At 40.0% G+C, this 72,089-nt stretch overlaps 2 protein-coding genes and 1 long non-coding RNA gene across 13 annotated transcripts; 1 reads left to right on the forward strand and 2 right to left on the reverse strand.

The window, feature by feature from the left end:
* Positions 1-2,115: 2,115 nt before the first annotated feature.
* Positions 2,116-25,150, forward strand: LOC111265948 (sodium-dependent glucose transporter 1A). Of its 11 annotated transcripts, XR_015313257.1 has the most exons (11): positions 2,120-2,889; positions 3,000-3,673; positions 7,646-7,823; positions 10,481-10,607; positions 10,709-10,867; positions 13,652-13,784; positions 20,703-20,884; positions 21,171-21,352; positions 21,826-22,526; positions 23,128-23,206; positions 23,592-25,150. XR_015313257.1 is itself a non-coding variant. In XM_022843006.2 (10 exons), the coding sequence occupies exons 4-10, from the start codon at positions 7,731-7,733 to the stop codon at positions 22,423-22,425; spliced, it is 1,476 nt and encodes a 491-aa protein (XP_022698741.1). In that variant the 5' UTR covers positions 2,120-2,889; positions 3,000-3,076; positions 3,192-3,673; positions 7,646-7,730; the 3' UTR covers positions 22,426-25,150. The 11 variants fall into 11 exon arrangements, 8 of the variants coding, with proteins under 8 accessions (XP_022698749.1, XP_022698743.1, XP_022698744.1 ...); XR_002683780.2 differs by having other exon boundaries at positions 21,826-23,206; XR_002683779.2 differs by having other exon boundaries at positions 23,128-25,150.
* Positions 25,151-29,352: 4,202 nt separating this feature from the next.
* On the reverse strand, positions 29,353-36,858 carry LOC111265947 (vitamin D3 receptor). Its single transcript, XM_022843002.2, has 5 exons — positions 36,051-36,858; positions 34,989-35,158; positions 33,829-34,798; positions 33,111-33,226; positions 29,353-32,538 (listed from the first exon to the last, which is right to left on the reverse strand). The coding sequence occupies exons 1-5, from the start codon at positions 36,606-36,608 to the stop codon at positions 32,199-32,201; spliced, it is 2,154 nt and encodes a 717-aa protein (XP_022698737.2). The 5' UTR covers positions 36,609-36,858; the 3' UTR covers positions 29,353-32,198.
* Positions 36,859-43,497: 6,639 nt separating this feature from the next.
* Positions 43,498-50,390, reverse strand: LOC147752745 (uncharacterized). Its single transcript, XR_015313254.1, has 2 exons — positions 49,607-50,390; positions 43,498-43,912 (listed from the first exon to the last, which is right to left on the reverse strand). It is a non-coding gene; the product is annotated as an uncharacterized LOC147752745 (long non-coding RNA).
* Between the last annotated feature and the right edge of the window lie 21,699 nt (positions 50,391-72,089).

Consider the following 72,089-nt stretch of genomic DNA (forward strand, 5'->3'; position numbering starts at 1 on the left):
TACATACAGTGGGCTTTTTACAGTATTCGAGCTGCCACGTGGGTATTTTGACTTACAGTTTCACAATAGTTACGTATTATTTATCACAGTAGCTCGTATGTAACTGCCGTCGTCCGAAGGGTGAGATAAAGACGTTCACAGGGTTCTTTTATGGTCTATTGAACAGTTGTGAAATGGTCATCCTTTGTTATTATTTCTAATATTTTTCATTAATTAATATAGAATATAACAGAAAACAGCTTGACATGGAAGAAAATATTCAACCGGTAGTTGCGGTACTGCCCGCCTTTTTCTGCCTCCGGTAATAAATGCACGTGTAGCTAGGTATAGGTAAAATTAATGATATCCATAAATATCTATGCTTGTAAAAATATCCAAGTATCTAAAGGTTCATAGCTTCAAGTGACAACTTCAAACGTATTTGAAGGTGTTACGTTATGATATGAATGTTAATTTGTTGGCAAGCAACATTGCCATCTGTCCACCGACAAAGGCTAGCTGAAATGGTTTGTTGTACAATCGAAAAATAAAATACTAAAAAATTAGAGAGGCACGAGCACGCACTGACAACATAGTACGCTAGCTTCAGAAAGTACAATAGCGAAAACTGTTGTACTTTCGAAACTAGCACAGGAAACTCACTTACCTCAAATCCTATATATCTACATATATATATATATATATAGTATTTGAGGGAAGGGTTTGAGATAGGCAAACTGCCCATACAGATATACCGTTCATCAATTTTGCACAAACAGAGCAAGCAAACTTCGATACTATAGAAGTAAGTATTCATCTTGAACTTATACTAGTACATTTTAGAACCGGTTCCTTTCTTGCAGTCACTAACGGAGTGGCAGAAAATTCTGCTCATACCTACCTAGACATAATCATTGAAAACATTAAACTTTACCACAGCGATCAGCACTAATCGAGCACACATACATACACGTTATTAAAAAAAAAAAAAAAAAAAAAACAAGACATTGCATCTCTCCCTCACGACAATAACAAGGGGCAATTTGTTGGGTTATGTCCCTTCTGATACGCTGTTTGTTTGCTGTTTTTAGCACCATCTGTAGACATCTGGCCACTGCAGCGTTCCGAATCGCACCGTTCTTCTATACCATATCCGCTTCTCTTTCGCGGAGTTATCAGAGTGGCGAATTCGGTGATAATTTTATTGTGCCGACTACTCCTATAGATTCGCGACATATTTGCTCCGGCATTAAGAGCTCACCGTTGCCCCTTAGCAACTCACGCCTATAGCGATAACTACAGCGGACTGTTTGCCCTCCCAATTCATGCTTACATCACGTGCGGCTGCATCGTTTAAGAGGGATGGAAATTATCTCATGGTGTTTGATGCCCATCCTTTCTAGATTGTTCCGACGGCTATGGCAGTACCGACCACGTCAACGACGGATTCGCAGTAAACACGTTTTTGTCGCTTTTACGTTTCGCTTCGTCGGTTCTTTGTTCACCTTTTTCAGTTTCTGTTGAAAAAGTATCCTTTTACTTTCACCGTCATCGGACAACGCGAGTGGCAGAAGAAGCAACCGGTGGAGCTACCAGTGCCATAGCCAGCTCGCCATTCAGACGCTGAGCTGCGATATATATATATATATATGTACATGTTTGTGATCTACGATATTCGTACGCTATAGATCTTTCGTTTCTGTTGATCTTTTGGTACAGCGTGGCCCACCGTGACGCATTACATTCGTTGTGACGATCTAAGTTGAACGTGTTCAACTCAAAAGTAGAAAGTTTTCGCTGGCTCGCACTCACATTAAAACATAGACCTATTAATGCATAAATAATAGACAAAAAAAAGTACACGTATTTTGAATGTAAACTTAACTATCTGTGGAATATGCGAAAAATCAATGTCTCGCTGATAATTATAATGCAGGTATAAAAGTCGTTGGGACGAATTTTTGTGGGTTTTACTAAACGTAATAAGAGGAATTTTATTTCAATGGGCATAAATGCTCGTTGCGGTATTATGCTTAATACAAGTGTGATTAACTTTTTTTTTTTTTTTTTTTATTTACAAAAGTCTATAACTTTAGAAAAAATAATTTCGCCTACATTTAAATTTTTCTACTCTATATAAATATACTTTAGTTTAAATGTGGGTTTAGATGACTAGCAAAGTTTATAGGACGTGAAGCGTTGTCCTTATTGTAATAACATAACATTTTCTGTTATTTCAAAATTGGTGAATAACTATATTTATAACAAGGACAACGATAGATATAATAAATCAACTTTATACGAATCTTGAATGGAACGAAATTGGCCCGACACCCATCTCACCAGCGTCACAAGCTTATTAAAACATATGTGTAGCACCTGAACGATGGATTCCTCACACACACAAAACCACCGTCGATCTGAAAAACCGACAAAATCTATCTAGACCCCCTTGCTCACACCTCTGTCAATTATTGCCACCGTGCACCCACATACAGCAGCTGATTTATAAGCATTACCAACAATCGTACATGCCAAGTGAATGTCCACCTCGAACGGCAGTATCATCGCGACTCGGTTCACGTTTACATGCCCACCACCTCTCTGCGTCCAGCTGTCCCGACAATCATTAGGCGAGCGTCAAGCGACCGCATTAGGGCGGAGCGCTCGACGCACGTCGAAAAGAGCGTTCGTGTATTATCCGACATAACATTGGTGGTCTTGTACGCGACGCTTGTATTTCTGCCACCTGTGCAGCATTGGCGCAGCAGCAAGGCCGCGAGACGTCGCTTCGGACGTGCCCTTTGCGGCGTGTCGGACCAGCCGCGAGCCGGCGGACGACTAAAGCAGTGACAACTAAATTTTAACAGTTCTGATGCTTGTTCGAATCTGTGTTACAGCGCTACGGAGGTGGGTTTGGGCCTAGTTTTAAGGCAAGGAAAAATGTTTGACCCCCAAAACGTCCAGGGGTGTGCAGGGTTTTGATCGTAACAAATAATTTCTATGTCTTTTCTTCCCAGCTGTGCGGCCCAAGCCATATTGGGGTGTTGCGGTTACACGCTGACGAACGTCGTTGATGATTGTAAAATGTTTTCTGGTGAGTGAATAGTTTTGTGGCCCATCACGGTTTACCGTTGTCGGTATAGAAGAGAAAAGGCTATCATCATTCGAATAACCAAAGTAAAAGTAGTAACGTTAGAGGATTAAAACAGATTTGCAACAGACACAACGCGAGATGTGAAGCTCAATGTCGTTAAAGTCGAGTAGCGTGGAGCGTCGATCGCCAAGTTCTTCCAGGCTACGTACGGATATATTTGTTTAAGTAAAACGTAAAACAAGCAAGCAATTGCAACGCAAGCGACCGTACTCAGCTGCTGTAAAGACCGAATGAAGAACATGAACGATTTGTTCCTGAACCACCTGGTGTTGATTACTTGAAATGAAGATGATTAGAAGATCTATGTCCAATAGGCGGTGCCGCATCCCTTCAGCTCGTTGATTGTTCCGTTTCTGCCAATATAAGTTATTACATAAATCTGTGAAGTTTTGTGACTCGATCCGATTTCGCGAATCTCAGAACAAGCCCATACCGAGAAGTTGGCTGCTTAATCGGTAACCTCGTAGATAACTAGTGGGCTGAGAAAAGCTAAAACTACCTTGGAACCGTTTCTTCGATGCGCACATCAGACGAAAAGTAAGGAGATTTCAAATATTCGAAAATAATCAGATAAATGCTAACCTTTTATCTATCACAAGGCCTATAGGGGAACTATTAAATGTAACAGCACTAAATCAAGATAGAGACATATAGCTCGATAATCAGGCCATTAATAGGGGACATGCGCGTACACCGTCCACTGTGAAAAAACTAAGGATTTTTAAGGGTAGAGTCTACCCATATGCAGAAAACTCTTCTAAATGAGTACCTGGTCGGAATTTGATAGTTGCAATAAAATCTCTGAACTTTATAATAAACTACTAATCACAACTGAGGCATACTTTACATTCTGCCGAGAGATAAACGTCTCGGTTTAGATTTTGTGCAGTCTCTCGCGTGCAACGCATGTAAATGCTTCTTTAGAGAGGCGTCTCTGAAAAGTGCGCGCGTTTCTGCGTTGATGAGATTGGCGTCGATGCCACAATCATGGCTGACTATACCCCGGATCAGAGAACATCGCCTGCACTGACGCATAGGTAAACGCATTCGTAATTCAGTTAACTTCACAGTTTGAGAACGATAATGTCACCGTTTTAACTGATAGGCAGTCTCTCAAAGCAACGAGGCCCATCCTATTCTCTCCTAGGAAAAAAAGGCCGGCTGATGCTTCAGAATGGAGAGTCTCACGGACTACGCGGACCGCAGCGATGCCCGGATCAATAACCTGTTTGCGTCTAAAATGCTCATAATCCATCGTATAGGAAAGGAGATTTAGATAAACTGAACGCGATCATAACTAAACATGAAAAACTTCAGTATAAAATGTGTTCCTAATGACATATATGAGGTTGCGTTCAGAAGTTCAAATAGTGGTTGCGAAGTTAAGCGCGCCCACTTTAAAGTTTCAGTAAATAGTAGCAGAAACTTGGGTGTTAAGTTGTGAGGTATTCCAAACAACCCAGGATCAGCTAAAAAAATATATCTGATACCCTGTGGTGACAAACAGCGAACATTTTTACCCAAGTGGAAAATTGAATTTCCTAGGGTAAATATAGTAGAAGAAATTGGAAGGAAGCAATCACAGAATCGATTTGGTCAAACGAAGACCAGTAATTCTGCCGTACACCTTTCGATTCACAAATGATATCGAAGCTATCCTAAAGAAGACTGCCTTAAATTACTTTTTTTACATGGTTAATGCAGATTTTTCGTGGCGCTGTCTTAAGGAAAATGTCGCCATTTACGGACTCGCTACTACGTTGAACTGAAATAACGCTGCCATACTAAGGCACTTCAACGGGACTTTTTTCCTAGACAAAACTTGTGTCGATGAACATTTTTTTAACGCTAAGCGTCTATTACTCGGATATGAATTCTTGAAGCTAATGCGGAGTAATAGTCAGTTTTAAAGCTTCAATGAAGCTGCATCCGTTCCGCAGGTGTAAAAAGGATTTCAACGGATAATTATCGAATTTCCGAATCTCATCCGGAATCATCCGAATAGGATGAATCGTTTTGTAACTTGTAGTTTGAACTCCCTATAAGTTAGCCAAATCCCTTGAAAATGCTTTGTATATTTGTTCACTTACTTTTATTGGCGATTCAGTCACCGTAGATTTGATCGGTAATTCGCTATTTCGAAAAGTGTTACAAAGTTAGTCGGCTAGACATCTTGTTGCTGATCTACGTACCATGAAACGGTCATGTATATATCTAACATGAACCTCTACGTCATGGCCGACGAGCATTTCATGTTACTGCAATCGCTAAAGGCGTTAGTTTTCTAAAGCTAAAGATGTACAATAGATACAATATTCCAGTAGAGTAAATTCATAAAAAATCGCAATTTTTACCTGAACAGATATAGATAAATCGTTGAGAATTAGATAACGTTAGATAATTAGAAGACAGATTATAATAAATCTATTGAATATAAACTAACTGAAAAAAGTCAAAACAAATGTATCCATAGGAAAAGAATCGGTAAGTAAATTATTTACAAATTATACGGTAGTCTAGAGTCATTTGTTATCTCGAGAATAAATTAAACATCTCTTGAACAATACATTACATATAAAAGGGGTCGTAATGAACAGAAAAAATAAACCGAGGACAAAGCAGTGATTTCTCTTAGGCTATCATTATATCTGTACGTAATTGGATTTTACTAGGAATTATGTTGGCACAGCCTGCTAGTATAGTAAGTAGAATAAATTTCGATCTAATTCTATAAGCCGCCTGATTCAGTCGTCTCTTCTGGTACCTGTCTCCTTGTTACTACAGTCTAAAGACGTAAAAACGTTGTCCAACAACAGATAAACATCAACGGCATTTAATATACCTGGCAGCCGTGCGTCTTTCTCTAATGCAATGAAGTGTCTAACAGTGTAATATTTTTTCAAAAAATCACGCAATTTTCATCAATAGGTAGATTTTCTATTTTTTCTGCAGACTCGATTGGTGGTAAACGGAAGCCACAAAATATACAATCTTCATATTATCACAAGCGATCCGTGTGAACGATGCTGAAACTTATTCCTCATTGTGAGGATAAGTGCCGGCTTGCGTCCATTACTACCACCGTTCCCTGCTAACAGAGCACTATCATTTATCAATGAGCTGTCTCCGCTACGAAGAGCGTGCAAATGAATACGCATATAAATCTAATAATCACAGTAGGACACAAAAACGAAGGTGTGAGCATTTGCGGGTATGAACAGTGAGTAGTTCTATCCCAGTTGATTAATAATCGTCAAGGTGCCCGGAAGACGACTAACGTCAGCCGACCACCATATCTGTACACGTCAGCTGTAGCTAGTGAAGATAATGTTGACGGTCGCAAAACGCTTACCTGTGTTCTTCAACGATGAACAGCCAAAGAGGAGCATGGGGGCTATCGGCTAACCGTATCTGGAACGTTGCGAGAGTAGCTGTGCGTTTACCTATCGATATAACGGTACAGTACTTACTTGCATCTGCATAAATTCTCTCTTAACTGAGGTTGCGAATAGCGATAAATAACGGGAAGCGTTTGCCGCCAAGGGTGCTATATGTTCGGATCACTTTTGTTAAACGATGACTAACCGAAGTGGATGAAGCGGAAGTTCACTGTGTTCTTTAAAAGAGAGACAGAACCCAGCACTTCATTGTCGTGTAAACGCCTACGTCTAGACGTATATATACGTGCAATATGGGCACTGATTGCAAAAATAAAGGACAATAACAAGAAATCAAGGAAGGCGCTCTCGTCCTATCGGAAACTGAAGTGCTGACTGCCGTGAGATACGCATGTGCACACGTGATAGGCTGAGGTTCAGTGAAGGCGTTGCTATTCGTTAATGTGGCCAGAACGGGTATTGCATGATGGTTCAGTGGTGACGTGTTCGCCTACAGCACTCAGGGACACACGTTGAGGTGACTTAGGCCCAAGCCTGGCATGGACATACGGTTCGTCTCCTCTGAAATGAACCCTCAGCCGTTTGGAGCAATGCTCATTTATAGCAATAGCATTATACCTTCAGTGCAAGTTTTCGGAAGAAGCTATTGCGATTAGCTATATATTGAATATCGATATTGTCATACAAGTTAGCTTCTACCTTGCAAAGAACTTCAGTTGTAGGAGTTATTAGGCAACTGAGAAATATAAGAGGTATGAATAACCTAATAAACATAAATCTACTCACATTATTATTTCTAATCCGTGCATCGACTTCAATGTCTGAACGTATAATTTACAAAAATAGTACGACCGGAAAGTTACCGAAAATTAATAGCAGCCATTATTTTGCATTGAACGAAAGAAACTAGTGAATGAGAACTTATGCATTTAGGTCGCCTATTTCATTCAGCTCGTTCTTCAAAGGTACAACAATTGTTTACATTTGATCATTTTCTGGAAATCCTGAATTTATAAGCTCGCATGTATCTATTTACATGCTAGCTCTACACAACTGAACCAAACTCTAGTCCATTTGCTCGTTTCCCTAAGGAAAGATCTTTTGTTTTCAGCATCGTCACAGTCTTCTCCATTGCAGCCTTTGACGTCGCATGATCACTGTCCACCTGCTTCGTCGATCAAGTCTATCGAGGGAAAATGACGAACTTTCTTCTGCTGACTAGACGTCAGGGAGAGAGAGCCATTAAGTACTTCCAGACCATGCACCTTCTCATGGCAGGAATGACGCTCGTACGTAACATATTACGCCTTATACAGTCGATATATACCAATCGATATAGTTATTGTCGATGCTGTGAGCCTTTGCAACTTCCCTAGTTATCGAGAATTATTTAATAGTAGCTACTTTTAGGTAGGAATAGGGAAGCTTGACCTGAAAGTTTAACATTAACGGCGAAAATATAAACTCACCCACGACATTTTTAAATTACTAAATTATGTTATTATAAATAAATTATAAAAATTAAATTATGGAAGAATTACTTCACTAGTGTGCACCGCACTAGCTTTCGGTAATTTACTATGCAGTAGATTTATGGTTTCCCAGTAGGTGCAGTTATGTCGATCAATTTAACCCTAATATAGTTTTATATTTGCAAATTGTACTTTTAAAAAATTATACTTCCAACGACCATTTGCGGAACTATACTTTTCGATCTGGATCATCCTCACTTACGCGTACTTCACATACATCATTGTTAAAATATATTTTTTTTTTACATTTTCAACGTCCTTTTTTCTGCTTACGCCTTGATTGATTTTTGGGGTTTCTTGCTGTAATTCCCTGACTAGTGGGTTTTTCTTGGCTGGTGAAGGTCCTTTGCGTTGTCAATTTTCCGTTCTATTCGTTTCAAACTTTTCTTTCGTCCAATCTATTATGAATCGATTTGGTGGGTCTGCCAGAAACTTCCCGCAATATTGTCTTTGTGCTTCAGCTACACTTTTATACTTCCAATAGGGTTTTTTCAAGAGTTCTTAATTTCTAATTAATTTCATCCTAAGAAAAAAGATTAACCAGAAAGTTCTGACCCGTCAAATAACGTATACATTTTATATATGTGACCTACATAAACTATAGTGGTCAAAACGAATTGCTTAGAGGGCTAACTACATAGTGCAAGTGCCTAACTATTAATCGACTGAGTATAGGACACTGCGTCTATACGGGAATGGACCACAAACACCGACCTTTGTCTATAGCCATGATAAGACCAGTGCAAACATACGATCTATCCTTTCATCTGGTCGCCAGCGTAAGATGGCGACAAGTCGGCCCATAATCCAAGATGAGTTCGGTAATGAAGATAGGGCCAAAATCAAAATCTAATATGCACACTGACCTAGTGTCCTAGGGCCTACCAAGGATAGGAGCAATTAGATAAATTAGGTTGTCCCTGTAGAGGCACTTAACACAAAGCCGTGCATTTCAGACCCAATCTTGTAGGTTTTCTCGAACAGGATCTTCTTCGAAATTGGCGTCATTGAACGTCCCAAAACGAGAACATTGATGCAACTATTCATATCGTCCCATTTTATATGTAGTTCCATATCGTATAGTGCTTTCACGATATTCGAACCACTGCTGTGATAATAAATGTCTCGGCGTTCTTCACCTTCGGCAGCGGGCGCTCTACAAATCGTCGAATAAATTTCTATTCATCGGAGCTCAAGTGCTTGCGGAAAATACTACAACAGACCGAAATGATTCGCTGGATGGCGAGAACTGGGCGAAACCCGAAATACCATAAAATCCTGATAATCCTTCATGTTCCAATGGCCTGTCTTGACAGATGTTGGGACACGCGTCACTGTTTGTGGATCTATACCCGACCGGATGGTCGAGACGAGTTATATTGTACCAGATAGATAAATGCTTGACGCTTCTATAATCGTGCGACTTAAGTTAAACGTAAAAATGGGTGGCATTTAATTATGTTGGGGCATTAACTGATGGTGGAGTTAAACCATTACCCCAGAAAAAATCTTCAATACACCAGGAGATGTGCTCACTTTTTCGTTAGCAACTCGTTAGCGAATAGAAACAGTAACCATAAGTAAAGAGCTGTATTTTGCGGTACTTCCAACATCTCGCCGTGACTGATTATCCTTCCAGGGTATACCAGTTATCAAATGTTTACCTGTTACGTTATTACTACTACGACGAGTCCTTGAGGAAGTAACAACCACTTTATTATCTCACAATGTATTTGTCTGTATAATGTTTCCTTTTTTCTAAAAGTTTCCCATAGGAATACTAACCTACATAAACAAACAGATTCAGCATAAAAGATGTCTATCCTATATATCATGTGTGACCATCTATTGGTGCTATGAATGTTTCTTGAAACGTTTTCTCATGTCCATTTTACCGCCTTCAAATGTGAACGACTCAACGAAGTGCTACAAAATGATCAAAAATTATATTTTTAAAAAATTAACGACGCATCTTGCTTCACATATGCCAAAAAATTGAGTGAAATCTCAATCTTATTTTTGGCCATTCATCTGCTTTCTGATGAACTCTATCAGGTTTTTTTTAATTCGCGTCTATCCCGAGCAATACACCTTACGAGGCGGTTCGTGGTCGATGATTACTGCTGAATAAATTGTTCAAGTAATTTTAAAAACACACAGGGACTCCATTTTAGGTAGAGTAATATCGCCTGCGAAACTACAGTTTAGTTAAAGGGATCCGAATTTTATTATAGGGGATGCACCCGCATGGCATGTCTGGCCTAGCCAAGATCTTCGCCCCCCAGTCATATAGATTTGAGCTTTCCTGATTATAGAAACCGTGGTTACTGGGGTAAAGGCTTTTTTAAACTAATGCAAACACGAATAAACATGTACTCATAGATGTTATACTATTATCTTTCGCGTTCGTCTAGGGTCTGGTGCTAGTTATTGTGGGCCCGAGTCTTCTGGATCTCGCCGACTTACTTCAGGTATCTGTTCGTGAGATGACCTTAATTTCTTTTGGGGGCGACTTCGGCGCTTTTTTCGGATCTGTGCTTGGTGAGTATTTATTTAGACAATGCACAGACGCTTACCCATCGTTGTTGGTCGTCGCTAAATACGCACGACATGTTTGCCTGTTTGTATCTTTTTGAGAATAGCGTTGATGATGTTCAGATACTTCAGTGCGCAAAAGGTGATCATCTCGTTTATGCTGCTCATCGGAGTGTCGAACATTCTCATTCCGTTGGGTGGCACCCCCGTTGCCACGGCAATCCTCACCTTCTGCTCGGGGTGCGGGGTCGGAATCGTCGAAATTGGTACGTTGACACTTTTATACTTAGTTTTTCTTTTGGTCCTGCCATAGCTATTCTGTTCTAATGAAAATTGTGGTGGAATCAAAGGTTATGTGAAATGTGCCAGCCGAGACTGTTACTGATATTTTGCTGGTGGTAAAAAGCCACACCACACATTTCCAGTACAGTTAGATAAAAGCTGTAATCGTTCATGCTAGTGATAGATTTTTCGCACCGACCCAGCTATGACTTCTTTTCATAGGACTGAACATACAATTATCTGGACTCGGTATGTATATGATTTACTTTTTTTGAATGATGAGATTTGTTTAGCTCGGCTGCTCTATGAAAATATGAGATTTCGACCGAATTTGTCAAAAAAACAAGACGAAAGTAGTCAACGTATCGATATCGTTTATGCACGATCGTGTACCGAAGTGCGTAAGGTGAATACTTTCCACTTCAAGCAATCGGGCTCTAATTTACCTATTTAAGTTAAAAAAATTCGCGGACCCGATTTTACGTCTCGTTCAGCTCCTTCACCGACTAGACCAGCTTGAAGTAACCAATTTGGTTTCTTCTGGGTAGCCATCGTTTGGACGTATAGACAATGGATGTATGTAAACGTAGCATATTAGAAAAAGTGCTACTCGGTCGAAAGTTAACGTAAGTTATAGTAACGAGCAGAATATTGCTCTAATCGAACTTTGGATCCGTGGTCTCTATTAGGATTTGTTGATTTTCAATGGCGTTGGTATCCGTTGCGGAGCTAGTCCGACGTTCATTTGTCACTGTTGATAAATGGCATTTTCCTGATATATGGCTATGTACAAGCGTTAGAAAAAAAAATCTGTGTTACAAGCTAGTTTGATGTTAGTTGTACGTGTATTATACATACTAAAGATTGTAGTGAACAAAATAGGCATTTCTTTCTATTAAGAAACGACCAATGCCATGATAGGTATCTAAAGGTGTATCATGCGAGCTTTGTTATGTAAAATTTTTAAATCTAGCTTACAGTTACTTTGCACGTTACATAAGACCGGGGCAAATTCATTTATATGCCGTTGGTCGGTTTTATTTTATGAACTGCTCATTCGGTCTACTCAAACGTAAACGTTCTAAACGAACCAAATAAATTGCCCTCAAGTCTGGGTCGGGTGATGAAATGCCCATACGTAAACATTACTATTGTTTTTTTTAACTGTTAGCTACTGAGAGTACTGCTTTTTGTCTTCGTATCAAGGAGAGGTCAAGAAGTTGGCTAGCGTATAGTTCCGGATATTACCAAACGCGCAACCCGAAGGCTAGAACAACTACGGTGTCTTGAAATCGCTCGTCGTCCTATACATCGTCCAGTTCTGACGCAGCAGTCCGTGAAAATCGCGACGTCAAAATTCACAATTCGGACTCAAGCGAGACAAGTATATCGCTGCAACTTAGGCCAAAAAGAGTAACAGGATAGGTCTAGCTAGCATAAATAAGTATACTCAGTCACAATTTCCTCATGTTACTGAGATACTGTCTGTTAATAGATAGACACAGAAAGGCGATGGAACTAAAAACAACTTAAAAATCTACCATTCTAACTACTGAGATCGAATATATGTGATAAAGGAAAAAGACGTTACCAATTAAACTTGATCAAAAAGGAAAAAGTTCGCCGGTAAAAATCGTTCAGCTTTAAGTTTCTCTCAATACCTTAAAATACATTTAAATCAGCAGGCCTGTTTAGATGTGAAGATCGTCCTATGTTTATCAATATCCAGCATGATGCATGTCGCAGCGTTTTATCCGAGTAGCTGGACATCCGTAAGCCAAGACGAGATACAGATCCGACGAAATAACATAGAACAACGGATAGCTCGTTAATCTATAAGCAGTTTAAGGGAGCTGCCTAAAATAAAAAGACTAACTTGGCAAAACTTTATTACTCTAGTAATATAGTTTAGATGATTTTTTTTTTGTCTTTTGCTAACCATGAGCAGCTACCACTTCGTGCTCAGGGAGTGCGCGTACTTTGTTGTACAGTTGTACAAAGTTATATATAGCAGACGAAACGAAACAGTGTTTACGGAAGTAACGTGTAGTTATTATTATATTATCATTGGCTCCATATGATTATTAGCCAATCAATAAATAGGAGAGTCTGCATTGTATCGACGGTAGAAATTTGGTAAGTTCCAGATGTTTGTTGTCATAACAACAAAACGAAAAATGTTAAAAAAAAAAAAAGTAAAATAAGTGAAGAGGTTTTACATCAACAAGAATAAGCACGAACGTGAACGAAGGGACTATGAAGAATGCGGCTCTTCTATCAGGTGCTGACGTTAAATGCTTAATTGATCCTTGGAAGGATGCTACCATTTTTTGAAGGAGACGTAATCTAGTATAAAATACATAGAGTTTTGTATATTCGGTTATTTTTTAGAGGAAATAATGTATAGGCTGGTAGTCTCATAGAGCTGCGACTATGAGCATGACCATCCAACAATAGAAAATCTCATACACAAATATTTACCATGAATATATGTTGACATCAATATAGGCGGATTCAGATGTTAAATCTACAGCAATTGTTCCAATTAGCCACCATTTCTGATCAATGGCACATAGTTTAATATATACTCTATGAACCCTAGTTATAAAAAAAAGATGACATTCCCTTCAGCACCCACTGATCTCACCCTATTTATGGCCGCCGCGCGTAACGACTCGAATACTAGCTGAAAAAAAACCCTGGGGGATAGATTTTCGGGCGCAGAAAATTTCGCGCAACTCACAGATATACGTCGACAATTTTTCCAGGAGCATATGTATGGCTAGTGGGCCTGTGGTCTTCGAACGTTGCCCCGATTGTTCAGCTTCTCCAACTGAGCTATGGTATCGGAGCGTTTATGTCACCGCTCATCGCTGAGCCCTACCTCACTCACCATCCTAAGTAAGCATTACATTATTTCTATTTACATGTAAACTCTGATGCGTTTACATTTTTTGCCGCTGTTTTTCATTGATAAACTACAAAGGAATACAGGAAATAGATACTTTTCCATAACTAAAGCCTTCAAAGAGATAGATCCACCGTTAACCGCCGCGGGCGGGTAACAGTACATGTATATACATGGATTTGGAGTGATACCATCTTCATTCTTCTAGTGAGCGCTGTGCCAATTTGGTGTACTTTTTCGAAATAAATAGAAACACATTTCCAGTGCACATGTTTAGCAAAAACTTATCAGGTAAATACAAAAACAAAGTTTAATTTTGTTGCCTCATCATATTTAACTGAACCAGCCATCCATTTAGTTTATCCAGCCAGAAGTGTTAAGCATTTACCGGCTATATACCGTAACCAGTATACGGGTTGTTTGATGTTTGACGTAACGCGACTGATGTTGAACGTGTATTGTGGTTCAAACGCTCTATAGATTTCTGCCAGGTCTGTCGGCTCGCCCAAGCACAAAAACATTTTGTGAATAGTCTTTCTGTTGCACTACGACAGCTGAGTCAGCCGGTCAAGCCGATTTTGCCTGTATATTTTTACTTAGGTTATGACCTTACTGCAACGACTTACGAGATTTGTTGGGCACACATCGTATCTAACGAAAACAGAGCCTTACTATTAAAACTACTATTGCATCGGCAGTTTTCTCTCACGACATTGCACTATTTGCAAGCAAAAAGATATCGGCATGCTCCTGTAGTTGTGCTAATTTAAGAGTAAACAGAAAAGTACATGCTCGAACGGCAAACGTGGTCCTATCCTCGGTAGGCGTATAAGCGATACATCGATACCGTGAGCAAATCATTACCCCATTTTAACGACAATTATTCATCGTTCAGCGTATCTCATAACACTATCTATAATTCTGCTACAAAATCTATTTCTAATATCTAATGCATCTTTTATTATTTGACTGGTCTTGGCTAACTTGCTAAAGTTTATATGCTACAATACGCCGTCTGCGATATCCGTCCGTTTGCGGAATTACTCAACTTACTCGCTGTATGCACAATATTTCAAGTGTCAAAGACTATCCATACCGCCTCCATCATCGTTGTCATTGCAAGTCACGGCACAGCTTTAGTCGAAATAGTCGGCCGTCCTCCTTAAGTTCCTCGGTGGGCGCGAGCAGTCTAAACGGGTAGGCTGTTAATAGTCACAGATTCACCAGACACCCTGTTGGCAAAGCCCGTCAAGCCGCAGCGTCGAAACAGGTGGCTTTTTCGGTACCACATCGTTACGGCTTGTGCCAACTCTTCATTGTTTTCTGCCTATCTTCAGCGTCCACCCAAACGTTGAGTGCGTCAGTGGCGCTTACGCAGTGAAAGGTCGCCTTGATCGAAGAAAAATTATTTGCTGTGTGGATCTTCGCTTGTGGCCGATGTCTGAAGCTATTTGCTGCGCTTATAATGAAACGGGAGCGGACTAAGAGTGTCTAGTCAGAAATGAAGCAGACTATCGACCATATAGAGCAAGGCGTGTGTTTTCTGATGTGGGTGTGAATGTATTTGATGAATGATTCAACAGAAGCGCTAAGAGGCTCGGAAGACTGATTCACGATTGGACGATTGTCAAATTGTGCTTGGCATAGAGAACACAGATCGTATCGCTTCGTATGTGAGGGTCTTATACGGTCAGTACTAGATCATCTGAAGACAATACGCTTGTCTGAATTGATTTCGGCGTCCATATAATGTCATAGGAAACACGTGCGCATTTCGCCTATTTCGTGTACGTGCTCTTGACATTATACGGATGACACAAATTCAATGACAACTTTTACAGTTGAAGTGACATTGCGCCCTCTGTTGTTTTTTTTTTTTTTTAGCTATCATGCGCGCACTCCCTATGATCAGTTACCGTTTCAAACTAGTAATAAGCGGATGTAAGGAGAGATTGTGGTGGGCAGCGTGTAGGACCTTTGAGCGCAATTAGAGTAAAGTAAGGGAAAGTTGATTTCTTTTTAAGATATGTCCTAGTCGAAGATACCAGTTTAGCTTGCGTCAGCCATACAAGTCTAAATTAGTCAATGAAAATTGCTATGTTTTTTTGAAAAAAAATAATTACCGGACCGATAACATAATCCTGAACAGAGCCATGGGTCACAGCATCCATAAGGAAGAAACGTTCGTTCGTCCAGCAAACGATGTAAATTTCAATTCACCGAGATAGATTTTCCTTTTCTATCTATTGGAATTCATCATCTCTGAGAAATATCATTTTAATCTATTTTCTACCCGTACAAATACATACTAATAGAATTGTAGTAGCTCTAGAACAAATTGGCCTCGCGCACTGGCCTGGTCCGTTAAAAAAATTACCTCCGACGATTATTTCGCGTTATGTATCAGTGTCAGCGGGGCCTGGAAAGCTTATTAGATTCCTTGGTCCAACTGGGCATATCACGACTGCTGAAACCAAACGCGATCTTCGAACAATTAACAGATATTTGAATTGTGTTTGTACACTGTCCATCTATAAAGTAACATCGTTTCTAGTCATGCGCGAATTGGGCAAACGTAGTATTCTCTATGGGCCTTCGTTAGTTCAGCCCATACCGTCCCAGTCCTCGTTCGCAGCTCCATCTCGGCGCCAGAGTCATTACGCCACCGACTGCAGAAAGGTAGCATCGAATGAGACAAACATTCAGGCAACTGATGCCTTTGCGGAATGGACAACTTTTTACATTTACTTGCATTTCGATAGTTCACAGCTGAGTCAATCGCCTATGTAATCTCTGTACGCAAAGATAAGCTTATTTATCTTATCGAAATGTGTATGTAGAACATTTGAAGCCTATATAAGCTTCGGTTTCTCATATAACTAACCCTACTGGAAATGCAATACATACAGAAAAAATGGTCGACTCTTGAGCCGTGTTTTATCAGCAAATGATCGGGTTGACACGTCCATGACTCGATATCGCTAACTTCCGTTTAATACGGCGTAAAATTTTCAAGCGTTTTTCGTGCCTATAGTGGCGCTCGAGGGTCGTCGTTAACGGCAGCAGACTTTAAGGACATTCGAGAATATCTTCCAATGAACCGACGCAGTAGTTCAGATTGAAGGGACTACTATTCAAGGAATAGCAGCGACGACAGCGGTGGCACTATTACCAGGCTAAATAATAATAAAAGCCGTAACACCAAATCGACTCCAGCTAGCTGCTGTTGCATAGTTGGGCGACGAATATGGATACCTTTCTATTGTCTCCGTAGAATTTACAGGACCTGCTCGACGCAAAAAGCTGAAATATCGGCTGCTAATCGACTGGACGAATGTCCTTGTGTCTCGTTATGTCGATAGAGCCTTCATACTTTATCCGCCCTCGTTGCGTACTCGTGCCCATACGTTTGTGTCCTTGCATAATCTTCTCATTAAATCTATTTTTTCGCGCATACGTCCCGAGCGTCAGGCGGATAAATATTTACCAAGAAAATGAATATGGAAATATTGCCTCCAGGCATTTGCTTGCAACCATAGTATTCGCTCCTCGGCGAAAAAATGGATGAACTTGAGATGGCCGATGTTTTAAACATGCAACGACGGGGGGCAAACAATTACCGTTTAGTAAATATCTGCATGCTTCGCTGAGTAGATAAAGAAGTAGACCTAGCCATCTTGTTTCAATGCGTTTACGCGCGTATGTCACTGCGGAGTCGTATATGAACGTGACAAATAATGACGTCTTGTCTGTTTTATGTTACGTTTTTATTCTTCATACTTTAAATAAGATTGTTTATTTCCTGCGACGAAAGAAAAAAAAAAAGGGCGAAAGTTCTCTCGTTACTATCTAGCAGTCGTACGACAGGTGATACGGATTTATGACTAGTATAGCTAATGGCAGTAGGATAGAGGTAACACGAAAGCCTGACCGCATAAGTCGTGTACGTAATGATTTGACGTCACTTGAGAAAGCACTTGGGAAGTGGGTGACCATGTGGGTGCAATACTATATGTCATATTGTTTGGTTGGTTGGATAATGATCCACTCATTCGTTGAAGTCTTGTGTCATTTTTGACTTTCTGGCTTCATCCTAATCGAGACAGAATAACGGATGCGGTATGGTAAAACGTCGAGATGTTTTATAAGTTTCTATTATTGTATACCCATAGACATGGTTCTAGTACCGGTATATTCGATATTTGATAAATTCGATATAATATTAATGAAAAAGTGCATTTTTCAAGTGTTTGACTGACTCAACGAGACGAGCAAGATCTAGAATAGAAAACCTAAGCCAGTCTTTTTTTTTTTGCTGGTACCCTCTTAAAAAATTGATCACATTGTGGAACACATTGTAATCAACGACGCTACAATCGCCACTGGTCGCATCGAGATCGGTGCTCAGCAAAGGCGGAATTGGCCATAGATATTTTAAGACGATCATTAAGATTCGGCTGTTTCTTTTTCCCGTTGAAAAAATGTGTAGATTTATGTTTGAAGACTGACTTTGTCTCGATTATATATATTGCTAAACCGACAGGATCTCAATGCAGTGTCGACGAAAACGTCTAATTTAGAATGAAAACTTGAAATGATAAGAAACCAAAGCAACAACTTCTTCCATAGGTAACTGCGAAGTATGGGAGGCAAATAGAAGTTGGTTGTTATCTCTAAATTACTTGATTTGTCTCATATTTCTATAGGGGTGGAATGGTCTCTAGAACTCATGCTCGATAGATATAAATGAACTGAAACTTCCGGAAAAGCCGATCGCTACAAACGATGCCGTCTACGCTGCTGGCTGGTTTTTAAGGGGTTATACGGGCTTCCTCCTCTACTGTGAGGCGGTCCAAGGCCAGGACTCTTAACGAGGGGCTGAATGCTAAATGAGTCAAGCAGTATAACATGTTGATTAAAACAATTGAACGCAACACTCGGATACAACAATCGACAGGTATATGCTTTCGCACAAAAGACGACATTTAAAAGCTGTTAACGCATTTCCGGAAACTTCATAACAGTTTTTAGATAACTTTGCAAAACTTTGTAACTGGTATGTTAAACACACTGCTAGGAAGATAACGATAGCGCAAGGACGGGACTGGCGAATCTCTCTGATGAGATTAAGCCTGTTTGTCGATATATTACCTTTCGATACCAATGAATACGTTTAATTAAGGTTTCATTGGGTAATTTATTATTGATTTATAACAGTTGTATATTAAGCCTCGTTCCGTCGGAGCAAGTCAATGATTTAAACTTCTTTTGTCCCGAATCAGAGTATATTTTATTATTTAAACTTGCTGTTAAATAGATTGTATATATTATCTATATATAATTATATATAGAAGATAAACAACAGAGCTAAGATATCCAATCCATCTTTCGTGAAGCGTACTAAGAGATCGCAAAGCATATTGTTGTATTTCGACAAATTTACAGCCTATTGCTACACGACATTTGCGATAAGCCGCGAAGTTAACCCAGAGTCACTTGCGATAAGACCCTCCGTCAATAAAGTTTCGTTTCACGATAATATCTTCATAAATGTTATTGTTTATAAAAAAAAAATGAAAATAGTTCTGTTATTTACATGACAAAAGCTACCTATGTTATATTCTGTTCTATTTGAACTTGTACGATGTAATTATTGGCAATTAGATTGGCAGAATAAGCTTCCAAAGCCCCTTAACAAATCCCGCAATATGCTGCATAATAAGGCATTGCATAGTATATCTATGTTCGCATTAACACACTCTAACAACGTTTTGCAGCTTGGCGACGCAAAACGTTGTTAGTCGTCAAAAAAAAAAAGAGTCTTTTCTCGCTTACCGAAAACCAGTCATAAACACAAACGCTTCAATAGTTACTACTTCTGCAAATTATACAACAATCGTTAACGTGTATGTTAAGTGGTATAACCATAAGTTATACTATTGTACTTTACCGTTCGTCCGGATTCAGCTTTCACGGACTCATTAACACATTTTTGTCCTATAATTTTTTTTTTGTTATACCGTCAGTTATGTGTGTATACCACCAGACGTCTGATCAACGAAATTATACGCTGACTGTAATTAATACGGGAACGTTCTGACGTATCTGATGCAGCTAATAAAGTTATATGTACTATATATAGACTAATGGTACGATTCATACCGGTTGTTTAGACGTAATCCAGCCTGACATAATTAAACTAGCGAAACGCGTTGAGTAGTTCTACCAGGAATTGTTAAATAGGAACTAAATTGATTCTATCTTTGCCTGTCATTGATTCGGCGTCATCAGTTGCTCATCAGCGTTGCTGATCTATTCCTTTCTTTTCGATGCCGTTTCTACCGAAAGCTGTCGCACACAGATCACACCACAGGATGCGTCGGCTTCAAAGTATAGGCTTTGAACACCGGTAGCACTTGTATGGTTCTGTTTTCTGTTATCATTTACCAAGTATTTCTTCCGTAAAAACGAGGAAAATGACCAACTCGCTCTATTCCCTTCGAGATTGAACGACTCACTCGCTTACGTAGAGATCTTTAACAATGCGTCTGTACATCTACGCGTACCGGTAGCAACAATCCATCAACGACGAGACATAGACATCTGCGCTGGGGGCTTAAACACAAATTTGGCAAATTCATGACGGTTTTGGTACATGTTTGCCACACGAGACACCGACCATGAAACTCGTTCGATCGAGTGTCTCCACAAGCGGAACTATGAGTCAGTTTGCACGATCGCTTGATTGCAAAAAAGGGTGAAGTGGCTAATTAACAAGTTACAGTTGAACAGGAGGCAAGCGATAAGCGGTCGGGAAAATAGCATGCAATTTTAGTGGCGCCTTTTTTCACACCCAACACCCAACTTTTTCAAAACTGAAAGCTGCTTCCGATTTTAACAATTAAACGAAGTGCTGATTTCAGTGAAGGTGAGATCGACCTAACAAATGCCACCGCAAGCCTCCCACTGAATGTATCAGGTTCCGAGAGCCAGGCCAACTTTGTTAGCACGATTAGCCCTCTACTAGAAAGCGATACCGGGGGAGTCTTAAGCGTCCATACATCCATGGTGCATATTCCATATGCTCTCGTTGGTAAGTATTGTGTTGGTAAGCAGTCATAGGTGGTCTGTAATATGATTTGGTGTTAACGTGAGATCTGCTATGCGATCATCGTGTCGGTAGCGTGTGCCGACCCCCGGGTACAGGCAAAAGGGCATCTAAGGCCAGCTCAATCGAAGGATTAAGTTTCATTCTGTTCCGATGTAATAGGCAATTCGAATTTTTTCATACCTACGTATCATACAACCGCTTATCTTAAAAAGTTTTTTCCAGTACCCTTCTTAATGCTCTAACTAATAATTCCGGTTGTATTTCATAGGAATATTTGCTTTGTTCAACGCGTTGTTTATGATAGTATCGTATTTTATCGACTCGAAAGATGTTACACCAGAGAAGCCTGCTGAAGATGGAGAAGTTGGTGTTCGTAATGCCTCACCGCGCTACCAATGGACTTTGGTGACTTTTATCGGGATTTATACACTAGTGGCCGTCGCTCTCGAGGTATGATCAGTAAATTCGTGCGAATACTTGATTACTCTTGCTATTATGTAGGGGAGTATTAATTAAAAAAAAAAAACATTCGCTATCTACGGTGACCGCTATCAAGTGTTCTATTCCTTTCTATACAGGATGGTCTAAACGCCTTCTGACGATTTAAAAAGGAAGTTACCTGGTAATTGGAAAGTTTCATTTGACACCAATTGAAGCTAACTCTACCCCTTATTGTACCAATTCGCGTATCGAATCTCATTTTAATTCTATATAGAATAAAATCTCTCCAGCTATAAAGTGAATTTTGCCCCACGTTATATATACAGAAACCAGCATACATATTAACAATAGTGAATGACCTAAAATCTCAAACAAAATAACAAGCAACACTGAAACTTGTGTTAGTACATTTCAAACGATTCTAATTATAATTAGAATAGTCCCTGTTATTCTATTATAATCACTCGTGTTTCCACTGACAGGTAGTCGTTGGAAAGTTTCTCCCTGCGTACGCAGTTCATCACTATTCATTGTCACGATCAGCTGGAGCTCGTATCGTCTCGTTGTTTTACGTCGGCTTCACGTTCGGTCGCATGCTTGCTGTACCCCTTTCGATAAAACTATCGCCAATGCACATGATGAACATAGCCCAAGCCGGCATCCTGGGATCGGTCACAGTCCTCACCTTCATCGACCGTGACGAGCGTGTTCTATGGACTTGCTCGTTTACACTGGGAGCATGCCTTTCCCCGATGTTTGGCTCAGCGACAGCGTGGCTGTTAGAACAAGTCGCTCTGTCCCATGACTACATGTCGATAATCATGACAATGGTGACCTTCGGTGCCCTGGCTCCCCCACTTTTCGTCGGATTGTACATCGAGGCTCATCCGGATGTGCTTATGTACGCTGTTCTATCGGCCGCGTGCACGATGATCGTAGCATGCTGGACGATGTATGCTATAGCCAGCATACACAAACGAGTCTACGCCCAATGCTCAGTTCGGGATGATCAACAAGACGGTCGCCTCTGTGAGCAAAATGAACTCGCTGAGAAATTGCACCAGCGCGAGATTGAAGTTTAACTGTCAGAAACAGATAATTTTTTCCTTCGTTTTCACATGGTCAAATCTTCGGAATCGAGCACGAGAGATATCAATTATCTTATACATCCCACGGCAAGGAGGTGTATATGATAATTTTCTTCTGTGTCGCTGTCCTTATCTATCATCATGTGCCTAGGTTGTGCCCGGTCTGCCTCGTTAATGCTGTGCTTTAATATTACTATTGTTTTTTTTTCTTTTTTAATGAAATAACCCACGTTGTGGGATATAAGCTTAATAACTGATAACATATGCATTTTTATATTATGACCTTGCGTGTTTCATACTAAATATATCATTCTATCGCAGTTCAAAGTTTAGCCTTACCCAAACGAGCCTATTTGGCATGGAATTAAATGATCTGTAGTTGGAGAGCTAAAGAGTATGCATAGTACAAACCCTTGCTCGTAAGCCGTGGTTCCGTTACAATGAACCAATGACAGTTATTCGAAATGGGTCATATATGTCAATATTCAATATTTGAATAGGTGCTCAACATGGCCAAGCTATATTAAATATAGGCATTAATTAATAACGCAAAAAAATGAGCGGGTCTAAGCTGAGAGCAGGAAAGGCTTAAGGGCCAATTACTCGACAAGACACAACCAGGAAGTTTGTTAACTGTTATTTTATTTTGAACCTCGCTCTACTTCATCCTTGACATAACGGACGGGCCGTTGGCAGTTAAGTAATGCGTAAATGATTTTCTTCGGCATCATCACAGATGGGGCTGCTTCGACGGAGCATAATATAACACCCCTTGGTAATAACTCTACGTTATTCAAGTAGTATTTTAATAGTAGTTTCGGCCTGTTACGTTCGGTGCTATTACTGTGTCGTTAGTTAAATGTTACCACTTGAAACTGCTAGACGCTTCGTCCACAAAGTTATGTTTGTCCACGACAGGCCTCGAATTTTTACTGCACCACGAAGTATCCGGAATCTTAATAAGTATATAAGTTACAACTGCTCCCTCACGTACACTGTGTATATGAAGTAAACTTCTTCCGACTGTTAATTTTTTGGCAGATGGAAAAATTAATTTTGCAGAAATTTCTGCTATACAATACTAAACTGAAGGCCTTAGCGCAACCGACTAGGACGCTAAATTGATGCTTGGCTAAATTGGTCCTTCTTGTTTATTACAGGATGACTGCAAACAATGAAAAGGGTTAACTGAGGCTTTCCAGTCTCAAAAAATAACTCTTTATATTTATGAATATAGTTTGCCGCTCATGGGGCATATTCTTACAAATACAAATAAATGCGTCCAATAAATATATTCATTAATTAATACTTTGTTAGTAGCGTTCAACTCCGCGATCCTCGTTTGTATTTAGCTGCATGATTCGTGAGCGTAACATGGAAAGCATAGATCCGAGGGTGGTTCTTTGCACATAAAATACACGACAACAGAGTGTGTAATTCATCACAACAATTTCCCCGTCTTGTAACTTGAATGAACTTTGATTTCTCGCTCAAGTTAACAATTAACATTACTTGTTATGGTTCGAAAAAAAGAAACAGCATTTACAGAGAGTTTCTAATAGCCGACGCTTAATGGCGGCTCGTATAAATGTTATGTTTTTCTATCGAAAATTAATCCACTTTCATTAGCTAGTCACTTACTACTATGCAACTCACGAATTCATAGTATAACCATATTTATAACGAACGGGAATCGTTGAAGCCATTAGAGAGAGACTTTTTCAGGGTACACTGGTGCCTCGTATTGTTCAATCAAGTACTTTACTATGAGGGTTTCTTTTACTTTAATCGTTTGACCCACTTTCCGATAATATGTGTCAGCGTTTTCTTTTTACACGCGTCAACCGAATTACGATGAAGAGGTCTGCAACAGAACTCACTTTGCAAAGGAATTCGGTGCCAAATTAGTCATCACAAGCCTTCATATAGACCAACGGTGTATATATATAATATCGGCGAAATTTAAGAATCTACCCTTGCACCTAGAATATAAAAAAAAGTATCCAGAATCCCAAAAAGCTCATCTTCGAACGGGCAAGCCGGGGCATATATAGTACTGTCGCAAAAAAACGATATAGGTGTAACATTCATATTTCTTTGTAGACATAGTTTTCCACAACCCCCGTCGATCTTCAATATTTGTAGGCTTTAAGATTTATTAGTCGTTCATCTTCGTTAGCAGCCTTCAGACTGGAGAATCTTTCCGTTTGTGTGATTCAGTCAAGTGACGATTCAGGAACAGGAACCCCTTAGCGCTAAGAGTTGTGTTTCATCGAATGCTTATGACCTATTCTCAACCGGTAATCCAGTTGTCACAATTCCTTAGTAATAACATAGCTCTAAGTCATCCGCTGTTTGTGAGCTAATTGTTTGTGGGCATTAAACCTTTCATGTCTATTTTTTGCGTATAAATTAAAATCGGTTAAAACAATCACTTCTCGAAATACTCTACAGGTGATAACTACATTTCTGCGATTTCAAGCTGATTTTCAGCTACCTTCTATGTAAACACCGTCTTTAGAAGGATTTACACCTACACGAAGTACTGTTAATTCTCACGAAGAACAAGCGCTAAAACAGAAGAATCAGATAGCTAGATACCTATTCAATAGACCATAAGCTATTTTGTAAGCGTGTAAATTTGTCAGCGTGTAACTTACTCTACTCGAGGCGTCAGAAGGAGGAAAAAATTTTGAATAAATCAGTTTTTGTTGATATATTATATGTTTATTCACTTAATTATTTCGGATTGTCATAAGTATGCATTGTTTTTACGAGTAACCAACAGGATCCGATGTGACGAGACTGGTTGTATCGCAGGTGTGTAGAAGACGACGCTTTTAGTCTGTTTCTCAGAAGCTACAAAGGATATAATGATTCCGACCGATCAATATTCCCCATAAAATGCTTCTCGTGCTGCCCATTGTGCGATAAGGCTGACCCACTCGTACCTTGTGTGTTCGAAGGCAAACACCAGGCTAGCCTCAATGAAACAAATAGATCGATATAGCCCTGCATCCAGGAAGACGACTCTCAATTCTGTCAAAAACGAAGTGTCATGAATAAAGGTCTCCAGTTCTAAAGAAGAATTAATAGCAACTGGGTACAGAAGCCCGCTTAAAAGAGGATGCCCCAATAAATGCACCATGCAGATTCTGTAAAGCGTAAAGTTATTAGATCCAGATCTATGGAAGCCGCTCGGGAAAAAGCGTTTTGTGTTATGAGCTGCGCTCAAGTGGACATCTTGGATTCGGACTATCCAAAAGGGGCGAACTAGGAAAATAGATACATGAGTAGTCTCTAAGCGAAGCTGTAAACACGCAGCGAATCGTTCCTTCTGCGTTCTATAGCTTCCAATATGCAGGACATTGAGCATATGTAACAATATTTGTCGTATAGATGATGTTACACTACATACATAGAACGGTAACTTAAACAGCTGAATTTTGACGGGGCACACCCAGTGAAATATACTACAGGACAAATGTGATTAAACAATATTTTAAGAAAATCTGTAATTTTCTTATTTAAATTTAACTTGGTCTTCTCCTATCCATCAAATATTAGCTCGAACAAGAAGTATTTTGCTTTATAGGATGTCGGAAAAAAATTTATTTAGACTAAGGTATAATTAACTGGTAAGTTAAAACTTAAAAGCCATATTAAGCACAAGTTCTTAATGACTTGTCTCTAAGTAGACCTCTATATTTTTGAATTATAAATGTGAAGATGAATTTTTTGATTAGAAATATTTGGTTTATTTTATCATAGTATTCACGTTTCGCTGTTTTTTTCTTAAGCGGCCTCTCAAGTGACCTATGATTATTGTTTGTGTCTTGACTTTCGATATTATTCTATTTTCCTAGGTTTATCTATAACATCAACAGATTTGAGGCTATTGAATCTGGATCTGTGCATAAAAACCAACGGTTCCGAGAACCCCTCTATGTGCATCTGGCAGGCTGTTCGGTAACAATTTGCTCAAACAGGGAGGTCTCGATAGTAACGCTGTTAAGTGGCCTTAGGATCACATGGGCGGCCTGGTGCTCTATACCAACCTGTTTTACTCGGTTAGTAAAAATACAGTCAATTCGAATGAACAAACGGTAACTTAACGTCGTAGCTGATAAATCGTCTGTTGGAGAATTTATTTAAGTTACTTTGCATACTGAATATAATGACTTCGATGTAGATTAAGTTACTGTCGCCTATTCTTCGCACCTTAATGTCTCATGTCTTTTTCCTAAATAGGTTTTTCGAAATTGATTCAGGCATCGTTTCAAACACCCGAGCACATTTCGATTAATGCTTCATAGTGAAGTTCAACTTGTGGGGCTATATTAAAGTTTAAGAGACACTCATTCTTTTGTTCTCCTAAAAGCTCACAGAAAAGCCGCCATTCATTTTCGAGACAGAACTTTGCTGGGCGGGTAACAGGCACCCTATTATTAGTATACTCCGCAAAAATGTTCGTATGATGCCGTTAGACTTCGTGAGTGCTGCTGCACTGAAGCCCCGTAACGATACATCATCTGAAAAATTTATGGTATAAAAAAAATATATATAGAAATAGTTGATATTATTAGTTAAGCGTAACAAACCTTGGCTAGTAATGTGATGCCGTCTCCGAACCATAAGTCGAACATAGACATAAAAATGTTATTAAAAAAAAAAAAACTCAGAAAATTTCGAAACTGACACAACCATTAACATGCTAAGTACAAATACTGAATTATAGCCCAAGATACTTTCAAATACTTACAGCACTATCTTAAAAGTTTGAGGTCAGTAAAAGTTCGAGCGATTAATCAGTACAAGTAGAAGATATGTAGTCGTTTATTGACGCGACTAACTTAAGCTCGTACTGATATCCTGCCAAGCTACCTGAACAGATTTTAGGTTTTCAAAAAGGTATTTAATAAAAATCAGTTTCACTACGAAGTTACTCGAAGATCACACGAAGTTCTCAAATCAAAAACAATAATTATGACTTCACAGTCATAATGGCCGACTAAATTTCTTTGACAAGTGCTACAGGGAAGCAATGTAATAGGTAGTAACATTCCTAATAATTAAAAGTTTTCCTACTAATGTTTGACATTCTAGGATAACTGGCAAAAACGCGCCTATGATCGGCTTATTGAATCGGCATTTCAAATGGATTGAGGATTATTTAGGACTCGAAAGCGTTAATAAAAGCTGTACACAGATAACGAATCGGGCTCGAAAGGCTCTAACAAACCGGAACCTCGATCAATGGTACGAAAGTCAACTAGTGGATGCGAAAAAACATGACGGGAAACATTTCTTGTAAATATCAACACACTGAAACACATGATTCTACGAGACATTGTTGTCCATCGGGATAGCCCTCGGAGGATGGGACACAACCGACCCGAATGAACAAGTCACTAGTACTCGGCAGTCATTTGACGATGTTCTATTGGTCGGCACCTATCAGTGCTGGTAAATCCCGCGCATTTCGAACAACGAGGTAAACTGCCGGGACCCATTCAGACCGTCATAGCCAAACTTACTCCTCCTGCCTGATCGTGATGTATTCAGCCTGCATGGTTTAATTCATATCGTTAGTCTACTACGACAGACACTCCTGATATGATACGTTAGCGAATGAGGTTTACTCAGGAGATTCGTGATGACAGAATGAAAGCCTCCGAGCTCCTTGGCTCCATGGCTTATCCTTCTCGCCGATACGGCGAAACGAAAGGGACTGTACTTGAATAAGGTCTCGAGTTGGTGTCCGTCCATATAGGTGATAAAATAATAATTGTCGCTGAAGCAAAAATAGCTGGAGTGCCTCGCCATTTTGTTCTGAATTTCCCCATCATTACAGTGAGATGCGCGCACTTGGATTTGTAGCTGCGAAATTGTGTTGCTCCGCTTTTACCTTAGACGGTGGAAATAATTTTTTTTGTTCCCTAGAAAGGTCTCTCGTTGTAGACGTATAGGGAGCGATTAGCTAGAAGGATGTTAGCCAAACACATGTTGGTCTGGGTAGCGTTCAAAAAGTTTCGCAAAGCTGTCATGTTAAACGAAGTCGTTAACCTTCTGCAAGAACTTAATGAAGCTATTGAGCAACATGATAACGTCTACGAGCAGGGTCCGTACACAAACATAGTATAATTACAATACGATCCCTTTTTCTAAATGGTAAATAGTACAGAAATAGCGATTCATCTCGTGTCTAGGAGATGTAAATGTAACAAAAACAAAATTTATAGTTTCAGATATTGTTACTTATAAATGTGTTAGAAATTGTGAAACATCGAATTTCTATCATCCGTTAGCTTGGAAAACTTGACTAGCATCTTCAATACAGGTTATTACCCAGACCTATGTTTAACAAAGTTGTATATAGTTCTGTGTTTTGAAACAGGTAGTTGCAAACAAACAGATTGTGATATATTGAAGACTTCGATGCTTTTCTGTTTATTAGCGCCTCCAAAGCGCTTACAGCCGATCCCACACATCGATATATATATATATTTATAATTCTATGAAATCGCACACCATTTCAATATAATAACATGTGAAAGCTTGACTGAGCTGTAAGCAGGGCTGTAATGTGACGTTTGTCTGTGTTTATATATTATTGCTAGTCGTGTACAGGATGGCTAGTATAATCTAGGCTAATGAACAGTAATCGTTTATCTTCGTTCGTGTCATTATTAAATAAATAATTTAAGCTCATCTTCTGACGTCCTCGAATACTAAGGCTTTTTTTTTTATTACAGTACAGAGGAAAATCGAAAGGAATCATTTACTCACGCCTCGAACAACGAAAGGAACGAAGAGGTTTCTAAACAGCCATCAAGTCGACAATTTAATGAGTTCTAGACCACACTCGCGTCCAAACGCCACTATGCTCGTACCATTAATTAAACGAAAACGCATCGTAAATGAACGGAATCCGTGTAAAACTCGTATAATGCTTATTTTATTATTTCTTATAGCGAAAAATGATTTCTTGCCTATATACAATTAGTTTTAATAAAACATTCGATCCTCTACACTTTGTGCTATTTTCGTCAGTCTTCTTTTACGGTCGCTCTATGGTTTTTTGCCCCTCTCCTCTCATATAGCGACGCTCACTCTTCGTCCCCACACCTTTCAGCTGGTTTCTACACGGGTCAGTCTCTAGTCGGTTTGTTCAGAGACGAGAGACGTTGTGTTACCATGTTACCGTTGGTGCTCTTCGTCGCCGTCGACATCCTGCACATAGACAGTAATATACTTTATAACTACAATTAGTCCGCATTTATCTTGTTTAATAAGAGACCCGATAACGTGGTAACAGTTTTTCATACATTATAAGTTACCTTACAATATAGTATACTTCGTTGCGTTACGCGGCTACTGCCGCACGGTAATTCTTCGCGCGTAGAAGTATTAAGTACACTGCATATGTTATGATGTTTAAGCTTCCGTGACTGATATGCGCATAGAGAATCTCCAATTAGAAATAAGTACGTTCTTTGCGTTGACAACAATATGATACGATTATATTGAAAACGAAACAAAAACATTTACAATAACCGAGGGTTCTTGTATTGAGTTTAAGGCTTGTTAAAAACGAAAGAAGGCACCTGTTAAAACCTGGATACTGCAGTGGTCCTTCAATACTGAAAGTTACATGGTAAACTTTGGAGTTTCTAGCAAACTCGAGCAGGCCGACGGAGCTATTAAGATAAAGAATGCATTGGAGTAAATGCCAATTTGATCAGTAATAAGGATGAACAGTGTATTCCGTAGAGACAAAAACTCCAGGTGTCATAGCTATGATAGATATCTTTTTTATTCTTTACTCGAGGATCGCTCTCGAAGTGATACACAGACCAGAACGTTTAATGAACTTCACAGGTCTTCTATGAAGCTAGACATCCCTAAAAAGGAGATGCTAGATCAGAGATTCTAGGTTCTTTTTAACTGCGATTCACTGGCACTCCTCCGTACTTTTCTATAATGATACTACCTAACTACGAACTGTTCTACGGAAAAAAATTCCTAAGCCACAATCAAACGATCGATGTCTTTATTCACAGTGAATTCCAGGGTGTTTGGTGTTAAGTGGTATTTACAATGAAGTGCTGAAGGCAATAATATTTTATAAGAATTAATACTGAATGGGACTTGAGAACCATTAGCGTAGTTAAAATTCAAGTCGATATATTTCTTCTGCCTCAGAAAGTTAATCTTTGTGCATATTTTTCAAGCTTAGTAAATCATGTTAATAAAAAATAATGCCGACTACTTTTTATTCCAAATTGTCAAATATACTTGCTACTTATGCGGAACGTCTTCGTCAAACAGTCAGCTTGTTGTTCCAGGTAGCATCTATTCGAAGAATTAGATTATCATTGAGTTTTCACATATTGGATATGCCACCTAAGGACGCTCTGATATTCAGGCCCCATAAATCAAATATTTACCCATGCAAAATTGTCGTTCCTCAACGTCGTACACGTACTTTGCCTTCGTGCAAATCACACTTAATCGTTACACGTATACGAAAGGACCGCTGTTCAAAGAACGCTTGAATCATCAAGCTGCATAATACAATGTTTAAGTCTATTTACATTTTTTTCCGCTGAAAAATACTATATATCATAGATATTACTTTTAAATAGCAGTAAATGTTACGGTTTAGTGGCAGATATGTAAACGATGACTCGGATAAATTACTTGAAAATAGAAGTTGTCCATTGATCCCTCAAATTTAATATATGGGATTCAGCTCCGTGTATATACATCAGTAGTTGTACATAGGTTAATGGATAGATATATTGGTATTGTCAATTCCCTATTAAACGTTTAGAAATGAAGCAAGCTCATGAGATGACTGTTTATATACATAGATGGCGAACATTAGAAAACAGAGCGCGTCAAGATACTGAACATACAAAGTTGCCTTCATGACCAAAAGGCATGCAACTGAATCATAAAATATATATTACTGTTTTGTGAAGTCCGACTTGTGTTTTGATTCACAGCAACTTGAGCGAAAACCTTCAGCCAAATATGTCTATAGCAATACACTCAATAGATTTCGTCCATTTTGCAGAGGAGGACCCATAACTTTCCAATCACGTTACGCGTCGAGACTGTTACGTTGGCAGAGATGATCTTTTTGTATTTAAAAGAAAATCAAGTTACCACAACTTTACTGCGATAGGTATTTTTTATAGTTGTTGAATGAGACAAGGCTAAAGAGCCTATATCTATGAGTACAGATTCGCTTCCTAGCCAGCACAGAGGCCACAACATATTAGCCAGGCACTACATTAAATATATATATTAATAGCTTTGCTTCGGTTTTCAGATCCGCTACAATGGCTTTAGAGTTCAATATAAGCCGTATCTGCCAAAATAAAAGAGCACACAGGACGATCATATGAGTAAATCAAAACTAACAAGGAACTCGGCACCACTGACGGATTTATTCATGGTCACTCAAGCGATTACCTGAATGACGAGTAACATAATGGCCTCATGATTGCATTGTAGAAGTGTGAACATATTCTTCGAAGTCGTTACCTTCTACTTATAACATACAAGCTTTTTCCACATATTAATTATCTTTTAGTCTATTATACCTGCTTCCCGGCATCCCGTCGACTGTGGGCATACGTCTCTGCTAGCTAATTTTCTAAGTTTCTAATAGCTAAACTTCATTACCTACATCTAGCTATTTAAAATTTACCCCTGTTTAGCGTACGATGACGATTTACCCTTCCCTATTACACTAACTACGCATGATGATTCGTTATCGAGGCTTCTTTCAGGTTTTTTTCCCGATCTGGGCTTAATGTACTTTGCGGCACTATCACCTTGCTTGTGATATGTTCATGGAATCGCCACTGTGAAGGCAAGTCTGATGAGCCATCACTATTTGTTGAAAAGGTCTGTTGCGCTAAACGTTCCTGGATTTCTCGGATCTCTTTTTCTGTCAACTTGAGGTCGAACTCCTGATGCGACTCAGCCACCTCTCGTAAGTCCGCCAACTTGAGCAGAATTCGCGCATAAATCGTCTTACCTATTGTCGCCTTGTATCGAAACTGCAAATATCGCTGGAGTAGGAGAATATATCTGGAAGAATACATATATATGATACGAGAACTCAGTGATAATTTTCCAAAGTAACTAAGTAACTTTAGCCTTTTTTGAGGGAATAATCTTGTGTTTCATTCGTATATGAGTGGCTTGTTTGAACGACGACGATGAACACTGGTTTCACTAAATGTATTCTATAATTGTTTCGAGATGTGGATTTTATGTCTGTGTCAGGATTATGTTACCGATATCACCATCGAACAACTATCATTTTAATATTAAGCAATCAATTTCATAGTATATGACAACTTCTTTCTATAGATTTCCACCATCGATAATACTTCTAGCAACAACAACAACAACAACAACAACATTTCCTAAATTATATAAAATAGAATTTATCTTTACCTAATTAACTATTAAATACTTACTTCGTCACCCTTCGATATAAAAAAAAAGTCTTCTCCCTGAACTTTTCCTAACGCTATAAGTTTTTTCATGAAATATCTTATGTTATTTATGGATATATTTATATGTATACATTTTTCTCCATTGTATATGTTTGTATTACGCGCGTATGCCCAAATGCGTCCGTCTATCGCACTCACCTTTCTTGTTGTTCAACGATGTATCCACAGTTGAGCAGACCCTTCCGATCGCCACAATGGAGACAGATTGCCATCAGAATTGTATAAACGACGTGATCCTTCTCTGGCATCGATGCCTACGATAACAAAAATAAATTTAGGTGTTGCGCAAGACAGAGTGCAATATTTTTCATCGTAAAATAAAACTTATATTAAACTTGCTGTATACAGACAAATTGTGACAAACTTCGCCACAAAGGTCGATGTCACAAATGATGCTTTGATCACGCTTTCCCTACCCATTTCTCATGAACTTGTTTTGTCGTTCGGCCAAGCCCATAGCAGTCGATTTATTTGAAAAAGAGGAGAATTTCATGTCTGTATATATTTCAATATAAACTTCGAGGAGTTTATTAATTTGTGTGGTGCGCAAAGTACTACCTTGTCGCCAACCACGTCACCTAGACACGCTTGAGGAGACTAGACAATTTGTCCTTATTACAATCACCTGTACTACTCATTACCATTTTTGTTTAATACTGCATTATCCATAGATCTGACATGTATTGTTCTTTTTAAGGCAAGTAGCTTATTATACCCGATTAGTATCAAGCCGCAAGGACGATATGAAATTCCGTGAAGCCATTGGGGTGCAGGGTCCCACAAAACCCTCCGAAATTTCAAGTAAGCCAGGCAAAAAACATATATTCAAATATTACTGCACTTTATAGAGACGTACCTGCATGCCCTTCATGAATCGTTTATGTTTTTCGAGGAGTCTTTCATCATCAACGAGTTCTCGCACGTCCTCGAAATATACAAGAGCCTCATCCGTTCGGCGCGAGGCTTCATGCGAGACAACCCAGCCTTTCAATCTGGCGTCGTAGGCGAACGCGCTGCGAAGAAACAACATCTCGAGCACCGAAGCCCGGAGCAAGGTTTCCCGATCAGCCGCAATCGGTATCACCTGAAATGACGCAAGTTGTTGTGCAAAGCACGAAAATTGCCGAATCGCTGAGAAAAAGAGCTGCAGAACATAGCTTCGCGTCACCAGGTGTCCTGTGGACAGTGGTTCGTGTAAAGACCCGCCTTCGCTTGCAGGTGTACCGCCGCTGATGGAAACTGACTCGCTGCATCCTCCAGCTGCACTAGTTGCTTCCAGAAGGGATGCAGGACAACACCTGAGATGACAGTTGATCAGTTCTTCAATTAACGCTATGTCTTCAGGTGTGAGATCAGAAGCTGTGGCTGAGTATGCTGCCGATGGCGAAACAGCCAAGCTGACAGGGGGACAGCTTGACGAGCGTGGTGACCCCGAAACAGACGTAGCCAATAGTGAGGTCGTCGAATCCAATCCGGTGGATAAAGATCCAACAGTTGTCGAAGGCGAATCTGTAATTCGGGTAAAACCTTCGGCGGCTTCCGTAATCGAAATTGGGTTCGTAGATGACGTAGCCGTCGTCAACTGTGAACCCAACCCCGGACAACTGCCTAGGTCGAAGGCAGTGCCTGAACCAGTAAAACCACTACTGTTTTCTGGAGTGTATCCAGTGGCGCTAGCGGACCCGACGGTCTTAACCGCTAGAAGACGCTGCTTTCGCTCTAATCGAGATTTCAACAGTTGCGACCGTTCCAGCTCTGTCATAACCCATCCTTTTTCCATGCCGATGTCGTTGCATTTGCGAAACCGGCAGAATTGACAACATTTCCTGTTCGGTATAGCGACAATGCATGCGATAAGTGGCGCCCTAGTAAGAATGAGTAACGTTCAAAAAATAGCGAAAAATAGGTACACGGATGTCCATCTACCTTACAGGCACACACAGACCATTTGATCATATCCTCACGTAATTGTGTGATTTCTTTACTAGTGTTATCTTTATATGTGGTGGCACGTACCTGGATGCAATGGTGATGTCACATTTGGCCTCGTAAGGACATTGGAAATTCTTATAAGCTTCGTTTTGTACCGAGCGGCGAAAAAAGGCTTTACAACTGTCGCACGAAATGCCTCCAAAATGATATGATTTCGCTCGATCACCACAAACACCGCACACCTTTGCCGGTTTCTTCGTCGTTGAAACAAGAACAATATCCAATAATGATACAACAAAGGGAAATTAGATTAGAAGTAATTTTACTATCCGTAAGCTAAATACGTAAAAAAGAGTAAATTATAATAAAAGTAAGTGCAAGCAACATGCATCGTTGCTTTTCTTCCCTACCAGTGTCTCGAGTTTCATGGCCGGTATTTAAACCATTGGGCCCTACTTTAGACGGGTAAGGTAATCCACAGCACGAAACGAAACGCGTCTACACCCAAATTTGAACTTAGAACATGGCACTGTCGATATAGTCTGAGGTTCCCAAAGGCTTGTTCCTCTGTGCACCAGAGAATTAAAAGATCCTATAGCCAGCAAATTTTTACTTCAACAGGGATTCCTGGGATCCAGGAACATATAAGCCAATGACAGAAACAATATAACCCAATGACTGACTACATGCGCTAAATCGTAAACTGAAATAAATATGATAATTTGTCTGTACATTTATCAAAACACTTTCAACTTTTATAACTACCAGATCGATGTTCAATAATAGCGTCGACATCGGACTTTATATACATCATTTTAGATCGAAATTAATCACGATTACCCTTCATTATCCAAATCTATGATAATCAGCTTACTATATGAATTATTTCGTTAACTAAGGATGTTGGTCTTATCTTTGCCATCATGTTACATTATATTAGACCCTGCAGCTGCAATGTATCTGGCCACTAGCGAACTTCAGCGATAAGGCGATAAGACCCCTCGATTCAAAACCGGGCTTAAACATACTTTTATCTTATGATATTGAAAGAAGCCGCTAGCCGTCAGAAGTTGCGATTCCTAATTAAACGCCACTACAAGCCGGCGTAAAATTCAAGATATTTATTTACTATGATATAATACCGACTTTTCCCATTGGTAAAGGACTGCAGCTTCCTCCATGATGGCCGGGGGCTGTGGTCGTTGACGGGGACGGTGTTCGCGACCCGTGAGGCGATGCCGGAAATGAGCGAAACGGAAGCAGCTTCGCTTCCCGGAGATCTATCAGTGATGAGTGACTTCGACTGCGTACAAATGAACCAGTTGAGCCAGGACTTATCTGTGACGCAGTTGGCTGTCCCCATTGACAAGTGTTGATCGCAAGCGAACCCAGGGAGCCACTTGCACCGACGGGAAGGACTCGGTCGAGACCACTTCCCACCCTCCGGGGCGAAGTCGGCGACGACAGTGGTGATTTCAACAGAGGAGATAAAGGATTGGTACCCCTGATGATTGCGTCGCTCGTCTTCGTGCTGGAACTATTATTGGTCGTCGTCGAGCAATAGGATGGAGTTAAAGATGGGGTGATCGAATGGTAAAGGCCGCCATTACCGCCAAATCCTGGTACGGCTGAAGGGAGATCACCAATCTTCAGGGAAGATACTGCCAACGGCGAAAAACCTAGAAACAATCGAATGAAGAGCATGTCTATCCTGGAATCGTATAAGGTACCAGCTTATTGATCTTCTTAACCTGTAGATGCAAAAGAACAGCGTGATTTGGATGACTAATGCACATCTTTTTGGCTGTGTTACCATGGTAACCATGAAGAACAAAAAAGATATGGTTACCGTGAAGCTACATCGTAGTGTTGGCAAAATGACTATTATAACAAATTAGGAAATACCTGTAATTATGACTACAATAAAAAACAGTTTAGCTAATGATTTTAAAAGAGGTGCTTATGAAATTACCGTTCTGTTTTATAGGTCTATACGAGAAATCCAGCCAGGTAAATCCAACAAGACCCACTCGGCTGGCTCACTTTTCCTGTAGGTCAGGTTGTTGATACTATATCAAAAAACAAGCGATTCCGAGGACTTGTTCACATGAAAAGGTAGCCGGAGAGTGGAAGAAAAAAATTTAGGTGGAACGCGAGGGCACTATCATAGATGACGGGTATGATATGCCATCTTATACAAAAGCTAGAGGAAAAAATAAATCCTATATTGAATGCAGCAGGCAAAGAATTAGCCTCTACAATTTTTAAGCTTTTAGTAGATTTTTCCAACCTATGATGTAAATAAGATAGATATAACGCATTGAATAACTGGGATAAGCAGCAGTAATAATTCCTCATATTTACTCGGCCATTATTTCATATAATTTTTTTTTCCCATACCTAGGTATCACCTATACATAGCCTACACCATAACCTGGCGTTGAAAAGGTGTTTTCAGGGAAAAGGTAACGCTTAAAGCTGGATCATGCTCATGATTTATTGCAGTCTAGATCTATATAAGCTAAACATTTTAGCCAAATTCAGGATTCATATTAGAAATATTTCGAATTGTTCAAAGTCTGAACATTCTAAGATTTCTCGACGTCCATGAAAGTATTCTAAAAAAGCTTACATAAGCCCTAAGTTTTATGAGAATTCTTACAACCTTATCTTTTAGGAAAAAAATAAGAATTAAAAAATAAACGATTGGGGAAAAATACAATTTCTATGTAACGGAAAATTATAGATTTCTTTTATTTTCTTCAAGATGGCTAAATTTATAAAAAAAATAAATAAAAAAAAAGTAAAATATTCAATTCACTGTGATACTTGAGGTGCATCTACCGATAGTGTTTACACTGCCCTATGAGACAATCACTGTGAAGCTCCGCTTAATAACTTGCATTTTCTCTCTTGAAAGAAGGTTTAGAGTTCTTTTCAGTTAGCATGACTCATTTTTGACAGAAGCATTTCTCATTAATGAATATTTTTTTGGTTTCACGAGCTATTGGTTTATTTTTTAGTAAACATTTTAATTAATAATTTAAACGTGACTACATTATATGGAAGCTTGTCTGTAACAAATGGTGCGGTCGCTGGAGCAATTTTAACGATTAGTTAATCAGAGTGCATCGATCGTACAGCTGCGATTGGCAAGTGTTCTTGTCCATAGTAGAAACAATGCATATTAAAATAATAGCCTTTTTACATACCTAAATTTCTATAGCCTCTATAATTTAAAATCTATAAACTATATCCTTATCCTCCTCTTGCCATTTATTTGGCTGTATATTCTCATAATTGATATATACAACGATAACCTAATTACAGTTTTATTTACATTTTTACCGTCAATATTTATAATGATTACCTTCGATTTTGCTCATATCAAGGGATCCGTTTATTAAAAATATTTTATAAAGAAACAGAAAAAAAATAGAAAATTTGTTAAAGAGTACGCTCTAACAATAGACTACAACGAAAATATTAGGGTTAATCGAAAAAATTGGACCTAAAGTATATCTAGCGTTACCGACTGACAAGACGTGCAAAGAAATCTCCGAAGAGCCGTTCTCGATATCTGAATCAGATATTACAGAATACCGATAAAGAACACAACATAGGCATTTTATACATGAGCTACTATACATATATAAAACATGGACTTGGAGTTGAAGCCGAGGTGAGAAAAAGATAATAAAAGACGAATTCTAGCGCAAATTACGCAAATTAAGGATGTCTCGTAATTTTCTAAGGTGAAATGATAGTGACACAACACCGAAGCGGAAAAAGCCATAGATGATCCGCTGTTAGCGCTTATGCCTGACTTCACTTTTGAATTCAGTTGGCCTACATGTTCTTTTGTTTCATCGAATACAGCATATCTTCAATTCTAAATATACCTAACTTAAATTATGAGAGGTTCAAACCTATTTAATATCGCGATGCAGGGGTATGCGTTGTGACTTTCGTGTCAGGACAAATAGGTTGTTTTGTGGATTACCTCATTCAATTTTATTATCCTTATTATTATTATTATTATTATTATTATTTATTGTTGGACAATGACCTCAATAATTCCTTTTCTTAATGCAACTTAGTATCTTCTGTGAAGTATTGTCGTATCATTTTGCTCAGGTATCAACTAATGAATTACACCGATCACGCTCAAGAAAACAGCTTATCTATGCTAAAGATGGAGGTTGCTGGACTTGCCACACAGTATCCATATAAATTATGTGAGATATATAAATGTATGTATATATATGAGCACAGTGGGTGAATGGTGAAAATGTTTAAGGAATCCGAAGGACAAGAATTGCTAAATTGTTATTACGGTCGCTATAGACCAGGCACGGTTCAGGATTTACTGACAGCCGGAAAGAAGCCAGCTACGACAACGGCGTCGCCTTGGATACAAATCGTGTTCAGTGGCAATGCCGAGTAGGTTCAAACGTAAGGTAGTAACAGACTTGCAATGGATATCAGGAGCATCTGCTATTATGAGACACTTGCCGAAAATGAAAGAATGAATGCATTCCGCGCTCTCGAGTTCATCATGCGGCGATCGAGAGCACTTGGTCTGGCTACTTGATGACAACTTTGTCATGCCTCGATTACTTACTGGATTGAGCAAACGAATATCCAACGGCCGTTTCATTTCGCTCATTCTACCGATCTATCTCCGTGTGGTAACAGGACATTCCATGCCCTAAAAAGGGTAACTGACGCGCAAGTATATCCCACTATCGATCTATTCTGAGAAGCTATCGATGGAAAAATTATATATGGAGGTGCAAAAGGCAAGCATCTGGCTGTCCAGGAGTTGCCAAAGGGGTGGGACAAGTGTGTAAAAAAGAATGTACTTCTATCAAAAGCTATTATTATTAAAAATCATTGTTCCAGTAAAGCTGTTCAATTATAGAATTCACCGATTATATATATATACCTTATGAATTAAACGTTACAAAATTACGATGCGCCCTTGATATGACCCAACTATTAGCCAGCAGTAGGTCTCTACCACATAACATTACTTTTCTTTTATTTTTATATTATATCTCGCATAAAGCTCTCTCTTCTCTTCTTTTATGAGATCATAACTGTAAATATTTAAAATGACCTCCGCCATAATCGGCGTGCAGATTCCTGTCAGCGTCCATCATATTAATGAAAACTGCCATTACACGAGCACGCTAGGAATACACGTTTATGATACGAAATTATTTTTACCCGCAACGTTTCGTTGATCTAATCTGTGTTATCGCTGTTGATGTTGCATCACTTGAAAAAATGATGAATGAAAGTTATAAAAACTCGCTCTCTTACGCTTTGAATAGAAAATACGCAAATAAATAAATGCAGGTAAAATTGGTGCCAATCTTGTGATAAATGTCTCCGACGTACGCTCCCGTGAACGCTTGTGCGAGTATTAGCAGATCAAGCCAGGAAAACATAGTAATATAATAACAAATGTTTCATTAAGACAAAAAAAGTTCTGCATACCTTTCGTTTACATGTTTGTAAGCCGTGTATCTTATCAAATATAATAGCTATAATAAGCGACGACGATTGAACTTAATAAGTGCACTCTACAAAGCGGGAACCAGTGATACCACCCAGGAGATTGGCTGGCTGATTGGCGCAATTTTTTAAATTGTTCACATCACGAACATTACGATAGTATCTCGATTCACTTACAGGATCACCCATTCCAAATGTATCAGCTTTACTCAGATGTTTGCGCTAGAACCATTTCACGGTTACAGACGATACTCTGATCACAAAAACATGTCAGCAAAAAATGGCGCCATTTCATAGTAGACTTAAGTCGGGGGATGGAGCCTCGTATCGCACACCGCACAAAGGCCCGCGACACCTTTCGGTGATCTTTGCGCTATCTTGCCCACGTAATCAGATCTATGTCTGTGGCTCTAAGCCCTAAACGCTGGCCGAGATATGGCCACACTGGACGATGTGTTCCCGTCAAGAAAAGCGGCGGTAACGTGTTTGTTTACTAAACCTAAAGATACCGCGTGACGTAGTCGAAAGTGGGTACAAACACTCGGTTCGTTTCATGTTGTTACAGACCGTTAGTCCCCTGAAGCAATGTTTAACTAATGCAGCAGTGGTAGCGGACGTAGGACTCAAGCTAAAAACCTTACAATAAAACCAAATACTCCAGCTCCAAACAAGTCGCAGCAGCATGCATTGTCTTTTCTCATAGATATATATGTATATATTGAGCTACGTAGGACGGGCTTGAATTGGTGTGGAAATCATTGACACCATGATGCCAGGCCCGTGTGATAGGATAACTCGAGAATGCTTTTTTTTGGTATGGAAAAGTTGGAGATTTTGCCGATACCTAATTGCCTAAATTTTCGAGTATTAAAATCGCTGGATATTTATCTATTTATGCTGTTTTGTGTGTAATGCGATAGCATCGTAAACTAGTGAGCTTTTTTCTGTTGTAAGCAAAGTGCGAGTAAGTCACAAACCACTTTTTGAGGTACGGACGTTTTGCTTTCCATTAATTAATCGAAGCTTTAAGAGGTACATGATGCAAATGTTAGTATATACCTCGTACGTTCCTTCCACGCGTTGTATCGTTGCAACGTTCCAGATACTAAAATCACCAAAACTGTTCGATCAAGTGCTACGTTTATCAAGGTTATCGTTGCAAACACGAAGCGATCATAATATTCTATAGCTTCGTGTATATCGTAGCTCGTTACAAAATAAACAACTTTATCTTTACCACTGGCCACAAGCTGTTGGCAACAGCGTCTGTTAAGTGGTCACAAAACGCGCGACTTCTCTCTGCCGTCGGTGCTTATTTAATCTGTTTTGAAACGTACGTGTTTCTTCACAAATATATATGTAATAGTGAATATGACACTTTTTATTTACACAACTTACATGTAGACAGGATCTGAGGCAACAACCTTTGACCAGCAAAACAGTATACTTGTGATGTCCTAACTTTAAATTAGCTATTGATATAGTAACGGTATCCTACAGTGAGGTTCACTACTTGGCAGTCTGGAGTGTTTGGCGACTGAGTCGATCTGTATCGCGGATTAGATACACAAGTTTACATCGAGATCCTATACATTTTTTTAATTGTATTTTGTATCTATTGTGTTATGTATTTATGAATATACAATCATCTTTTTAGCTACCACATCGCTCGAGCTGGTCAGCCAGTGTCTTCTTAGAGGATATGCTATTGCACTGCATCTTTACACTTATTGCTGCCTGGGATGAGGGTCAGTCCACCTAGCTTCAATTTCAATCGAAGTCCATCCCTCCACCAGTAGCATGGACTCACAATGCTTTTAACAGCGCTATTAAATGTTAACATCAAAGCTCCGTATGGATAAGAAGCTCCATAAGAGTGGTCGTATAAGCAAGCACAAATGCTTCGCTCTGCTGAAAGATTCATCAGAGAAATATTAATAAAGTGTTTATTATTATTATCATTGTCCACTTACAATCTTTGTCTTTCGTGGGCAACAGCAGCTGCAGCAGCGGCAGCTAACAAAAACAGATCGCAAAAGCATGGAAAATATGTTTTTAAGGCGTGCATGAAATTGTTCATTTTCAACGACACAAAACAGACGTCCGAAAAGCTGAAAACTTCTAACGATTTCCAGCGAACGGTGGAACCGACCGAATGCAACGCGTCTTATCGTTATCTATGTAATCCTATAGGGACTGTGCGCCGACTCCAATTCGAGTGATAGATGAACAAATTCACGATCCATATTTAAGTGGAGAATATTAATGCTTAAAAGTAATTTCAACTTGACTGGTACGGGGAACCCTTCATTTCATAGCGGCATCAGTTGTTGCTGTTAGCAAGGCGCGATACGTGCGTTGACGGATCGCAAAACGGACAGAACGGCCATGCGATGGAACACTATCGTTACATTTATGTATAGGTATCGTAAAAATATCTGGGAGTGTTACCCTTACTCCGCTACTTGTAATAAACGTTTCGAGTTTTATGCTTGCTACGGCTGGCAGGCATTGCTTCGGGCATTGCTACAACTATGAAATAATGAGGTAATCGCCATATTTGCGTACATATTGATTAACAATTACCTTCAGAGTCAGCATGTATAACATCAATATACAATGGAAGTTTTCGTTCGAAAAATCCTGATATATCGTTACTACTTACGTAACCAGCTTTTCAAATATAGAAGGCCACAGTGAGTTCCAGAGCGCATGTCTCAGGATTTTTAAGGCAATAATAATAGCTGTTCTACTTATAATGAGCATTTGATGGATATACTTATTTTCCACGTAATGAGTCATTATAAACAAGGTACATGCTCGGGTCAAAGTTTTGATGCAAGAACCGGTTTAAAGTAGTTTGTGGGCCAGCCTTATAATATTTCGCTCGGCGATATGTCGTATCTAATGTAAATAAGCACTACGGGCTTTAGGCAGCCGGAATACTCAAATCGGACTTTGGATAGTACGTTTCATTATATGAGCTCTTTACGTTTTTCTTTGTTCGTTTTTTCATTTTGGGCCTGGATTGTCAGAGAATGGCAAGGCAACAATAGAAAACGATTGACTGTACTTGTTCCCTGGTTCTCTAGAATTTCCTCTTTGTTTTATTTATTTGTGTTCGAGATTATTTCAATGAATCGGTGAATTTTACTTCTCTCTAGGAAATCTAATAAGCTTGAAATCCGCGGATACTTATCTATATATGATTTCTACGATATGCTAAAAGCAACAGCTAGTACGACGGGCTATTTGTCTAACACGCATGTCTACGAGAAGATCTATATTTACCTCAACGACTATTCTAAGCACAGCGCAGCTTACGCGTGGTCTCGTGGCCCAAAGAAAAGATATTCTCTAGTAAAACGTACACGTATCTACACAAACCTGTTTGATTTATACCTACATCATTATGTTCTAACTATTTTGTCATCTGACGTCCTTATACAGTGGACATTGTACGTTGTTTACTTGGTTAAGACCGTCTGAAACAGAGGAAAATCAATAGAAATAAAAAAATAATAATCTAATTAGTTACGCATGAGGCTGGTTTGGGGCATATATTTTCGTCGTAAGCCACGATAATAACAACGCTGACAAGGTATTCTAAGCAATAATAACGGGCTTGCTTTTCGTTGCTTTCTTTTTTGTGTCAGACGAATAGGCACTCGATTTATCTTCTCTTTGTCTTAGGACAAAGTTTATATATTTTTGATATATCAATATAAAGTGATGGATAGACAGTGGTGAATATACGTAATTAATTCGCTCTGTGGTCAATAGGCAGGTAGGCACAATTATTGCGCACACGAGGTTTGCCGATTGTTTATCTGTTGAGTGGTCTATACTCTGCTACGAGAAGCTATATATATATATACTTTCCACATATGAATTTTCTGTGCTTCGCCGCAGGTACCTGACTTCGGATGAAAACAAATTATGAGCTCGTGGTAAATGAAAGATCAAATAGAATGTCTCGAGTATATTAGCGCGCAACAAATTCAAAATATAATGTCGCAAAGTCACAATATTCTATTCATGTTGTTCAAAGTACTGTGTTCTCTATGGTAATAATACTTCTAAAGATTCATTGGCATACGCCTTAGATTCTCAATTATATATATGTATTGCAAAGATCGGGTCGTCTCGAAGCCCTTACGAACTCTCAATAACATTGTTTAAACGCCGCTAACCGTAGACGTCCATTTAGCACAGATTTTTCGGCGTGAATCATTACATCAGACACTTAAATATGCGTGCCGCAGGGTTCCCTGAATGAAAATCAACCGTTCGTCTCGACTGGAGCCCACACGCATAATACGAAAATTATGTGCAATCTACGTGAATATGAAGACCTAAGTTGTCTTGGTCACAAAGCATATTTCGTAGAGTCGTTAGAAGTAGGATGACGCTTTTGATGAATTGCAGTCGTCTAACAACCCAACTAACTTCAATGTAAACGGCGAAACCCTGAATTTACGGATTAATGATGGTACATACGAGACTTCGTTTTTTTTCTGCTAATTTATCTCGGGGGGGGGGGGGAGGTCGTCGTCGTCGTCGTCGATCATTAACTAAATAGAACCAGCCAGACGATTTGGCCCGGCGCACTACTCACAAATTCGTGCTGATTAATTATCAATATCGTTCAACGGGAGCCCGATCCATCTACACGCGATATATCATCAACTTAATAGGTTATTTATATTAGAAAAAGTGTACCTCGATAAGGGGTACTGACATCGCCTGTTGTTAGTAGTATAGGTAAATAGGTAATATTTGCGATGTGATTCGATTGGGGTGGCCGACTTCAGCGATCGGACAACGGAACCAGTTGGAGTTTAGCATAGGTTCAATATTTCCAAGAAGCAGTGTATTGCGTAAGCCGGATGATTTTTTAAGTAGAAATACTAAATTGATGATCTTTTCCTGTGCATAGTAAAATAATATAGCTAAGGCAAGATGAAACGTCTGTGAAACTTGCTTCCATGACGGTGCAGTGGTAACGTATATGCCTACAAACATTTACCGATTAAATGAAATCTAAGTTTAAAAGCAACTATGCCGAGGCCGAGTGAGCTATGGCAACCTTTAACGACATTACTAGACGTAAGAATCTAAAACATTAACATAATTTTTGTTTTGCTGAAACTGTGAAAAAATATGAAACACCGAGATACTTCGCTAAACAACGTTTAAAGCTAGAAAGCCCCTCTAAGACATCGTTCTATTTTTAGCCCGTAACATTTGTACGAATATTTTCTACTACTACTAAAGAATGATTTATCTACCTGTATCCCGCACGTCCGTGATTTAGACCCGCCTGGCAAAGGCTCATCGTGACAACTTGATAATACTTAAGGTTTTAAAATATTCCGTACCGCTCACACCACTGTCCCACATCGTATCACACCGTACCTTCACATCAGTTCGACTATCGTCCTGTAAAAAAATATTGTATTAACGTTCCCCACAAGATGAACGCTTTTGTTCATTTAACGACAATAACACGAATAATAATAATAATAATAGTAATAACGAGAACAGCAAGATCTACGTCTAGCACAATACAATAATGGACTACCCTTGTAGAATCCTTATTTAGCTTATTTACAACAGAGTTTCGTTGATGCAGATCATCCACCGACGGAGTAACCGACAATTCCCGCTACTCTCATCTGAAATTTTCAGCACAACACCCAAAACTTTTTAATATAATCAACATTGCTATTGTTGTTGTTGTTGTTGTTTTCCCCTGCGTTGTCGTCTGCTTCGTCGTCATTATCGCTTTTATTACTGTTGCTTGCGTCTTTGTCAAACAGATCGCCCATCATCGGATCCCCATCAAAATCACCGCTAACAGCAGTTGGGTATACGGCAGCGCATGCCGAAAAGGCGCCGAATTAACGACGAACGTTGCCGGAGCCCGCACAGCAGACGGGTAATAAATTTATTGCTTGCTGATTTGATTTGATTATGCTTGCCGTCAACGGAGCAGGGGTCGTCTGCATAGTGTTGAAGTCATTGAATTATTGACGCCGCTGTCATAATTGGATCATCACCACAAACGCTTGATAGTGATTTTATGCTCAGATATGATGGCCCCAGAGCGAGCTGATTGTTGTCGTCGTTGTTGTTGTTATTGCTTGCGATTTTTTTACGTGGTACTATCTTGTTTACTTGGGTCAGCTTTCACGTTGTTTTCGCTCTTGTCCACCACGAGAACGCGCTGCTTCTCATCTGTGCCCCTGTGACCCTCTGTCGAATATACACGTTATCTTGGAAGTGCAGAATACTGTAATTTTTTCAGGGCCTTCTGTAAGCCCACGTAAAATTTTTGGATGCCCTGAAACAGTACGTACTGATAGATGCCTGCTGGAATATAATGTGTAAGATTTGTCTCCGTATGTATAGTTTTGGTATAGCTGTGTGGCAAAAGAGGGGAAAATTGGCAGACCTTATTTAATATGCCCTTTATATCCGGAGATAAGAAACACGTTGTAAAACTACGTTTCGCTTAACGGCCACCCATTCATGATGTGCTGTGCGTTACGTCGCACAAATGCTAAAAAGTTCGCCTCCAAAATAGTAATACTTGACCTCTGCGGGAATGCCTCGCATCATCGTCCCTCAAATTTTCGGTGTGGTGGCAGAGAAATCTAGCGGCCTCAGAGTCAAAATGGAGATTTTTTATTTTGAATTCCATTTTCCTGGACACCGCAGTGCAACGGCAGTTTGCCAAACTAAGCCTACATACAGAAATTGTTATAGTTGTTTTCAAGATAGGCTATATATATATATATATATATATATATATATATATATATATACATATATAGAAAATTCTAAGGGTTTAACATACCAAATTACCTGTTATGTCCATACTGTTTAACCGGAACTATGGATACTGGACAGAACAGGTAACGCAGAACGATGTCTGAAGTATTGTTTTATCCCTACTTATCGATTCCGTAAGTCAGTTAAGTGAATATCATGGGTCAAATGAGTGAAGTTGGCCTGAAAGTTTACTAGCTAACTGCTGACTCATAAAATTAAACCTTCATTCTTGGAATTCTCGCGTAGTTCAGGCATATTTAGATGACAGTCATAGAAACTAGAAATAACGAGTGCCTAACATGTTCAGCTGAGGGGCTTATTAGAAGGGTAATCGATCGTTCGATACCTTTCTTTATTCGAGTGCATTTCATGTAATTGACGTTAACAGCATTAGCTGTCTGCACGAAGGATCGGAAAATCTTAGTTCTATTTTGTTATCGCTGATAACCAGTGAGGCTGTGTCAATGATAGGGAAATTTTGTTTTTCTTGATTCATAGTCAGCTGTTCTGATAAGGCCGGAGAACTATGTCAGCCCACTACGGCTTTTAATAGGACGGCCTTGTTTAATTAATTTTAATTGATAGGGCGTGATGCAAGGCCTTCTTAAAGGTTGTTTCAAACCATCGCTAAAGTGAATCCGCTCATATATCAGTTGTAATTCAATACAAGACAAAGGAACTTCTCCAGTCTTGTTCTTCTTTTTCATTTATTTTCATGGCATTTTCAATACGTAATGTTCGTAAAACCTCGCAGTACATTTTATTGGTTTGAGCGCTCATTTATGTACCAACAACCTACAGTATAACCTAACAAGGACGTATGTTTGAGGTTACACCTGTTTTCGACGGGATTATGCAAGCATAGGCAACAACGACACCAGCAGCGGCATTGTCAGGGACATCAAAAATTACGTTACCCCATCACAGCCTGTTATCTACATCGCCAAACGCATAATTAGGCATATGTAAAATGTCGGCCTCGGTATTTCCAACATGGCGGCGGCAACGGCGGTAAAATGCCTCCCGACAGCCAGTGCCAATGGATCAAACTTGTCCAAGTTTGTCTAGAATAACCAGGGCTAAAGGATTTCGAGGCCGAATTGTTGTTCATTAGCAACTGGTGACGCTGCCTTTGATCATTGTTTTTGTTGCCGTTATCGTAATTGGTTTATGATATTATTGCTGTCATTTTGGACGCTGTCTATTCCCCCCTTCTTGCCATTTTGCACATAACTTCAGACAAAAATTAAAAATTGACAAAAATGCCGCGATGTCAATTTTCAGTTGCTCCATCTAAACATTTTTACCGTACGAAAAACGTTTCCATTTGTTTTTATCATTGAATCCAGGCATATTTTTTTCGGCTATTTCCTTCCAGTAAAAGAGGTTAAGTTGCACACCGCAATAAACTTCGGGTTTTTTTTAACACCTAAGCTTGATCTAGTCTATTCATTCGCTCGATCATTTTTCGTTTAAGATAGCCGCAGCTGTAATCGCTACGCGAATGTTTTTCATGAAACTAGTAGATCGGTCACCAAACAAGCCACTCATAGGTTTGCTTATAGATAGGCTTACATGTCACACAGTATATAATATACAACGATCCTATATATAAAAGTTTCTGGGTAGTTTGAAGAGGATGCTTTTCAAACCAGTCCACTAGCATAATTAAGTCGACTCTTTATTGCAAAACTTTGCTACAGTTTAACAGAGGTGAAATGAAAACTTTCCAAATGTTAAGGGACCCTTTTTCTGTACTGCTTAGGGGGCTTTCGTTCCACCCATGCATAGTATTCATATACAGGTAATATTCCGAAACGCCGGCAATTTCTCTCTAGCGGGGCAATTTTAACTCAATGAACTGTATACTCAGTGTAGCATTGTAGCCGATCTCTGCATAAAATAGCGTGTAAATATCAGCACATATCAATAAACACAGACATGTGCATAACGTCGGACACGAACGCTGGATCGCTATTTACTTTCGGACGCTCTTCAGTAATTCGCTCTGCTGTAACCCCAGTAAATGTCTCAAAGGTTACCAAAGCTGCGTTCTGCATGGACGTATAGTTACTGATCTATGGCTATCGGTAATCAACTGATCAGGCGGTAGGTCATTTCCGCCAATAAGTCTCGTTACACAGATGGCAGGAGCCTGTCGGGCTGACGCGTCTGAGTCACAAAGCAACGGCGCGTCAGTAGCTCCTTTGCAAAGACATGAAGTCGATCACTTGTGACAGTGGGAGCGCGAACTGGCTTACCTCGTGCACGTACTTGGCCGAAGTGTATCGGCGTCAAAGGCGTCGCAATAGCAATCTTCTGTAGCTTGTTTCCTGACTTACCTCGATTTTGATTCGTTTGCTTTCGATTTCTTCTTCAACTGTCGTGTGTTTCCCCCGTACTCATTTGCTTTGACTTCGCGGCTTCATCTCGTCGTGCCGGCGGTAGCTCACCTCCGTTGTCTGATCTAATGACGAAGAGTCTTCGATATATGTATACATAGCGTTTGGTCAAAATGCCATTTCTGGTGATATTAGCGGCAAAACCCGCTTGCTGTAATTCGGTTGATACTGAACGAACTGGGAGAATTTCAGGCTTAATCCTTGAAAAGTAATTCATGAAGAATCCAATGAACGAGTCACGTGCCCCTCTGCCCCTCACTTCCGGCCGATACGACACGTAAAGATGAACATACAGAGTACGTTTTGTTCTCTTGAGCACCTTCATGATTTTAGCAATCTTGATACCATTGTGGTCAAGGCCACAATGTCCCGCGAGGTTTTCACCATCGCCGACTAATGTATGTGGATAGGCACGATACCAAAAAAAATCTGTAGGGGATGGCTGAGAAGTGAGGCGAATGTACGTGGTTACTGTTGTCGACGTAAAGCTGTCACACAGGCGTTGTCAGTTATGTGCCAATTATTATAGGCTTATGCGAGAGCACCTGTTGGACATAACATTCTGAAAAATACGATACGAACGAGATTTTTGCATCAGTGGAATGGGTCCGATAATCATATCGGTTATAGTGGTGATCTAATAAGAATAAATACTCCAAGTGTTACGTTTTATGTCAATGGTTGGTTAAACATTATTTCAGACAGCAATTGGCCTGCGGTACGAGAGGAAATGTGTTTACGTCCAGACTATTTAACTATGGATGTAGTAGAGAAATACGTCATCACCGCAACGTCATATCGCGTTGATATGATGCTGTTTTGATAGTGCTGTATAATTCCTATGCAGTTCCAGTACAACGTACGTACCTCATGCTTGAAACAGTATTTTTTGGGGAAAGTGTCGGCCGGTTCCTGAAATCAACTTTGTTTTTTTCCGTGGCCAATATAACAGTTGTTTTTAAATAGTCGATATTAAGGATAGGCCGATATTTATAAACAAATAGGTTATAATTGAGCTAAACCGACAATCGAAAGCTAATTATTAACAATTAGAAGTTAAGGAAATGTTTCGAGTTTCTATTGCGCGCTCCTCCTGCCTTGATTAATCGTTACTGGAGACGACTGGCGCACCGTAGCACGAAATGAGCTCTGAGTGGACGCACGGCCTCGAACTTTTACTCTTCTACCTGACGTGTGCTAAGGTTTAGTGTATAAACATTTTACTGCTAGTATTAGAAATCAGGAATGGATTAGTATTATGATAAGTATGAATAGCAGACAATAATGGATTAATAACCAGCTAGAACGGACGAAGTGGCACTCAATAGCCGTCGCTTTCCGCCGATACGGGGCGACCAGACAGATTGTATCAACATTTTCACGCAGAAATCGTCTACCCAAGCTTGTCTAGGCGAGCAGACGATCAAGCCAACGAACGACTGAACCTAACCTAAACACAAATAACGCAACACCAACTGTAGTAGCTAAGAGATTGCCGTTTACGATACAATAAGCAAAAGAGATGATTTTATTTTAATTTCGTTGTCGTGATGATGGGATCGATAACAAGATCAACAACATTACAGAAATCTGCTATATTTTGTAGATCAACGAATAGTTTCCTTGTGTAGTCCAAATTAAATATGTTAGAAAAACTACAAAATATGCATCAATCGTGCCTCTAACAATATTAAGTTAAAACTCACCTTGGTATTCGTAGTCTGTCGGCCAAAGTAATATGAAAAAAGTTAGCCTTCTCTCATCACAGTTCCTTAGACCGAAACTACTGTTTCGTAAATTGAACTCTTTTCGTTAACGTAATACAGGCAGTAACTTAGCTGCTTAACTTGGCTTGGGTTGCATAACAACTATATTCAAATATCTATGTATATTTAGTCGAGATTCTCGCTTAGACAGTTCGTATTGAAAAACCAAATACATTTCTATTAAGCTTATTCGTCAAGTACCATATTTTCTCACATTTGCATAGCGAACTAACCGCTTCTACGATCGTAGACAACCATTTTTTTTTTGATAGATTTACGTGTCTAAATAAATAGTAACGTTTTGACGACGTTCCACACCCCACTAACGGAGGAATACCGAGTTCAACACAGTACCTTTGCCATTAGCCGACTTTAATAACGATCAACCTATGATGTACAATTTACAAATCAGCTGACGAATACCCATTGTCTCTAGTGGCCTCTGCCCTTTTTAGGGGTCGTAGGGCCTAAGTCGTTTAACACAGGCTCAGTTACATCTTCGATAGCGTTCAAAAGCAGTCTTACGTTATAAACAAGTTCCTGCCAATCATCAAAAAAGGATGAATATTAGTAATTAAAACTATCATTAGACAACGCCATAGCACACAGCGATACGTGATAAACGCACCGCATCACTTAATAACAAATACGCTTGTCATGGTGCTTCCCTTCCTCTTCGACCAATCCACAAAAAATCGAGACAAAATCATCCTTCTCTTCGTCATCAGTGGGGCCACACATGATTCAGTGGCAAATACGGAGGCACCCCTTTGTTTTCATTTTTTCTCCCCTCCGCCCCCTCCCTTCACCTCTGCCTCTTCTATATCGTCTTCTGCTATCTGCTGTTCGCTTAAATATTATCATTAACTGCGTGTGTCGAATTTTTAAACAGAGTCTATAGCATATAAGTATCTTGACGTTTATCGAATCCAGTATTCGGCATGTTAATATTATCGCTAGTCATATCTTAGCAGCAGATATCTCGCAAGTTCTTGTAGAAGATCGCATTTGATTGCGCGCCTAACTCATAACAGCTGACTAGATCAGTCTCCATGATAGTTCAGAGGTTAACGTGTTCTGCTGCTAAACCTAGGACATGTCAGGTGATCTAGGTTCAAAACCGATCGTGGTTACACTGTCAGCTTCGTATTACGAGAATCCAGCGATGCGGAGTGACGCAGTAAAGGCAATCGTATGGGACGTAAACCTTGAAACCTTTATTTATTTAGCTGAATGAGCCAACACCGCGTAAGCCAATATGCGCCATACTGGAAGGAACAGGCCTTTCGAAAAAGGGTAAAAACTCAAAGCTACCAAATATACGACGGTGTAAACGGGAGCCGATTGACTTGCAAGCAGATCCACAGCACATCATCAACCTACCCCTCGAGGCCAGTGGTTCCCTGTAAGCTACTGTCAAGACCTGGTACATCTCTCCTCGTAAGACTGCTGCTGTTACTATTGGTCGTTTCGCCGAAGTTCTATTTGAGGAATTCATCGCCCAGACGCCCGTCGGCCTGCCTATCGCAGCGTCACTAGCAGACGACCACTGTTTAATGACAATAATCGTACCGGACGCTCATAAACACCTACTTCTGGGATCATTTTGCTGGATTTAGTGACGTGACGGTCTGATTGTCACGAACGAGTTGAAGCTCATGTCTGACTCAAATGGTCTCAAAAAAATAAGTGCGTATTTGGTGCGTACCTAATAAATCTATACAGTGGCAATTCAGCTGGTTGTACTTGTATTGGTTGGCTTCAGCTAAACGGAAGTTAAACTTAGTTTACTAATGAGTAAGGACGCTGCTGACGCGGAAGCATTTAGCGGCAAAAAATTAAACTACGAAAGAGAAATTTGTTAGACTTTGAATTATGTTCGGGCTATACTCATGTGCTACCTATAATTAAATGGATATTCAGCTTAAATTAGGCAAAAGTTAGGCGCTGATTTAAAGCAGCAGGTGTTAATAGGCTCTGTTTGAGTACGCTTGTAACGTGCCCTGTTAGATGATTCCCTGTCTCGGCACAAGTCGGTTTTGCGCCATGGCCTGTTTTTTTAACTGATTTCATTGTAAAGACTCGACTTAACACCATGTTAAGTCGCAGTAAGCATGCGCATAGGTGGGGTCAGTTAAAAGAAAAGTTTTTGATATGAAAATAATAAATAAGCAGCATATTAAGCAAAATAAGCGTATTTTGAGAATGTCAGTTCATATATAAACATCAAACAGTCGGAAAATCAGGTACAGTTGAGCGCAGTACCGCATATATTTTTCAAACCATTGATTAACTTTTGTTCAAATATGGTTGATAACCTCACTCTTGTCCGATCTAAGTGTGACTAGGCTTCTATTATTCAGGACACTAAATAAGTAAGTCCTGAATCCAAGTGTTTCGCAAACTCCCGCACCTGAGTCCTTCTTGGTGTTCTCTAGAACCCATCAACTTTCTGTAATGGTGAAAAGGACTCGTGTGTTCAAAGGACACACGACACGGTTCCACAACACGAAAAGCAGGTACAACTATTCGTGGCAACTTTTGTAAGCGGTAGTTTTATTCTAAAGCTTACCCGCCTAAATCTCCCGACAATTCATTTATCACCCTTGGTGCTGTTGAACTCAATTTCATTCCTTAAATTTAGGTTCTACAAAAAAAATAGAGATGTCATGCTGAGCATCCGTAGAATCAGTAACGGCAAAAAAATTACAAAACCCCATTGAACCCAATAAGTTACTTCTCAAAGACTGGAATTTCCTTGTGAACGTGGCATTGTTATATAGAAGCCCCTTAATCTTTTCGACCATAGGGTTACGTGCCTCCTTGAACACTCCACACAGACCCTAATAATCAATAACTATAGATTACTATTCGACAGGTATTAAACAATTCATGCAGGTATCGCTCTGGTTTCGATCTTAGTCCAATACTTCCCACGCCTGCATTTGGCAATTTGTAATGGTCAAATTGGCCTAATCGATAAGAGCAATTAATATCTAGTTTTGAAGTTCTTATTTGAAAACTGGTACAATGCACACCATCTCTACATCTAAGTTAGTTAGTTAATATGTATTAGGTACACTCCTTCGACAGTATACACATGTATAATTTAACACATAAAAAACGATGGTATATCTAAGCTAAACAAGTTTCGAACAAAGTCAATAGCGACATCACCGAATGTCAGCTATATCCCGTGGTTCCGTAGAAATGATGAAGCACAACATCAAACATTTGACAAAGCGAACGCGAGATCAATTTGTGTATGCTGTTATTCGTATGCAAGCCTGCGTTTATTTACATGATGACACATCGTCTGCTTCTAGACCGGTACCCCGGCTTACGACTTCATCTGGAGCTTTCAGGAAGCTCACACATCCTACCTGGCAATAAGGTAAACATTAAGCCTACCTCAGCTCCAATGAACGTCGACCTCATTTACTCACTTAAGTACCGTTCCCGAATAGCGCTTACGGTACCCAATCATTTTTAATTCTTAGATCCCTCTTGTCCACTTCTTACCATTCTAACTGAATTCGGTGTCCGACGTCTTTTGGCGGTCGAATATGATTCTAACTAAATTATTATCATTATAACAACTGATATTAGTACTATCGATCTTGTTGTCTCACGGATGGATCTTGACTAAGTACAAAGCTAAGCGATTGCCAGCTCCGACAGAGTAACACGGTCGCACAGATCGAGTCACTAGCTTAAGTCCACACTCAGTCATTTTAATTAAAGCAAAGATGAAACTAATAGCATTATATCGTACGCAATGAGGACTGAAGACCCATGCACGAAAAGTGAGCTCTCCATGAACGAAGAATGGTGAGGCGATGAGCTAGCGAAGTCGATAAGCAAAGCAATCTTTACACTTATATACTCGACCGCGTGACGGACAGAAATCGACTTAGTCGTCCGTTACCGGTTCTACCTTAACGGTTATTAATTTTCTGTGTTTCACTGATAATACATCGAATATCGATTATATTTGTATTACACCAGTTTGTTTATAACGTAATTGGCTTTTTCATTAGAGATGGTAGACACTAACGTAAGAAACAAGTCTTTTCGGTAGAAGAGGTTGGCGGCTCGTTCGTTGAATGAATCTGTATATGCAATAGGCAAAAAAAAGGATCTGAGAGGAGTCTACCGCGAGTTATGTCTATTTCTCAGGGTAGAAAAAAATCCGACCCATAGTACCTATCTAGTATTCAGAGAGCAAACTTTCCTGCTGGTCTTCATTTTCTGGCATACTACCTTCTTGATATAGCTAGAATCTGATTCATGGCCGGGGAAGTTAGGCAATACTTGAAAATATATAGGTGTTTACTGTTCAAGAACATCGTTGTCTATGCTTCTATATATCTAGCTAACGATTATATAGGCTCATATATTTCAAAATCATTTGTTTCTGCATTATAATGAGCGTAAGTTGATTTTAGACGTGGTGCAATTTATTCTTTCAATTCGACATCGAACGGGCGGGAGCTCCACTATAATCAAGCCTTTCCCTTCAGTTATAAATAACGACGGACAACGGCTGCGCTTTATTTCGACTGGTCGTCTTTAAAAGGTATTTTACACTGAAAAAATTGACCCCATAAAAACGGTCCTAGAACATGTAGATTATCTGTGTGGTGCGATTGAACCTCGTGGATAAACCGCGCTACCTAATCAAGCTGCTTTCTTTTCGTCTGCTTTCACGACGTCAACACTAGCCCGTGAATGTTGTAAGCGGTACATAGTCTACCTCAATAAAAACGAAAAATCAATAGATAATTGTTGTTTAGATTCGCTGTAGGATATCAGACGTAAAAAATATTATAGTGCCTCCATACTGATGTATATACAATTCAACTGTGTTAAGAACTCTGTCGTTTGCTCAGCCGCTTTGAGGGGATAGTGGAAGGGCAGACAGGGGTTATATGCGCGATCAAAGGTAGATTAAGTTTATTTCTATACCCCAGGGTTTTCACAAGTGCCTTACTGTGACACACGTGTCCAGTTGAAGAAATGCGACACTTTATCGCTGGTGAGTACTTTTATCCAGTCACATTTCTACGACATCTATAAGGTAATATGGCCCGATAACGCTTCATGGCGCAGAATGGTCTGAAGCAGCAGTAGTAATTTGCCTAGCGATATCAGACAATAATCCTACAGGGTTGGTCGGTCAATCGTTCGAGCTAAACACTACAACGGAATGACTGAGGATCAACGCACAATCAGCGTATGAATAATACTGAACCCAATAGAAGGATAGCGTTGGATCTGGCTGCGAGCATATGAAACCATAAGTAACCCTTTTTAATTGTTTCATTTTGATGCGTGCCCCCCTGTTGTAATGAGCAAGGGGAAGCACCGGGTGATTGGTTGTGCACTAACTGGCTCTGTACAGGTAAATTAGGAACATGTGAGACGTAAGGGAGTATAAGCAATATCTATGATCGCTTAGTGAGAAACGTATTTTTCGATAATCTTAAAGACATGTTCGGGTCTAGATTAGAACCCTGGCGTAGACATACATCGTGTTGGGAGCCAGTCGTCTAATCAAATACCTATAGGCGGAACCAGACGTAAAACTGGAAATAGGAAGAAACTATAAGCCACAATTCCAGTGGCAGAGGGATGGTACAATTTCGTCTCCTGGAAAAAAAATTAACCCGATGCGCATTTTAAACTTTAACGCAAAACGTGTTTATACGATGTTAGGATCGACAGCAACGGTAGGCATCGTCTGCTGCAGATATTGACATAGAACTAACTGATCGCATTGAACCCTTCAAGATATCCTGACTTCCGTCCATTTCTCGCCATAATCATCACGCATGCTCCTTCGGACATGGTACGAAAGTGTTATTATGCATCTGCTTTCAAAAGTTACTCGAACTGTACCTCAAGACTATAATCGATAACAAAGATAAGCTCGAAAACGTATGTATTCACTGTTTAGGCTCGATAGTAGCCTCTTCCCAGCATCATCACCAAGCCTATGTTTTCGGTACTGCAAGCGGGGAAACTCGCCACTTCATTTGTGTGAAGTAACTTCCTTTTGAAGCTCTTAACAATCGATCTTCATTATATTCATTCGGATACACGCTCTGTTGTCATAGTTGAAATGACACAACAAAAGGCCACAGATACATCTTTTAATTCTTCTATAGTTAAAAACTAGTCCCGTTTCTGCGTCAGCTAGAAGCAGTGACTATATTTATTTTTAGTAAACTAAGAATCGACTGAAATTTTTCCTAACGCTAGAGCGATATAAAAGCGCCTTAAATCGAGTTGCAAAAAGCCCCCGTCATAGTACCACCGTAACGAGCTGACGCTTCACGAATGAACCAAACTTCATCGGCTGCTACTGACGAAATGTCACCTCTTGCTTAGAGGGGCATTTTCTGTATTCAATTAATAGATTATAATTCAGTTCAAATGTATGAGATGTGTCGTATCCAGAAGTTCTCACAGGATTTAACGTCGAATTCAGAAGTGAATTGTTTCTAAGTACTTAAGCCAAAAAAAGCATAAAATGGTAAAGTTCTGTACCAAGCCAAAATGAAAGCTACAGTAATTATAGCAGCGATGTCTTTATAAACTTCGTAAGCAGGTGTTGTCTGTTAATTGGGATACGCACATATTGTTTGGGTTTCATGCAAAAATCTAATTAATATAGAGCAGAACTTTCGCACAGCTGCAACATAATTGTTTCAATAATCATTTATGTAAGATACTTAATAAACAGTCAGGACGTGAGTTAAAGTTAAAACCCGAACCCTCGTCTCAACTGACCTTCGACCTACTATCCGTTCTACAGTTAGCAGGCGTATCTGTTCCAATAAACTTCTCCTTCTAGATGGATATCGGATAGTGAGATTACCAGGTACTCAATCAGCTATTTTATAGGTCGCGTGATGTAGTTAGGTCTGTCACTAACTTGTAGTACAATATCAGTGACAAAAGCTTCGTTAGTGAATTACCATACAATTTATATCAATAGAACACTTACGATGTCAACACGGATAGGTGTACTATGTAAGGGTTAGGCCGCTATCGCCCCTAACAGACCTGCGGCGACAATGAAATTCTGTAGAGTCAAGGGCTTCTCTGGGAACCATTTTCTTTTTATTTTGTGTTACACAAGTAACAATACATACAATCCCACTTCTCCCATGATGCAAGATTCTAAGGTGCTTGTTCGTCTTACTAAACCCCTTATACGCAAAGAATGAATAAAGACTGATGAAGGAAGCGTTTTTGAGAGCGGGTGTTTGGATTGCTTTACGCGCAGAACAGTGTCATCAGTAACTTATTACTAGAAGTTATTATCGATAAGTTCGCCCGGTCATTGACCGCTCAATGCAAAATAAATTAGATTATTTTATTATTATTTTTTTATTATTATTATTAGAAGAAGATCTATATACTTAGAGGTACACGTATATATGGATCTGGTATTGATTGTCTATAGAGGCAAAAGCTAGATCCAATATTTATTATTAATAATGTTATTATGAACCACATTATATACTATATTTTATTAAGCTGTTGTTTCTGCTGCAGCCGTTTCTGCTAAGCTTAACTGATGACCATAGTACCGTTACCGAGACAACGACTGATTGACTTCACAGTTCATCATCGCCAACCCCTGATTTAACGAAAGAAAATCTACTTGTTGTTTTATTCGGTTACTTCTTGCTGGCCCCAGAGCGGTTTGATGTTTTTCTCTGTCGTTCCTTAGTTCTAATAATTAATAATTGTTCTTTCTTTAATTGCAATACTTTTCAGCTGAAAATTTCTTATACAATTATAAGAAATTTTCAGTTTGCAAGAGTAGCTCATTTAATTGAGGGCTAATTTGTTAATTTTTATTAATTTTTTCTGCTGTCTTCACCGACGGAAGTTTAATCGGAAACCTCAACCATCAACAGAAGGTACCTGAAGAATTCTGCTTTGGTTCAAGTAATACATACATACACAAATAAATAGGTGCTTGATATTGTCGAAAAAAAGGGGAATAACGTCTATGAGAAGTAAGTATACGTGGTTATCTGTCGGGAACGGTAAATTTATGCAGTGAATCCTTTTAGGAGCAACTGAATACGAAAAAAGATTTGTATAGATGTTTGTGAAAAGTTCCCCGCATAGAAACTTGATAAATAAGTGCCTGCATGCTTGTGTGGAAAAGGTTACCGCTAGACCTAGAAACCAACAACCTTTCTGATCTATTTTTAGGTATAAATATAGTGTCGAATCCAACTAATATTCACATGTACTAACTGTTTGTTTTATGACTTGAAGATACGTAAAATTATTATTACAGCAGATTATTTGCCTAGGTAATATAATATAATTTTTAATAATATGCAGCATCGAATTTCGGCACCACTTCACGGCTATATCCATTGAGACGGAGGCTGATCTTCCTCTTCTTTAACAAATATTCGATGCATTAATGCCTAATGCATGCCTAATAATGATGATGATAATAAGTTTACGTAACTATCATAATAGTACCTTTTTCAGTGCATTTCTTTTAAAGTGCATAACGTATAAGTTTCTAAACTTTAGCTCGGTGCCATGTATCGAACAAATAGCATAGATCCATGAAAGATACAGTAGCCTTTTCGCCTAACTGACTATATGTACTCAAGGTAGTGCAGTCACGGCATAGCCTCATTACAACTTATTTTATAAGGAATTCGAAGTGGGCATAGCTATAGCAATGCCGACTTTCTCAGTGCTCGTAATGATCGACGAATGCCGTTACCTATGCAGGCGCGCCAAGTTCCTCCCGACATATATCTTCTATCGGAAAGATCCGCCTCTCCCCGTAACGAATCACAAAACGATAGATCTGTCATCAGCAAATAATTACTACGCGTTAGCTAAATGTCCCCTGTGGTTGATTCAAATGAAACTAGCTTGTCGGTGATATCGCCCCACACGTTCTAGATAGCGATGGGCCATTAAATGAAAGACAAAAGTACTTAATTAACGATAATAATATGTATTCGTCGTTTTCGAAAAAAAATCACGATGAAGATTGTCGAGTTCTCAAAGCTGTGAAAGGCACGAGCGAGTTTAAAGAAAAAGCACTATGACCCCATTGCCAGCTAATAAATCGCATTCATAACAGACCACTTTACGATTACAGGTGTTGTCTTCGTTACTTTGGGATGGTACCGTTATTTGCTGATGCAAAACCCGAGGAAGTTTCCTCTGACTAGCGGTCTACCCCATTGATTCTTCTAGCAGGATGCTAATCGGTTGCTCCCCACTCAGCTAGGACTTGTTTGTGCAAATTGAAACACTTTATATAGAAACGATCAATATTACAGGGAAACCTTTGGCCTGTTGTCGAAAAGAGCACCGCGATCGATCGAGCTTCAAGGGCGAAATTAGTAGAAATGAGTTAAGGCCACTAAAAGGGATACAACGTTTTTTATGCGTTTTCTTTGAGGAACGTTTATGGAACTTCGGCGGTAAATTGCGACGTGAGCCTGTTTCAATATTATAGAAGCAATTCTATAGGGAAAAAATGATGAACGCCTCAAAATAAGCGTCCTTGACGGGCCTTGTTGCAGTCGCAAAGTAAATAACATGCAAAACGTGTACCGTCAACGAAAACCTGTCACCATGATCATCTCCGTGATAATACAGCGGGTATCATGTTCGCCCATTGGCTTTATCTATACAAAGCGATATAGGTTACAATTGGAGTTGAGACGCACAACTCAGTTTTATGGTAATTCGTTATACCGTTTCAATAGGCTCGAAGCTTAATCATGTAACAGGAGCACCCTTTGGTTTAAAGTAATTAGCGTGATTTTGACCTATACCACCTTATCGCCTCGTTTCCCTAGAGAACACCATGGCACAATTTAATCTTGTCGCCTTTCCTCTTCTACTATGTTTGCGAGTGATAATATAGGTAAGTACACAAACGAACTTACACGTGTGCAGCGGCCTTTAGTTCCCCCATCTAACAACCAGACAAACCCGGAGACCTTTTTAAAAACCCGTCATTAAAAAAAACTGATATTGTCTGACATTGATGTTATCAGTTGTCTGCTAGGCGATCACAAAGAAGAGGACTTCCTATTGATTCTTGTTTACCTCAGTAATAACAACAACAATTCGGTTTCAGCCAAAAGCAAGATTCAATGGCAATCGGATCGGGCCGAGATGGCGAAGCATGCTCCTCTGACTTGACTCTGCGCGTGTGTGCCGCGCCTGGAACTTCCGGAGTCGCTCGGCCGTATGCCGTTTGGTTGCCTACAGGAACTCGCTTACTATTAACAGCATGTTGAATTAGAGATGACCTTCAGTATGTGACCTCTTCAAGAGACGTAATAGCTGTTACGTGGAAGCAATGCAATGAAAGGATGCGATAATAGGCCTGCGTCGTTGGACAATCGAGTAACAAACGATAGCCGGAGATGCGGGCCGATTCCGGATACCATTAGAATTCGTTGGACTATTTGTTCCGGGTTCGTTGAGCATTTGAAAACCAAGACCAAGCTTATCCGAATGCATAACTCATTTTCTCCTTGGGTATGTCTAAAACGATGTAAACGCAACAAAACGAAATATCTGTCTAGGAATAAACACCTGCTGATCTATGGCCGATAATGACGCCGCTATGGCCCATTCCGCTTGACAAGAAGTGGTAAGACTACGCGTCGATGTGATCCAACCAGAACGAATCATTTCTGTTTATTACAACCTTGTAAGTTTTTAAGTGATGTTAGAAATTCATTCAGGCATCAGAAGTGGTAACTGCCTTTAGACTAACTTGAAAAATCAATATCAGCTATTTAAAGGACACCAGTTGATCTAGAGGTTTCATTGTGGTCATTTTGCATAGGTGCCCTGTAACTGGCTGTGTAACGAAATGTTCGGGAAGGTTTCCACACAAGAGAGTCTTGTTCGTCAGGAAAATACCTATCTATCATAGGGTATATTGTAGGTCATCTAGGCGCCTAGACCAACAAACGAGATTTCCCCAAAGAAGGATGTGGAGATGGAAAATTCGATTCGGGCGGGCCCTTGCACACATTGATGTTTGTCGTACCGCATACCTAAGCTCTTTAGGCAACATTATCTATTCCACTTGAGCGAAAAACTGATTCATACAAATGATATCGATTCAAATTTGGTAACTTAATCTTATTATTATAATAAAATAATTGCTGTTACAATTACAGACCTATAATTAACTATAGGATAAGCTAGTAAAAATGCGCCTATTTTTAGGGACTGTACGCAAAATTTTTACGCGCGGTTGATTTTGCAGGCGTCAGTATGAGTTGGTCTGACTAACGGCACCATAAAGGACAAACCGACTTGTCCTGTCTCACGAGTGCACATAAGGTTTTTCTATGCAAAAGAAAACACTGTCCATCGAATTGTTATTAATAACCTTAAATGTTGCTCTTCAGCTCACCTCGACCACTGTTCAATAATTGTCCATTTGATATTAGTGCCACTATTATGAAGTGAGGCCTGCCCACGAGGCTCTCTAACCACAAAAATTACCCGTTTGTCCCGACACCGAAACTGTGCTTCTGATTGTTCTTTATCGCCTTAGCCCTAGATGTACAGGCTGTCGAGCCATCGACGTGACGATCGTCTCACTGAATTGACCGCGCCAAAAGCTAAAAAAAAAAAACAACACTGTAAACTAACATTTCGAAGATCCTTTAGCTTGTTCTACCGTAATTATTAGACCTTCTTTTCATATCAATGCTGACAGATGGTTAGCGCTAGTTTATTATTATTATTATTATTATCGCATGTACACGTATCGATGAAACCAAACGAGCTATATAGTAGCCACACGTCCATCCAGCTAACTCCGGTAATTCTGAGGGAAAATCTGTTACATAACGCCATATATATATATATTCATTTTTTTAGTCCGTCTTCGTCCGCTGTACACGATATGCGAACCTAATCACCTAGTAAATGGAGGCCCAGTCATTATAATAATAATACTAAATATTATTAGCATTGTTATAATTAGTGTTACTGGCCCCATTACCGCAATTTACCATAATTCATGCGCTCGATTAACGTCACGCTAACGGACGGCCGATGCTGCTGCCGCATTCACGCGAGCACTGAATTTCGTAATGTTTCCTGTATATTAGCACCAGAAATCTCCCTTTTACTCGAGGTGGGTTAACAACCATCGCCGCTAACGTCAATCTCTCTTTCTTTATCATCGTCAATTTTTTTCTCCTTTTCTTTAATATCCATAACATTAGAACTGTGGCAGTACAAGTGAAGGCATCAACGCGGCTCACGCTCTAACTATATGCTTTGCCAATGGCAGGTTGAATATCGATTGCTTTCGTCGGCGGCGAAGGTGAAAACTCCGGCTATAGTAGACGGTAACGCCGTTGTTGAAACTCTAGGCGATCAGCGATTATGTGATTGATGCTGCCGTACCGCCATATCTCGCTAGATCTTATCGGTCGCACGCATATTTCTGGATACTCTCTAATCTCCCCGGTATCTACATGTGTACATATGTAGTACTGATGTTAAGGCTATGGCTGGCGAGGAGCCGAATCAGACAGATAACGCCAAAGATAGAAGCCGTTCATGGTGCTTCGCCATAGTAGTACTGCCGTAACAGTTGTAGAAGCGTCCGAAATCATCGCCCCACTGGGCCTGTAGATATGCAGGAGATGGTCAGACGGAGGCGAATCTTACGCCATCGACTTGATCTGTCTACGGCTGGCCAAACGGCAATACGGTCTTCCATAGTGGACTCTTAGAATTATAAGTAGTTACTGTTTGACAAAGGTGACTTGCTGCGGCGTTGGTAGAGGCCTTTGAGTCGCCCTGAAGAAGAGAGCCGTGAAGATATTGTAAAGACATTACAGTTGAGGGAATCGATAGCGAGGCCAGCTGCTACGGACGCGATCAATAACGGAGCTTCATCGAAGACAAAGGCGATTAGATTCATCTCAATTTTCGTTGTCAACAACCTGTAGTATCTGATAATGATCAGTCGCTACCTCTGATCTTTGCCGATGTCACCGTCATTGCTACTGAGGGAATAATACTGTCAACTGCGTGGGGATCTGTTTAACGAGCTTACATTAATTAGAGGCACTAAGAACGGCGAAGCGGATAAAAGCCGAGAACAGACGACGTTCAGCGCGGACGATAACAGCAACATAAAAACAGTAGCATATCTTTGTCTTTGTAGACGAAGTGCCGATGCTATCGATTGCGGGGGATCGATTTCAGCTTTGTCATTTATCGATTTCCCCTATGACTCTCTTGATAGTAAAAGAAATTGCGTATGTCGTTTACACTATAGAAGTGCGCTATTTTGCCATCGAAAATTAGCCAATAGTGTGATTTTATTAAGCAAACAAAAATAGATTAGACACATATGCCTGTTATTTTATTCTATCGAATAATACGATAAACTATATATGACAGCAAAGTATGATTATCTCTGCGATGTGCTTTCCGTTGGTAGCTAATATAGTTTTTGTTTAATCCGAACGAAAGCCGGGTATTAAACCTCGGTCATAGTGTCCCGTCCCTTTTTTTTTTCTGTTTATAACCGAATCCTATTGTTTTTCGCCAAAATTCTGTAATACACCTAACCTTCGAGCTTTTTCTGTTACCTAGCATCTATGACCGCTTGGACGCTCCGTGTAACCGCAGTGACAGTGAGCTAGAATGAGTTAATTGAATCTCTTCGTAGGACCTATTATGGCAAAGCCGTACTAGAAACGAACTCGAAAGAGATAAAGTAGAAATATAGTGGCTGTGATTTCGGCGGACGGCGTCCAACCGTCTTGGGAGACCCCGGCACTGTTCCGGAATCCGGCGAATCATGCCAATCCGGTAGCGTGCATACGTATCCTTTTCAGCAAAAAAATAGTGGATTATATAAAGATCTAGCTTATCTCGGCGGGTGAAAACGCTTCATTTGATCTGCAGAAAATCAGATCTATGGAATGACCTGAAGTGAACGATTCGAAATAATCCGATTCGAGCTGATAGGTAAAAGCAGGGCGGCTGTAAACCAGAGTGGAATTACATCAAATTCGAATGCTATTTTTTTTTTTGTTTTTGTTTTAATGTAATAACACTTCTATTACTTTTCCGCATTATAATATGACAGCGATGCCATTAGTCAACCGGTCATCTTTAGAAAGCGGACCTAGACGTGTTCGCGTAAGAACTACACTAGATGGGAAAACCCAAATAATTTTTATTAACAATAAGGATCAGAAACATAATGAAAAAGCAGCCTGTTTCAGTTGCTATTATGCTAGACAGAAAAAAAAAATGACACAATAAGATCGTGTCATTATTAGGGAACGATTTTATTAAAATTAAATAACGTATCGGATAAAGCTTATCATAGTTGTATAGCACATAAACTAAGAATACGAAAATGTACGCGGCAAACAGGTGCCAGCCGAAGTAACGGAAGTTAATGGCCAGCGTGTGACTTATGTCCAATGAAAAATAAAGTGAACGATGTTTCCCTCTCGTTCAGAAGCCTTGAAGAACCCATTTTAATTTGGTTAACGTAGCAGGAAAACAACAAGGTGGGTCTCTGGCATCAAAGTGCAGGCGGGGAGCACAAGGTCACTAATGTAGTAAGATTTAGAGGTAAGATTTACCTCTAATGAAAAAGAGAGAAAAAATGCGGGGCGGTTTGATTCGTTTTGATCAGTCGCTTACGTCGCCGTACCTAATTTCGGTGTGGCAGCGATCGCTATGATGTGTGAAATGACATAAGGCCATTAGCGCTGATAATACTATAGTACAATGAATGAACTTACTGTGTTTACCCTTGATGGACTCTCGTTCTATTTTGTATAATTATAAAACTTAACAAACTCACTACTTAAAATCCGTTTACCTATGATTTGTGCAATTGCCCCTCTGCGATAGCGATTCTCATGAGCTATATCGATACTTTGCGGTAATAGGGGCTAATTTGGTTAAACTAATTATACTCAATTGTATATACAATGACGGCCACATGTAGGATTCTTTCGACAGTTTGGTTATGCCAATCATACCCCATCCAAAGGATAAAGTTCGGTGAGTAAAGGACATTGCGCGATCTTGGAAACGCCTACCAGCGAGGGTCGCTTTGGCGGGATCCATTCTAAAATGGCCGACGTCTTTAATCGAGGCTGATGTCAATAGGGTTTATCCTGTGTATTACATATGAAAATTTACAAGCACAACAATTGCTCACCCCACATAAGCACGGCTCGATCGCAATCTAATTTGATGAATATTGAAAAATTACTTATATTAATAAAAGTATACGTATTTAGCTGTGCAATCAGGTTTGTATAAGATTTCATTATTCATAAAGGCGTTACTGCCATAATGGAAGGTACATAAGAAGCATGTGCGCTTGCGTCTGCCAGGACATATTCCAATAAATAATATTTGACGATAGTGCATTTTCGGCTTGATAGCTCTCGTCCGTCTACAAGTGGCTAGTACAAGCTTTTCAGAAGCATGTACACGCTTCTTTAATGAGGGACGCGGGCTGGCACCGAATACTCTCAGTTCTTCGTCAGATGAATGGATGGCCACCCTGTCAAGAGTTGTTGCTTATCACTGGTCGCTTATTTCATACGCCTAGCGCCGCGTCGAATTCGAGCTCGATCGAACAGCGTCTTGCGTTTGCTTCAGGAGACCGTGGCTCGCATGTGCATCACGAAAGGGTGACGTCCGGCGTCAAAGTTTTCGCGCAACAAGCATTGCATGTGGTAAACGGTAGCCAATGATCCGACGAAAGCGCAGATAGGTAGCCACTCAGGTGTACGGACATAAATTTTGTGAAATTAGATTCCCTGGAAATCATGACGGCCGCATGCGATCGTAACGCCAGCCGACTGCTAATGAAGGCTTCTATTGCTAAAGCCGATGTACCCCTCGCGATATTTTGCCTTCAGCCGACAGCGAAACAATTCGATTTCGCTTACTCTTCTGTGCTGTACCATGAAATGAAAAAAAAAAACGCTTTAGCGTGCTTCGACATGGCGCCGCACATTTCCCTTTACTACGCATGAATTGCCACTTTTGTCAACCATCTATAGGATGTCTTTTACGGTGTATTATATATATCCTGTTGGACCAGCAACATACTCTAATTGCCGTTATACGGTTTCACTCTAATATATACTATCGGTAATTTTTCATCGAACAAACGGTCTTGACAAACCTAAGTATGCTACACTTCTAAATATACGGTAAGACGTAACGGGAGAACCAAGTGAGCGAAATTAAATCAGGCATATGTTTTTTCGACACAAATTCAGCTAGCTGCTATAGCACAGATCGAAGATGATGATCTACAACAACAAATGATTCCGTTAACTAATTTTCTAATGTTTTATTTAACCAAAAATAAACCTCGTACCACAAAAACGTCGCAGTCATTATTGGCTTTACCTTGCGTCGCGTCGGCCTCTGCGTTGCGTAAGCGGAAAAGACCAGTACATAACGCCGGTTCCTGACTCGAATTGGCCGCCGGCGATCATCAAACAAGGAACGCTACGACGGCGATACAAAAAGCCATAGATCATAAAATAGATCACGGCAGTCAACAACATCGAGCCAACCGGTTGATACGCGTTCATATAGTTTACATTACTAGTTAATTAACAATAATCATCATAGAATGCTACATTTGTTGTTACCGAGGGAAATACGTCGCTCCGGCAGGCACGTTACGTGTCGTTTCACAGCTTTCGATAAAGGACCCGTTTCTGGTTCGGGCTGAACTGTCCTTTTTCTGCGTGAAGCAGTAGAAGCGACTCAAGGTATGGGGGCATCTGAGAATTTTCGTGGCTAATGCATGCGACATTTAAATTGTTTCATATACTACGACGAAATAAAACTCGTCACATATATCTATATCGTATATGTATATGAATGACAAATGTATATTTGCCATCTGCTCTTACACATTTGTAACTTCCTGCGCTGATCAGGCTGCCGCACATGATTTATAGTACGATATCGTCCATAGTTCAGCATTGATAAAAAAAAAAAAAATTACTGGAGTGCATACTGACGTCATTTGACTTACATCTGGATTGGACGGCAACGCTTTGGCGTAATGCGTTCTTTTCATAGGTGTAAGAAACAAAAAGAAAAAGTAGAAGAAGATAGAGCGAGACAGGTTACCGTTAGTTGCAATGGCCGTTAACTCAAGTAGAAGGTCGCGCGTCTGACTAATACGCATCGTCGTACCGCACGAGTTAGTATGACGTTGGCCGACCGCATCACTGGTGGCAAATCGCGGTAATAACACCAATTATAACGGTGCTGATAGTAACAATTGAGTTAATACTAGTAATGCTCGCTTGCTAGGTTCCTAGGTTCATTGAAATTACTGTTGAAAAACGTGTATATATATATATATATATATATATATACTGACTGTTTGCTATGCATCTTTAGACTGTGTTATCTGTAGGTGATAATGGTACGATATAGCGGTTTAGCAATATTCGCATTACGTGGTCATTTTGTTTAGTATAAGTAAGTAGCTTCAGTTTCCGTTCGGTCCTTGTTCAGCCAACATAATTCTGCATAATTGTTACCACGTCTGCCGCTGCTGCTAGGCCTATTTAAAGCAGCTTTGAACCTAGTGCACACTCTGATGGACAATCGTGTTTAACACAAGCTTAGATGTATATAATTACGTGTCAATTATGAGAGAGGAGTGTTATTAAGACCCAACTGCTTTTGATGAAAGCTAGAAATGATCTAGAGATGGTCAAAATGAAGCCAAAGTCAAAGGGGTACGTTTTGATGTATGTAATGGTTCGATTTTGTTTCACTTCAAATCCACTTAAACATCGCATATTTTTATAAACTTACTATTTATTCACGAAATCACGTCAGCCTATTACGCGTACTACAGAAGCTGCGTAGCCTGAACAAAAATGAAAGGCTGTTCAAAAGTGTCAACTTTTTCAAAGCAGCAGAATTCTTCATAAAGTATCCAAACAAAAAAAAAGCAATTCGATCCGCCGTCAAATTGCGTTCTTTCTACACTCTATGGAGTACTTCGATAGACACTTCCGAACGCCACAAGGCTGCGAGGCCTCGCAAATACGCTATAGATAAATTTCACGCTGCAGTTCAAATTTCGGCGCGCTTCATAGGTACATATTGTATGGTTGCTTAATTGGCGCTTGCTACCAACGATGCTACTGCTAGCGCCCCCGTGGCGACCCACCCACGATATCACACCCCAAATACATTCGTAATCCAGCATCCGAATTTATTTCAGCGATTACTCCGATTCCAATCACGGCTCTGCGCGGTTCACCCTTGGGACCGCAATTTACTGCTATCATCTGATCATCAGCATAATTATCCTGTTTCGTATTAACAATAGCAGTAGTAGTAGGCTAAACACGAGAATTGGTCACCAATGTCATTTTATTTCTTTATTATCACGGTGTCGTTCTCAGTTTGTTCTTTTTCGTCTCTTCCCGTCTCCATCATTTGCCGTCACAACGCGGTTACCATGCTACCACACCCGGCCGCCTTCGTCATGATCAGGGCTGCACCGGGAGCACCCGCAGCAGCTGCTGCAGATCTGGTGTTCGTTGTATACTGTTGTACTATAATTTACGCAGCAGTGGCACAGTCATAACCGATACAACAGAAATACGAAGCGATTAAACAACAGAAGCGGGGTCGCAGCGATCCGCGCGTTTCGAAGATGGGCAGATTTACTTCTTGCTTGAGTTTAACACAGAAAACTTTGCCGTGGCCGCGCGTCAAAACCCAGCCGTCTACAGGACGAATAATGTACATCGTTCAAGCCGCTGTATGACGAGTACGCTCGATTGCGAATCAGTCGTGCGGCCTTTTCGGGATCACTTAGACGGCGTCCGTCCAAAAAGCTTTCGTTTCGCCTTCATCGGAGTACTTGTCGCCGCTTTCATTGCGCTACGGAAATAAAGCGGCTACGACTAATCTGGCAATGGCTTAGCCCTTTCTCTAAACGACATCGCGACGCCAATGGTCATCCGCGCGTTTACGATGATGCGCGATGGCGCCACAAAGTCACCATCGATGCTCGTGGTGCTATTGCAGTTATTCATGCGCATGAATACGGCGGTATTATATGCACTATATATAAGGGCCTCGTATCGCTGGTGGGCTGTGATCGGACGGCCTGTGCGCCAGCAATGTGGCACCGGCGACTCCAGCGGCGGAAAAAACCCTTGCAACCCGGTATTTGTTCCCGCACACAGCACAAATAAAACCAGCTAACGTCGAAGATGCAGACGACAACGACAAATAACAACGATAATCATTTGCATATTGGCGCCAGGGAGGCGTCTGGAAGATCATGGATCTAGGGCGCAGATTTGACTAGGCAGTTGGCGTCGACTGTGCCGGAACTGACAGCGACAGGATCAGGATACGCCAGGCGGGTCGCGGCGACAGACAGATCTACTTGACAGAACCAAGAACATTGCCATTTGTTCTAGCTTGAATAGGAGATGATGCAGTAGAAAAAGTGGCTTTTGTACGTCTGTGTCAGCAATGATCCATGCCGGTGCTTAACCGATGTCGGGTGACAGTTCATCTATATCCATATATTGTATAAATAGTAAAATTCATTGGAACGATGGTATAAATAAAATAGGGCAAAATTTATGTATTATTATTAGAGATAGTGGTGGCGACGGCAATTTATTATAGATGTGTGCACCTCTCTTATAGTTAGCGGACACGCCCAAGTGATACCTGAACGTTTGATGTAACAGGAAAAAGAGAGGAAATGGAGAATCGAATAAAAACAAGATGAAAAACGTACTCAATTTTTGGAAACTTAAGAAAACTTTGCTGAAACGCTAGATCTATTTTGAAGCAGTGCGTGCTCAACTAATTCATTGATGTAAAGATCAATCCAGATCACTGTACCCACTTAGTGCCTAGATCTCAGGGAAACGACGGTGGCCGCGCTACTTTGAAGACAAAACAGAATATGAAACTTATACAGATGGTCCATCTAAAGCAACGTCGCAAAAACCCACTCTGTCTATACTTTACGGCTATGGGTAAATTTGTTCAGGAATACGCCTGCCGATGCTACTAGCACAATTACTATTAGCGTGTTATTACGGAACAGTAGAACGCTCTTGCATCAAGAAGAGACGTGGATTAATTAATAATCGATAAATAAGCGCAATGATTTCCCTATTTGCCTGACTCTCTTCGCTCTAGCTGTTTTAGCTGGAATAAAGCGGCCGATAGATGAGCGGCGAAAACGACCAAAAATGCGCCGAACGCCCGCTGCACCGCTTCTGGCGCACTGAACGAAAGCAGAAACACTGTTAGATCCACTGTCGTTTATTGCTGTGAATCCTACTATTATTACTATTATTATTGTTGTTAAATGGCGCCAGCCAGTCGCCTGGTCAGTCCCGCTCTTGATACCAATATGAACTCAAGTTAATGTTGCGGTTTTTACTGGACTGCTCCTAGCACCGCTGCTGTAACCCGTCATTTCTGCATGGAATCAACGGTGCCTATTGTCGACGACGACGAGGACTATTACTGTGGGCCTTAGGGATGGTGCCGGCTACGGCTTCTCGCACCGCCTCTCA

The sequence above is a fragment of the Varroa jacobsoni genome, unplaced genomic scaffold (assembly GCF_002532875.2).
Source record: "Varroa jacobsoni isolate VJ856 unplaced genomic scaffold, vjacob_1.0 scaffold_1030, whole genome shotgun sequence".
In the NCBI taxonomy this organism is placed as follows: domain Eukaryota; kingdom Metazoa; phylum Arthropoda; class Arachnida; order Mesostigmata; family Varroidae; genus Varroa; species Varroa jacobsoni.

Bases quoted from the DNA above. Each gene is read 5' to 3' on its own strand.
- LOC111265948 (XM_022843008.2), top strand. From the start codon at position 7,731: ATGACGAACTTTCTTCTGCTGACTAGACGTCAGGGAGAGAGAGCCATT. The intron at 7,824-10,480 runs GTACGTAACATA...GCGTTCGTCTAG, and splicing joins TCATGGCAGGAATGACGCTC to GGTCTGGTGCTAGTTATTGT. The intron at 10,608-10,708 runs GTGAGTATTTAT...TTTTGAGAATAG, and splicing joins TTTTTTCGGATCTGTGCTTG to CGTTGATGATGTTCAGATAC.
- LOC111265947 (XM_022843002.2), bottom strand. From the start codon at position 36,608: ATGCTCTTCATTCGATTGTTTCTAGGTTTTTCGCCGTTGGCAGTATCT. The intron at 35,159-36,050 runs GTCGGTATTATA...TCAACGACGAAG, and splicing joins GTCCTTTACCAATGGGAAAA to AAACCGGCAAAGGTGTGCGG. The intron at 33,227-33,828 runs GTACGTCTCTAT...TTGTTATCGTAG, and splicing joins GATTCATGAAGGGCATGCAG to GCATCGATGCCAGAGAAGGA.